Here is a 72089-nt window from a genome sequence, read left to right on the forward strand (position 1 = left end):
TTTATTATTTATTAAATAACAAGTAACAAACATAACATAGCATACAATATTACAAAACAACGTGTTGCATTAAATGGTAACGTTAACGGGATACAAAAATTAGCCTATATCAAAATATTTTAAACACGTCAATGACTTTTTATTTTATTTTTTTTACCAATTTCAGTGAAGACATAAAGCAATCAAATTCTACTCTAAACATCTTAAAGATTGGGGATGAATTTACATAATAATATTTACATATTATGTTTGTTTATGTATACAATTCTGCCAGCAGTAACGTTACGTATAACACAATCTATGAATGACGCAGCTGAGCTGGTGTTAGAGACCTAAAGCGTTTCGATTCATTTCTCCGTGGTTATAAGGAGTACAGACATGTTTAAAACGTCCCCTGAATCCTAATTTTCTCAGCTTTCATTTCGACCCATTCATGAAATGATCCTTTAAACAGAGTGAGCTATATGAACTGTAGTAGACAGAGCCTACACGCCCCTCTGACTGTAACCGCTAACTTTAGGTAACGTTAGATACTTTGTATACGGGTTTTCACTCACCTCTTTTGGTGGACTTTTTCCTTGTTTTTGCTCTCCTCTCCGGTTCACATAGGGTTTCCCAGCATTCCTCAAATACTTCCTTGCTCTGTCCTTCCATTCATTCACGTTCACTCTCCTTTTTTTGCCGAGGTTTTGCCTATTAATGTCCGCAGCGGACATGAAAGCAGCCGGCGTCTCCATTTTTCGTTAGTGGACATAAACGGTTTTTCCGCGTGAGACTATTTTAAATTTTAAAATACAGAGTTTTGGTCGCGCGAACACCCCCCAGAGTGATTCTGTATACAAAGTGGCACACATACATTCAAGTCACATGGTTATCTCAATTTTTGTTTTTTTGGACTAATACGGTTGTTCGTCGCATGAACACAAATATAACAATTTGTGTTATTACAGACCAGGATGCCTCCACGGTAGTCAGGAGCCATGCATGGTTAACAAAGTATGGATATTATTAATAATTTATCATGAGGGCAAAATACAAAGTAGAATCAAGAGCTGTAATTTTGTAGTTAGTAATAATATAGTCCCAGAACACCATCCAGAGCGTCTATTGATGCCATCAGATGTTGGGTGAACGTGATTTCACCAAGTACATGTTCCTGGATTAAAGGGTTAGTTCACCCAAAAATGAAAATTCTGTTCTTAATGTCGTCTGTGTACCCTCATGTCGTTCGACACCCGTAAGACATTATTTTGTGGGATATTTGTGGGATATTTTAGTTGAAATCCGATGGCTTAGAAAGGCTTCCATTGGCAGTAATGTATTTTGCATTCGCAAGACTCATAAAAGGTACTAAGACGTCGTTACAAAGTCCATCTCACTACAGTGGTTCTACAATAATTTTATGAAGCGACGAGAATAGTTTTTGTGCGCAAACAAAAAATCTAAATAGAGACTTTATTCAACTTTATTCTGGGCCTCAGATGTGAACTCACGAAGCACCACGACGCATGCGCGAGAGTAGAGCCAGCGTTTTGACACATGACTCGGAAGCGAGGAGCTTTGTTTACAAGCAGAGGAAGACGTGCCATATCTAAGCTGTTGAATTCTATTGTAGTGTAGGTTCGTGTAGGTGTGGGAAGGAAGAAGACGAGGTCGGCGTAACTGGGACTGCACTTTATTTGATCTCACAATCCTCAAAAATATCAGGCGCTCATGCGCGTTCAAAACTCAAAAACATTCTCTCAATAACTTGTAATGTTACTCTTCAAACTCAATATCTCTCTCTAGACAGCAGCTTGTGACCACAGGCGTTTGCAGTCCCAGTCGTGGTCTCTCTCTCTCCTCTCTCTCTCCCGACAGCGGCTTTTACGGTCTCTCCACGCCAATTACTGGAATGAGACACAGGTGTTAGCGATCTGCACTTGACCTACTTACTCACCGCTCGTCTCCGCTGCCCCTCTCTCCCGCTACAGACTTTGCAGAACCACGCCCCCTCCGCCACATCTACATTCATTGTGCTTTAGGTCTTGGCGTAGTGCTCAAAATGGTGCTAAAGTGTGCAGTTCATGGATGCCCGAACTGTGCTCGACGTCATATTTTCGCGCATGTGTCGTGGTGCTTCGTGAGTTCATGTCTGAGGCCCCGTATGCTACCCCTTTTCCACCAGAATGAACCGGGTGCTAGTTCAGAGCCAGTGCTAGTGCCATCATATGTTATGGTGCGTTCGAGTCCTCCTGGGAAGTTCGTATTTAAGAGTTGGGACGTTGTGTTTATGACGTCAGGTGCGTTCAAGTCACTTTCATCAGAGCACAAAAATAGAGCAAGGCCATATACAAGGTCAATGGAGCAGCATAGGAAAACTCATGAATTCCAAAGGGAAATGCATGAGTTTATTGTAGTTTTTTCATTGTAAATCAGTGCAACTGTATCTGTTACTTCTAAAAAAAGTTGCTGATTAACTGAAAAAAAAAAGAAAAAAGTTTTTTCCAACAAAAAAAGGTAGGCTACTGAAGAGTCACATCACTTGCGTGATCTTATCCATAGTAAAACAAGAAAGAGGATCCACAATATCAGGTTTCAGTGTATATCTTTCGTGTTAATCTTGTACTTACAAGTATTGGTTTTCTTTATATTGCCCAAGGGAAGAGAACAAACAACTTCATGCAAACAACTTTACAACTTGCACTCATCAAATCATTTTTGCTCAGAAAGTTCCTGTTCTTCTAGTGCAGTATACATGATGTCAGATGTTTATCATGTTTAAATGTTTGTTGGAGCACATGTTTTTTGGCAGATTAAGTTCAATTGATGACACGGAAAGATTAAACTCACAGTTTCAGTTTTTTTGTTGTTGTGTGGTTTAAGAGATCAGGGGCCATAAAACATTTTATCTTAACACTAAGAGTTCTCCTAAATGGCAGTAAAAAATCTTAGTTACTAGTTTTCTCTTAAAACCTATTCACAAAGCTGCTGAGGGCAACTTTTACTAAGGAATAGAGAGAAGTCTTAAAGCGATAGTTCGCCCAAAAATGAAAATTGTGTCATCATTTACTGACCCTCAAGTTGTTCCAAACCTGTTTGAATTTCTTTGTTCTGCTGAACAAAAAAGAAGATATTTAGAAGAATGTTTGTAACCAAGCAGATAGAGCAACCATTCACTACCATAGTATTTTTTTCCCTACTATCCCAGCTAACAAAAAGTTGTTGTCAGAACGTTTTGTTAACATTCCCTTTAAGTTATGAAAACGTTATTTGGGAATGTTTTGTACACGTTGAAAACGTCCAGTTTTTTTAATGTATTTAGAACGTTTTTTGTGGGGTCTCTGCGAACGTTACAGGAACATTCCATTCAATTATTTTGAAAACATTACGAAAACGTTATTACGGAATGTTCTTTAAATGTTTCAAATGTGCGTTTTCTTCATGTATTAAGAAAATTTTTTCTTGGTTTATGTGAACGTTGCAGAAACATTCCATTCTATCATCTTGAAAACGTTATGAAAACGTTATTACGGTATGTTCTTTAAATGTTTAAAATGTCCATTTTTTTAATGTATTAAGAACGTTTTTTCTTGGTTTATGTGAACGTTACAGAAACATTCCATTCTATCATCTTGAAAACATTATGAAAATGTTATTAGTTAATGTTCTTTAAATGTTTAAAATGTGCGTTTTTTTCCCATGTATTAATGTGTTTTTCTAGGTTAATGTGAACGTTAAAGGAACATTCAATTCTGTCATCTTGAGAATGCAAGGAAAAACGTATAAACTTTCCTCCAAACACTGCCCTGGGAATTCTTTTTTTAAAGAAATATCAATTCAAACAATAACATTTGATAAAACATTACTACTTATATTTGTCAACACCAAAAACTGTAAGACACTACACAAACATTTTTCATATTTTAATATATTTTCAAATGTTATTTGTCAACCTTTTGCCAAGGATAAGTGCATTGTAACATACAGTACATCTAAATGAAAACAATATCATAACTGATATCTTATTTTGCTTTCACATTTTATATCCTCAAACTGAAACATTCCAAATCGTATAACCAGATACTTTCTGTGTAAAACAACTAATTAAGTGTGTTGTGTGTCCTCTTTTCCAGAAGTCTCTGCTTCGGGCTGAAGTGACACCTTAAATTGAGGCATCTGTAGAAACAAAACATAATATTAGTATATCATTTGCATTGTTTTCTTTATTCATTTTTTACAAACTACAAAAATTACAAAAGCCTTACCTTATCTCTGTGTGGAGCAAACTTCAGTGTTTCTGATATGAAGTCCTCAATTACGTCGCACACCTTGGTGTGTGTTCGACGACAGGCATCTTAAAATCCAGTAAAGATACACAAAACCCACTACTGTTACTTACAATAAATTAAGACTAAGCATACAGTATGTACAATATACTGCTCATTTTCTCAATACCTCATATGCAGTCTTTGGACTAGCTTGCTCTGAAATATACTGTATCTGTTGACTCAGTGCTTTGTTGGAATCTTTTTGCTCTTTTCCAGCATTTGTTATAGGCCTGATTTTTTTCTTTGCATAATTGTATTTGTACATATATTTGAGTTGCTTTATTAAAAAATAAACTGGGGTCCACAAATATAAGCTATGGGGCAAAAAAGGATCATACCCTGTTCATGTCGAACTCCATTTGGATAGGTTTGAGAAACTGTTGAAAAATCACTGTGTGTGTGAGAAAGAGAGAGAGAGAGTGTGTAAGTACTGACATACAGATGATTCATTTTCTAATTAAACTTGCAACTAACAGTTACAGAAATGTATAGCAATTAAAAATTAAATTAACTTTAATAATAATTTAATAATAATACCTATTATAAAATATTAATTAATTAAATAACCTGATTTTATTAAAATGAGTGATGAAATTTACAGACAAATAAATGTTAGTTTTTTTTACAGACAAAGACATTAATGGCCTTTATATTTCAAAAGAACAAACAAGGGGAAAATATTGTTGACAATTTTTTACAAACTGAATGGAACTTTGATGGCATTAAATTCACAGGTTAAGACTAAACATACAATTATTTCTAATGGTAATAATGATAATAGTAATGTTGCCAGAGCAACAGAGATAGCACGCCCTGGCACACTTACTTTTGGTCCAACAGGGGGAAAACGGCTAATGTTAATTAATAAGTATTTTAAGTTAAAAATTGATGTTATGAGACATGTAAGAGTCACTAATTCATAAAATATAAAGCGGCAAAGCCCATCTGCACTCAAATAGTAGTTCAATTTAACACACGCCAACCATTTAAAAATAAATCCCACATCACAACAAATAACTGTTAGCCTATATTTGTCTCCCCCAGAAATGACTGCAGGAGTACTACCCAGTCATACAAATTTTGCATAAATAACAAAACAACAACGTGTAATCGACTCACCTTTTAGAAGTTCTGCGATCTGGCCTCAGAAGTCGACATATATAAAGGTGAACTGCAGACTTTGGATACCATTGATTTGAAAATGGCGCTGCACGGAGCGTATACACCGAGGTGACGTCAGAACGTGGAAGACGGCATGTTTGATTTGAAGTGCACAGCACCACAGACAGTAAAGCACAGCACAGACCAATCGGTGTATGACCGCGAGACAGTGTTAATTTCGTTGACGAATAATTTTTGTCATCAACCTTTTTTCACTGACGAAAACGAGACGATAACTAAATAAAAACTAGTGTTGGATGACAAAAACTATAACGAAAATCAACTGTCATTTTCGTCAACAAATAAAAACGAGACGAAAATGTTAGTGAGGGTCGATTAGGGAAGAGATCCAGTCAGAACTGATGTCCTGTGTCACAGATGCGCACATTTGATCTGAACTGATCTAACCGCTGGAAAACACACGGCCTACAGGCTCACACACCCCCAATCCAGCGCTCCAGAGCGGCTCAATCAATAACACATATTTATGCCAGACCAGTGTTTATGAACTAATGCTGATGAATAATGACAATGTTTACTTTACGATGTTTATATAGTAATGTGTTTTAGACGGTTGTAACAATGCATATTTTATCTCCTCATCTGAACTTGAAATAGCTCCTGCAACTGCAATACTAAGCCGAGATTTCAAAATAAGTGTCCCGGTGTATTTCCAGCTGGTTTATAATTAAAAGTCACGCATTATATATTCGTTTTTGCTTACACAATAAACTGTATTTAATTTCATTCCCATTTAATTCATAGTCAGGAGGAAAGACCAGTATTTGACACATATTAAATAAAGTGTCAGGGTTATAATAGTTCACTAAAACCATTAAAAAAAAATCTTTGTTACTTGAAATTAAATCAATGTTAACTGAAATTAAAAAAATAAATAAACAAACTTATTTGAAGCTTTAGCTTAACATGATATACTAACTAAAACAGAAATACAAAGTTATAAAAACTATATAGATGTTTTTAAAAACAAACAAAAAAGTGATTTGAGCTCTCTTTCGTGTATTTTTAATGTCAAAAACAAAATTATGTCAAAATGTCAGTTCAAGTGCAGTCGGTTATGTAATACTTAAATGCTTAATGTATTACAATTTAACTAAACTCATTAGATTTTAGGAGACTAAATCTACTGTAGATTTAGTCGACTAAAATCTTATGATATTTAGTCGACTAAAACTAGACTAAAACTAAAAACAATTCAGGTGACTAAAATATGACTAAAACTAAATGGCATTTTAGTCAAAAGACTATGACTAAAACTAAATCAAAATATGCTGTCAAAATTAACACGGCCGCGAGATCAATGCACTTGCGCTACCTTGGCTGTGGTAGTCTAGTGGTTAGCGAACAGACATGTGTATTCTGCCGACCCGTGTTCAAGAATAAAAAAGTCTGTGGGAAACAAAACCTGACGATCCATTCACAATGCAACTTTTTCTCCAACCAATAGGCCTATGCCTAAGTCGTTTGTCACTTCCCTGAAATAGGACCTTTCCTTTACTAAAGTTAAGCCCCTATCGACAACAGCACACATGCATTTTATCTGCGTCATATTTACAGTTTCTTGTAGCTCAGTTGGCAGTGCATTGCAATATTAATATACAATCATGCGATCGTGAGTTCGATCCCGGTGAACGGAATGTGCTCATAAAGATTATATGGACTATAGATCATTAAGGGTAGGTTTAGGGATGGGGAAAGTGTAGTCGTTAATAAAATAAATAAAAAATAAAATAATCGAAATGTTCACGTAAAGTCCACACATTGTGTTTAAATGAACACGCATTTTGATTGGTAACATTTTTAATGAGAACAGACTGTCATTAGTTTTACGCCAGCTAGAGCGCGCGTGTAAATATAGGTCTTAATAAGGTGCTTGAAAAACTACCTTTTTTACAGTAATGCAGTGGTTATTGACATAACCTTTAAAATACAGCAAATATCAAATAAGATAGCCTATATGTTCTGGCATATTGTGTGTGTGTAGTTTATAAACCAATCATAAATTTGTCATTAGGACAATATAGGGAAACAAATAGAATAAAAGTTATTAGTTCTTGTTCAGGAGTGTATTTTATTTCTTAAGTTAAACTTAAGAGGTAAGAAAAAATAAAAGTTGAAGCCATGTTAAAGGGGTGGTAAAACACATTCTTTTGAAGGCTTGACTGTGTTTGTGGGGTGCACTGTAACATGTGTTCATGCTTCGTTTAAAAAAAAATTGCCTTATTTTTCATATATTTGACCTTTATTCTACATTGCTCTGTCCCTCCTTGTAAAACGGTCTGATGCTTTCCGGGTTGTATGAAGCCAGTCCCTCAAAAATACGCGATGGGCTCAGATTGGTTAGCTGGCCCAGTGTGTTGTGATTCGCTAAACGCCTAGTGCACGTATGTCGGAAACGTCACGCCCCTTACCTTTATCGGAGGCTGTGCTTTGGTCAGTGTTAGAAACAACGGCGTCAATAAAACCATACCAATCTGAGCCCGAATCAGACCCAGAACATTTGAGTGAAGATGATCGAGCAGAACCTGTTCAGTCCTCGAGAGTAAAGACTGCGGATCTATAATGATCGCTACTGAATGGCACTTTAACTTTTGTATTTTTAGAACGATTATAGCCAAATATCTGTCACAAGAACTAACCCAAAACAAACACTAAGCACTGGCTTAAACTAGTAAGTTAGCCAAATCACACACAGAACCATGTTTAGCATGCCTGTAGATAAACAATACATAAAAGCTCTAATCAAAGAATCATTTACACTAATGCCAGGTTCGCTGTTGAGATTTTAACGTTAGTGTTTGTAACATTAGGTGTTCGTCGGATAACGTTAAGTATGAATGAGCATTTAACAGACTGGTTTGCAGAACAGCGTTGTCATCTGTTTACTTCCTTGCTACAACCTATTACAGGAAAACACATCGATGAAAAATAAATCAGACTTACAGGTTGTGGCCCGTGAACAGCTTCTGTTTGTAAATCCAGCTTTCAGGACAAGCCGTTGTGCATATCCTGTATTGAACTCGCGAAGTTTGTGGAAGTTTGTGTTGTCCTCCGTGAAATGTGCAGCGCGCACGTCATGCATCCACGCACCGGCAGTGTTTTTTTCACGCAGCTGACGTTGTGCAAATCTGGCATTGAAATCGCGAAGACGGTGGATGTTCTCCTCCGTGGATGTGCTGCAGGGAGCCCCGCGCGTGCCTGATTCCCCGCTGACTCAAACACACGTGCATATAACATGTTTTATTTTAAACGCTCTGCAACGCACCCCCGTCCCTGTGAAGGCTGAACAGAGCAAGTACCCCAGACCTGCAATCCGGATGAAAATAACAGCGTTTCCTTGGCATCGCGGCAACAACACTCCAGCCTACTATACCACAACAGCGCCGCGATACAAAATGGCCTCACCCCCCCTTATTTCATATTCCCCGGAGGAGGGGTTTATGTAAATATTGGGCCTGGTGATGTCAGCAAAACCTGGGTGAATGTGTAGTAGTCCCTAGCGGCCGTTTGCTGTAGTCCTTAGAAACTGATTTCTTTAAAAGCAAATATCTCCCTTTGCTTTAAACTTTGAACGTTGTAACTTTGCAGATGTTGTTTATGCTCAAGCAGCAACATTACACGTTAGCTAAAGTTAGAATAGTGAAATCGTGGTTTACCACCCCTTTAATTAAAGAAAGATCAGTAAAATTGTTAATTTTATAATATAATAATTTCTGTTCCCATTACTTCTAAAATTATGGCATTCCAAGAAGGTCATGAGAATGTTTTCGCTGAACATTATGAGAACATCAGTCAAGCACAAATACATGGGCGTCGGAAGCAAAAAAAAAATGTGGGTGGGTCCTCAGAATTTTTTTACTGGAGTAGATGCCAATTACATTAAGTACAATATACCGCTTTGCTTGCTAAACGTATAGTTCGGAAAGACAAAATTACGGAAATCGCCACATCATTGAGAGTGGTAGTAGTGTAGGACGCACGGCATAGTTTTGACACAAAACGACCCGCGTTTCGAGTCCGGCTTTCGCCAAACTCAATCTTCTCCGTTTTCCCATCACATATCAAATCGGAAAGGCATTTATTTTCAATAAAAATGAACAAAATATTAGAAAAGTGGAAATAAAGCATCTAACGTTTTTAATAATAAGTGTTTATCGATTAGGGGTAGGTAAACAGACATGTGCTGAATGTTAGAGGCGATAAACGTGAGTGGGTCCAATATCATTGATAGTAAAAAGTGGGTGGGTCTTGTCCCACATACAATGGTTCCGACGCCCATGCACAAATAACATGATAAAGATGTTGCAAGAACGTTGTAGGGAGAACGTTTTCGCTGAACATTATGATAACATCAGTCAAGCACAAATAATATGATAAAGACGTTGCAAGAACGTTGTAGGGAGAACGTTTTCGCTGAACATTATGAGAACATCAGTCAAGCACCAAAAACATGATAAAGACGTTGCAAGAATGTTGTAGGGAGAACGTTTTCGCTGAATATTATGAGAACATCAGTCAAGCACCAAAAACATGATAAAGACGTTGCAAGAACGTTGTAGGAAGAACGTTTTTGCTGAACATTATGAGAACATCAGTCAAGCACAAATAACATGATAAAGACGTTGCAAGAACGTTGTAGGGAGAACGTTTTCGCTGAACATTATGAGAACATCAGTCAAGCACAAAAAACATGATAAAAACGTTCCAACAATGTTATTCTAAGAATGTTTCCTCTCAACGTTACGAGAATGTTTTTGAACTATGAAAACATTATAAGAATGTTCCTGAAACATTATTTTAGGAATGTTTTTTTCTAACATTTACATAACTTTTTCATAACGTTAGTGAAAGTTATGGAAACGTTCCCTGTTAGCTGGGATGGTAGTCAATGGTTGCTCTATCTACTTGGTTACAAACATTCTTGTAAATATCTTCTTTTGTGCTCAGCAGAACAAAGAAACTCATACAGGTTTGGAACAACTTGAGGGTCAGTAAATGATGACGCAATTTTCATTTTTGGGTGAACTATCCCTTAAAGCTAAGAGTAAGGGCGGGGTTGACCTCATTGCCATGGATGATGTCAACACACTTACTAACAATGGCCACAGTGATTGGCTGATAGGCGAGGGGTCTCTGTCAGTGATTTAATTATAGAAATATTTTGTTGAACGAGGTTTCATGTTGCTATATTCAAATAAAATCTTTTAAATAAGAATGTTGCCATATTCATATAAAGATTTTAAAATAAAAATGTTTCCATATTCAAATAAAGATTTTAAAAAGTAGGCCAAGTGTCACTAATTAAACTAGTATATGTTCAGATAATTGTCAGCCTCTTACATGTCTGCATCTCAAGAGATTGCAGAATTCAAGCGACAAATTATGTTTTATAAACAAAGTTTGTGAGGAGCACGTTTAAATGGTCTATCTAATCAGCGTGAGAGGAGGTTACAGTATTCCTCCGCCACCCTGTTCCTCACTCTCGGTCGTAACTACACAACTATACACATCACAACATGTAAATAGGAAAATGTTGGTGTTAATTTGACACTTATTGAGCAGTAGGCTAGCTGGAGCTGTTCACCTCCAGTCTTTGTGCTAATGCTAGGCTAGCGGTCGGTGCGTCAGACAGAGTTATGGCACGCACGGAGATGAGAATGGTACGTATGGACTTATCTAACTCTGGGGGATACGGTGAATAAGCTTTAAACGGCATGTTCCTTCAGGCGTGCTGGAAGCCGTTTCATTCGAGGGGGGCTGAGAGTTGGTTCGGAAAATGTGTGACGTCATTATGTTGTCAGACAGGTGTTGTAGAAGAACCACCCCTTTCGCGTCAAAGAGCACAGAAGGCCCCCACCGCCGCAGATTATTGTTGTTTAAAATGAATTACTTGTTAAAACCTGATCATACACAGACACTCTTACTTGATCTGCACAAAGGGTTAATCATCACTCATAAAGCATTCTTTTTATTTGTGTTCATAGGCTACATACAATTTCCAGCATCTGCCAGGGCTCTTAGTCCATGCCCGCATATTTGGAGAAATAATGATTCATAATCACGTTTGTAAAATATTTTGTCATACAGAATAACATTTCTATTCATTTTGCTGAATTATGCGATCTGAAGAGCTCAAACAGCTAACAGAGCTAGCGATGACTCCCCTCTGAACCGGCAGCTGTGATATCATTAGCTTTTAAAGCTGTCAATCATCTCACATGATCCAATGTGACCATAAGGCTGTGATTCTGGATGGCGTTCCTGTGTACACTTCCTCATTATCTGATTCAAGAAGCTAATAAATGCAGGATTCAAGTAGGCTATATCTGGTGTGTGATTTCCTTTCGATTTTTGTTATTATCATTTCAGTCGTTTTTTATTTAATTTAATATTGAAAGCAGAAAAACGGTTCCTTTTTCTTTCTTTTTTTTTTTTAAATATGAAAAATAAACATAGCTGGAATCCAGCTATTTATAAAATAAATAGGCCTACACTAAATATTTTTCACTTAAATAATTAACAAATTAAGATGACAAAACAAAAACACTGAATCCGTTTGAAGCTTTGAAGAACCGGAATAGTTTTTTCCCGTCAAACTAAGTTTTTTTCATCATATAAAAATAGCAGGCCACACCTTGACTGGTTTTACATTTTTTTTAAAAGTAGCGTGTCTAAGTGGTGCAGGGGCGTGGGAAGTGGGGGTGCTGCAAAGGATTGCAAATGCAATGCAATTTTTTTTTCATTTTATTAATTTTTAAAATGTAATAATTTTTTTGTAATAAACATTTTAAGTGGCCCATTAAAAATTATTATACTTGAATTATGAATTATGTTTTTAAAACGATTCCGTTCATTTCTGAAGCTCATTCCACTCAGCACCGCATGCTCAACCCAGAACTCAATTTGTGAAATGTTGGATAAAATATAGGTCTATCTGAAATAAATAGTAAGGGCTGCCCCTGACTAAAGTTTTTTTTATTTTCTAGTTGTTCATTTAAGCCGTTGTTCATGCTGCGCCGCCGCCTCCATGTCATTGTCTGTAATAGGCTATACTATTTGCTTATTATTTATTAAATCCGGGCAATTTGGTTGATTAAACATAGATTAAAATTAAGATACAATTTATACAAAACGAAATTCACTTTAAAGAAAAGTTTTGTTTGGTTTTAAGCCTATTGAAGTGTTATTGAACTTATTGAAGACCCCCGTCTTCTGACATTATGCATCTTATGTGTCCTGTTCACTTTTCAACGTAAATTAAATTAAAAAATAACATTATAATATTTAAAGAGCACCTGTTATGGCATTTAAAATGTTCCAAATATTGTTTTAGAAGTCCCCAACAACAGTTTTGTATGCATGCAATGACAAAAAAGACTTTAGTTTTCTTATAATATGCATTTATTTTTACCTGTTTTGACAGCGATTCTCAAATGATTCCTTTAGTGATTCACTTTTCAAAACCCCGCCTTTACGTGACGCTAATCTGCGGTGATTGGTCCGATGACCCAGTCAGTTGTGATTGGTATAGTCTGTGCAGATATTTTCAGAAACGGAACGCCCATCAAAGTCTTATAGTGAAAGTAATTTGTTAATATGTGTCAGGAGTTATGAATATGAAAACCGCGTCGGTACCGTTTGATTGTAATATGAGCCTCAGCTGATCTCATTCATAAAAAAAACTCCTCTATTCTCCTCACGAAGACTCGCGACAAATCAACATCCTTCAGGGCTTTTAGTTCAAAAGTGTGCAGATGAGGAGACATATTGATAGATTCTCATATGTCTGTGTCAAATTTCTAAACAGAGGAGTATTTTTTATTCAATACTTCCTCAAAATGTGCATATGTAGCCTAATCATGAGCGATTGAGTCTCTTAAGTGTTGTTTTCAATTCATACAGGCAGCCGGAGGACGCTCTGTGCACATGTAGTCCATATATGGTACAGACAGACGAAGAAGATACCATGTGCCATAAGAGAAGTCCATAATACAAGCTTCCTGGATCGCGAAACATGCAGACATTTGAAGACTAATAAACACACAATCACGACGATGTATGGTTTGTCTTCAAGCCACTTAGTCTTCAAATGCTCAACCTTGGGCAGATGAAAAAAGTTTGCTTTTGAGTCGCACTTCAGAACACAGCGTCTCGTTGCCATGATGTTTTCTAGTTTTCACTGGCGTCTTGGAGCGCAATAAGTGGGCGTATCGTATTCAAATAACTTGACAAGTTGACGTCATCTAGTCAGAGAAAAAGCTTCGGTCTTCTAACGATTCTTAAAAATGACTCAGAGTCGACTCTTACTTTTGAAAGAAAATAGCTATATATACGATGCACTGTCATATTTCAAACTTTTCAGGATGTTTTTGTTCACTTAGATCTATGTTACACACTACATGAAAGGTAAATTTCAAAATTCCATGATAGGTGCTCTTTAAACTGAAACTAATTACGTGTTTTAATGGCTACAAGTATAGTATGTTACAGTACAGATAAATGTCATGTCGTGGGATTTGAGCGCATGTCATTTTACCGGTGAGCAGTTCATGAGTGAAGCTCCGCTTTGCTTTGCTCAAATGCTCTGGTAAGGTAGACAGGTTTTTTGCGTTAATTTTTATTTCCTGTCGCTGTGCAAGCTCGTTTATTGTATATGACTGTAAACATTTTATTTAAAGGTTTAATGTAGGCCACAATTGCATTACGATTGCAGGAAGAATCAACATTGGGAAAAATTGTGATATGCAGTCCCAGTGTATGTAGGCTTAAAACAAGTGTTCTCACCGATATAAAAAAAACAAAAAAACTTTTAAACCGTTTAACTGATAGTATTAATCGGTCAAAATTAATTTAGTTAATGGTTAAATGGTCAATATGAGCATCCCTAGTCCCGACCTCAGCAGACTGGTGAGAGTCCATGTTAATGTCCAGCTCACAAACCTCGCTGCTCGCGGATGTCTGAACAGAGTTTGTGTCGGTGTCAAGGTCAGCATTTGGCGCGGATTTAGCAGCCGTTGTTGTTTACATCCTTTATTTGACAAGAATTCCCAATTTTACTTTTCTTAACCGTGTTAGTAGTAACGTTACTCAAAAAAAGTCTGAAATACGTTTCTGCTGCTTATTGCTAGCCATGACCAAACGAGTGTGAGCGAGGTGACGTGATGAAAAGCACTTCCTGAGGAATTATTAAAATAATTAATCATTAGTTTATATCTTATCCACTGCCCATTATTTTAATCCCATATCAAACAGTATGTTATGTCAGTCTATTTTAATTTATTTTATTTCATTTCATGTTTTTAAATACAATATAATTTTAGTCCACAGCCCCCCACCAGGCCTTCCCACACTACTGTTCCTTTAAAGTGCCCTGTCAATCATCTTGTCACAGTTAAAACTCTTCACATTCAATTTAATTTAATTTTCCTACCGTATCGGCAGTGTTGGGGAGTAGTTAACTACAAGTAGCTAAGCTACTAACTTAACTACATTTTTCAGTAGCTTGTCAGTAGCTCAGTTACTTTTGAAACAATGTAGCTTTTCCAGTAACTAACTACTTTTTCCAGCAAGTAGCTGTGTAGCGCGACCAAAAACTACATTCGGTTTTGTGTTTCGACGAGCCTGCAATGCATTTAAGCAGCACAGTGTTTTCTTCTTATTTGATCACATACTAAAATCGCGCGTTACCGCCATCTTTTGTTTCATCGCGCATCTTGCGGCTTTACGGTTCACAGAGAAGAGATTGTCTGATGATTATGTAAAGGGCATACAGGAGTGGGTTGATAACTTCACACGAATCGACTAGTAAAGGTTACACTTGATTTATACAAACAAAAGATTAAAACGCTGTCTGCGTCGAAGACTTTAAGCACATACAGGTGAATAATAGCCTTTTTAGATTGATATATATGCATTTTTGTCTACTTCTGTTTATCAAAGTTGCTTATATTTTGTTCTTGCATTGATGTGACATGATTTTGCACTCTGACAGTCAGTTTGAGATATAGACTACATTTGAGTATTGTATATTTGGATAGTTTACAAAATAAAACTACTCTTATCATAATTGTATTGCATTGTGTTGTTTTAAACCCCACACATTTAACTTAAAACATTCTTCATTAACGATTATTCAGTTATTTGTAAATGCAATTTAAAAAAATCAAAGTAGTTTTGATGTAGCTAGCTACATTTTGGTAGTAACTTGTAGTGTATCTAACTACTTTTTCAGAAGGGTAGCTTGACTGTAGTTTAACTACTTTCATTTATAAGTAGCTTGTAGCTTGTCAAACTACTGTTTCAGAGTAGCTTCCCCAACACTGCATATCGGAGACAATTGTAGTAGCACATTGATCTGCCAGTCGTGGGTATTTCATGTGGAGACTCCGCTCTGTGTTTGCAATTTGAATATGATGAGGTGTTTAAAAGTTAATGGCCAAACATATCATTACAACAGTTATCAATGCTGATGCAGAGGAAATTAGCATTTTAGCACTTCCGGTTCCCTCGACCTGAAGTCAATAGGTTTTTTGAATGGGGTTTTTGGTTAAATGGCTGAAAAAAGGTCTGTGGTGAACACAAGCTCAAAACTTTCTCGTGTTTTTCTATGACATAAAATACATCAGTATTACCCCACTCGTGATTTTTTGAAGCTTATATTTGTCTTGTAAAGGGCGGTTGCTAACAAGTGGCTAAATGGGACTATAGAGGCAGTCGAGGAGATTAAACATCATCACGTCAAACAGGTAAGCTCAGTCCGCTTTTACAGCCTCATTATGCTCATAATTGTGCTCTTATAAACTATTCTAACTCAAACTTTCTGGTAAAATGTTTTGAGATAAAAACTGAAAGAGTTGTGGAAAGCCTAGTGATGGTGATGTTGAAGTCGACTGTGGTGTAGTACATTTATAGCCTACCTTTAGCTTTTTACTTCTGGCGGCTGCATTTAGGCTTCAAAATTAATAAAAGTTGTGTTCATCTGTGATAATTATCTTGATGGACAAAATGTTTAAGAATCATAAACTTTTGTTGATCACAGCTTATTTTTTGCGATAATCCAAAAGCCTATGGAGTGAACCAGCGTGATGCTAACTCCCAGTATACCTGCACCTATCTATACGCTTACTATTCGTCCTAAATAGTATTCGAAAATAGAATTAGTACGTCCCAAATCGTAGTATGTTGAAAAGAATTTTCCAAAGATACCCGGATGGTCTACTATTTCCGGTAAGAGATCGAAGTGCAGATCCGTGCACTGACGGCTAATATTGCTAATATTAAAAAAAACTACAAACATGACAGGTGTGCGAGTCCGACGGTTAAGCAGAGGGGTTTGAGTAAAAAATTATCAGTATCTATCTTGATGAAAATATATTTATTTAATATTATCCACATTATATTTAATTGTGAACTTTTGTAATGACACGTTTGGCCATTAACTTTTAAATGCATCATTATATTTCAATTGAAAACACTTTCATGTCTCCGCATGAAAGTCCCACGACTGGCAGATCAATGTTCTGCTACATTTCTCTCTATTACAGTAGAGTTCAATTAGATTGAATGTGGAAGATTTTAACTGTGACAAGATGATTGACAGGCCAGTTTAAACGGTGACAGAATGCACGTAACTAAGCGGCAGAGCTGTCCCTTAAAGATGATGAAGTAGTATGTCCCAATGCTTGGATACTCTTCTGCTACACACTCAAAAGTATGTACTTTTTCTTCACAAAAAGAGTACATACTTTTAGGTCGTAGTATAAGTAGGAAAATTGGGAGGAAGCAAGATTGTGCAGTGCACGGATCTGCACAAATTCTAACCGGAAATAGTAGACCATCCGGGTATCTTTGGAATACTCATACATACAGGTGCTGGTCATATAATTAGAATATCATCAAAAAGTTGATTTATTTCACTAATTCCATTCAAAAAGTGAAACTTGTATATTATATTCATTCATTACACAGACTGATATATTTTAAATGTTTATTTATTTTAATTTTGATGATTATAACAGACAACTAAGGAAAATCCCAAATGCAGTATCTCATAAAATTAGAATATAACTTAAGACCAATACAAAGAAAGGATTTTTAGAAATCTTGGCCAACTGAAAAGTATGAACATGAAAAGTATGAGCAATGTCCAGCACTCAATACTTAGTTGGAGCTCCTTTTGCCTGAATTACTGCAGCAATGTAAAATTTACTTTCATCAGAGAACATAACTTTGGACCACTCAGCAGCAGTCCAGTCCTTTTTGTCTTTAGCCCAGGCGAGACGCTTCTGACGCTGTCTGTTGTTCAAGAGTGGCAAGGAATGCGACAGCTGAAACCCATGTCTTGCATACTTCTGTGTGTAGTGGTTCTTGAAGCACTGACTCCAGCTGCAGTCCACTCTTTGTGAATCTCCACCACATTTTTGAATGGGTTTTGGTTCACAATCCTCTCCAGGGTGCGGTTATCCCTATTGCTTGTACACTTTTTTCTACCACATCTTTTGCTTCCCTTCGCCTCTCTATTAATGTGCTTGGACACAGAGCTCTGTAAACAGCCAGCCTCTTTTGCAATGACCTTTTGTGTCTTGCCCTCCTTGTGCAGGTGTCAATGGTCGTCTTTTGGACAACTGTCAAGTCAGCAGTCTTCCCCATGATTGTGTAGCCTACAGAACTAGACTGAGAGACAATTTAAAGGCCTTTGCAGGTGTTTTGAGTGAATTAGCTGATTAGAGTGTGGCACCAGGTGTCTTCAATATAGAACCTTTTCACAACATTCTAATTTTCTGAGATACTGAATTTGGGATTTTCCTGAGTTGTCAGTTATAATCATCAAAATTAAAAGAAACAAACATTTGAAATATATCAGTCCGTGTATAATGAATGAATATAATATACAAGTTTGACTTTTTGAATGGAATTAGTGAAATAAATCAACTTTTTGATGATATTCTAATTATATGACCAGCACCTGTACTACGTTTTGGGACGTAGTTCTATTTTCGAATACTAGAAATACAATACCCTATACAAGTTTTGTTATGATTAATTAATTAAATAAATATGTAAAAGCTGACAGGAGCATTGGCATGTAAGATTGCTCAAACCTAGAACATTAAGTCTCTTTTGTCTTGAGTTTTTTTTAAGAATCCTACCTGGAAATAAAATGAATAAATAAAAGCTGATAGGTGCATTGATTGCTCAAACCAGGAACATTAAGTCTCTTTGACTGTGTGTGTGTCACTCCAGTATGTTTCTATAATTGGAGGCTGACAGATAAACTCTGTAATGATGATGTCAATCTGATCTCAAGATTGCTCAAACATCGGAACATTGTACCAAATGATGCTGTGTAGAGACTGAGTCACAAAAAAGGACTCCCGTCCAGTCAAAGGTGTGTCTGTAAATGTGTGTCTCACATCCGCATAGAAAACACGTCCTTCAGTCATGGCACAACAGAAACTCATGTTGCTGTTATCAACTCTAGCCTTTTGAATGTGTCTTTTGGGGCCAATGATATTTAGTCTATAATAGGTGTTATGCCGAATGTCACATGAACAACTAAGAAAACCGGTCTCGTTGCTTGCTGGATAAATTGCTGATGGCGATATTTATGTAAAGCAGGGCTGTGAATTTGTGAGACTCACGCAATTAAAATCAGGCTTTCTGGTTTCTAAATAACAAGCAGATTTTTTTGATGGCAAGCAACCGAAAACCATGATCTCTCTCAAAATCTGGAGCTGAAATTTTGAAATTGGTTATTTGACATGGGGCCAGGGTGGGCCAAGCTTCTGATTGGGTGGGCCAGGCCCACCCTGCCCCCCAGCAGTGAGGACCTGCTGTCCTCATGCCAAACATTTCTCATGCAATGAAAAAGTGTGAAGCAAAGAGGACACTGACAGCGACAGACAAGACAGAGCAGGTTACTTTTGATATGAAACAAAATCTCAGCAAAGGTCTTTTTTCATGCATCTGTCAATTTTGAGGTTTTGGGTTTTTTGGCTTTTCATAAAGTGTTTTTTTTTTTGTTGTTCAGACTAGTGGAAAGAAAACATCCAAAATACACTGTTAAGTGTATATTTTATAGCACTTTTTCTATTTGCGTAGGCCTATGTAGATTTCAATTTCATTACATATCTTTAAAGGGGACCTACACTGTAATTTTTAAAAATAGGGCACAATAAACTGTATGAATATGAAGAGATTTTCCATATTGTTTTTTTGTTTTTTTTCCAATTTTTTTATAGGTGTTTTACCTGTATTTCCAAAAAACTACTGGATAATGTCCTGGTAGAAAATGTATCAGTACATTTTCCGTTTGAATTTGTTTACAGTGTATTATGCCCTTTTTACAAGATGTCATTTTTTTTACACGTGTTTTACCTGAATTTTGAATTATGCATTGCATTAGGTTTTGTTTTAAGGGTTAATGGAAATTTCCATAAAATTACTGGATAATGTCCAGGCAGAAAATGACCAGTACATTTCCCATTTATTTTTTTTACACAGTGTATTATGCCCCTTTTTAAAAGATGTAAAAGTTTTTTACATGTGTTTTACCTTTATTTTGAATTATGCATTGCATTAGGTTTTGTTTTAAGGGTTAATGGAAATTTCCATAAAATTACTGGATAATGTCCAGGCAGAAAATTACCAGTACATTATCCATTTTTATTTTTTACAGTGTATTATGCCCCTTTTTACAAGATGTAAAATATGTCTCTGATGTCCCCAGAGTAAGTATGTGAAGTTTTAGCTCAAAATACCCTACAGCTAATTTTTTATAGCCTGCTTTTTGGAGGTGAGCCAAAACGCGGCTTTTTTGTGTGTGTCCTTTTAAATGCAAATTAGTTGGTGCTCAAGGCCCCCTTTAGAGAAGAGGGCAGAGATTCAAGAGCTCATGGCAAACCGGCAACAACAAAACAGGACAATCTCACGCACTGAAAATGTCAGAAACTCTCCACTGCGTCTTCCGCGCTTCTGATGTCAGGAGTACATGTTCGCTCTTAAATCTAACCACAAAACACTGGAGTTGCTTACGGGAAATTCTTGTCACTACAGGCCTGGAGAAAATGGCGGACTGGAGAAAATGGTGGGCAGTGTACAACTCGCTCAGGGCGGAGGCAGGGCATGAGCAATGTGACCTCACATTGCTCAGAAAATGAAAATGGATTTGAGTGGGTGTATTTTTATTATAGGGTGGTTCTGTACATGGATATTTATGTTCAAACACCATGTAAAAGTGAATTTTGCACAATAGGTCCCCTTTAAAGGCCGTTTTCTCAAAATAATTTTTTTCTATACCGAGTCAAAAATGTCCATTTCAGCAGCACTTACACCAAACTTTTGTTTTATTCCTATGTATATTCTTAAGGTTTTTACTGAGGGATTTGTTCATTCTGTAGGCTATACAAATTGCCTGATTTTATACAACATTGATTTTGTTACTTAAAAAATTCTGGCTGTTGACAGTATTTTTATTTATTTATGGAGTGATAAAAAGAGATGGCCTATCCAAAAATCCCCAAAACCATTGACTCAAATATGTCAAAAACAAAACTGGAACAAGATTTTTGAACTTGACCTAGCCAATGTTCATGTTTTTGTTCTAGAAAAGTATTCCAATTAGTGAACGATCAATTAGTGTTTCAACTGCGGAAATAATTAAATAAAACGGCTATAATAGTTAATAGTTTCCCATAAAACGAATAGGAGCAGGCTTCCACTTTCCCTGTCACTTCAAAAAAAAAAAAAAAAAAATACTACATTCTCTCAATGTATCACTAAGCTCACACTGCCCTCTAGTGGTCACAGACACACACACTGTTCATTGTGAACTCAGTCTTATCTTCTCCAGTTGGTTTGTCTCTTTACTTTACTGACCTCAGCGCTAGAGGTAAAAAACACTGAAGATCATGCTCCTGGAATATTTTCAGAATGATCCAAAGAGCATCTTGAGCTTCAATGCAAGAAAGAATCACTGACTGCCTGAACAGTAGTCACTTGATAATTTTATTAGTTGCTTTTGTGACCTAGATTTAATGCACAATATGAAATGTTACTTAATTTTACATAAAAATGTTTCTTTGTTTATCAGTGTTTTTGTGTGTTTGGAAAAGCAATGGCTGCATCTAAAATCGCATAGGCCTACTTCCCTACTATGGGGGCGAAAAACAGTAGCCTATGTGACAAAAGAAGTATAGCCTACGTCAAAATTCACAGTAGGCTACTCATAAAAAAGTAGGCAAAAACTATCCGCTTCCAGTGTGCATACGACGAACACTTTACACTATCCCATGAGGCAATGGGAGAGGATTTATGAATGGCAGAGAACATGTCGGATGTACGTCCGGATTACATTCATACTACACACATTCATACTATATAGAACGTACTTTTTAGCGGTCGTAAAGTAATTAGCCTACTAAAAAAAGGTACTCAAGAGAGTAGGCCCTATGCGATTTTGGATGCCACTCAACTTCCACATCAACAGCTGCTAGCAATCATTACTAAATTAATGTGATTGGTATAAAGGGAGAAGTGAGTCATGACCAAACATCTAGAGGTTGATCAGATGTCTAGCCACGCAAACGCTCATACTGATCCAGAATCAGGTCAGCACATAATAATAGCACACATTCACAAACTGACAAATTCACAAACAAATAGGCTAAAGCACAGAAAAAGAGTAAATTAAGAGTAAATCAAAAAATTAAGAGTAAATCCTCTGCATGTCAGCTGCCAGACAATAGTCCTTATAGCTAGTATAAGCTACTACATGGTCAGTCTATGGTGGTTAATTTCTACCATGCTAAAGCTAATTCCATAAATGTCATATTGTGTGCTGACATTCACATTTATCTAAATAACGCTTGCTCGGCTGGTTCAGTTTCATGCCATTAATGGCTTTTAAGGACTCTTGAAAAACAAATTGGGCACTTATAAAACATCCAGTATTATAACGAAATATGTTGCTTATAAAAACATTTGGCCTGAATACCATCTGACTTTATTTAGGGTCCTGCTAACCACCCTGTTGAAAAACCCCAGCATGTGCTGGTTAGGTATGTTTTGAAGTATGGCAGCTGGTTCAAGCTGGTTTATGCTGGTCCTGAGCTGGAGCTAGTTGCTTGGGACCAGCACTTGACCAGCTCATGACCAGCTTGAACCAGCTGCCATGCTTCAAAACAAACCCAACCAGAATCCTGTTTTTTTCTTCTTCCAACAGGCAGCTAAACCTTGACCACTCGATTAGCCCAAAAAAAAAGGTTTAGGTGGTCAGGTACTCTTTTACTCTGTTAAGTGTAAGCAAATAACTTGTACTTTTTGTCATGATGTGACATTTAATGGAAAATGAACGGTTGTTTTTGTCTTGTTTTAACTCTTCTAACAAGATTAGTTTTACACTACAGTAGCCAATGAATCAAGTGTGAGAGTCAACTCATAATGAAGAATGATTGTTTTAAATCACAAGTTAAATGTAATTAGGTACAACAGAGGAAAACTATCAAAGATAAATTTCAGTCCAAATATTTCAACATTAGTTCATAACATCAGCCAAATAGCTTCAAAATGAAGGAACATGTGCTACTGTAAGACATTCTGTGTGTTCTGTAAAGTAATCCATGATGTTTAAGTGAATGCAAACTCCAATAGCTTTTTATTATTTTTGATGAAAACTTCAATAATATGACACTTGCAGGGACAAACTTCCTCAGTTTAAGGAAGAACTCTTTGGAGAAAAACGTCTAAGGTTACGTATGTAACCTCTGTTGCCTGAGAACAGGGAACGAGCTCTGCGTCTAGCTGACGCTATGGGGAACGCCCTCGGCGGGACTGGTGTCTGAAGCTACTATCGAATCACGGCAAAGTCTTTGACCGACGTCAACCCATGACGTCATCAACGTGCGACCCGGAAGTATAAAAGGGCGCCGTGCCAACACATACACATCTTCTCGTCTGAAGGGACTGTATGGCAGATAGGCCCTGAAGCATGGCAACGCGACGCAGCGCTCGTTCCCTGTTCTCAGGGAACAGAGGTTACATACGTAACCTTAGACGTTCCCTTTCGAAAGGGAACTCTCGCTGCGTCTAGCTGACGCTATGGGGAACGATATACCAACGCCGCCATGCTGAGGGGAGTGTCTGCCCATTGGCAGTGACAACTGTCAACACAAGTAATTCATAGAAAAACCTGAGCGATTCCCCCTCAGGTCCCTGGGCTGACAGTGACAGCACTCCCTACGGTCATAGCCCAAGCTATACAACTAAACGGAACCCTAACGCACTGCGTGGGGTTCCATCCAGACAGCTCGAAGGCCCGGGACCACTACTTCCACCGAAGGGGTCCCTTTAAGGGAATGTGGCTAGGGGACCCGAAGGAACCCCAGCCAGTCACTACTCGGGAAAAAAAAAGTTCTCCCGAGTGCCACCAGGGAGGCCTGACCTGGTGCCCTAAGTGTTATGGACACTTCGGTTTAGCCAACCCTGTCTGTTCAAAACAGAGCATCTGGATGGTGCCCAAGGGGCGTCTAAGCTAAGGGACTGAAACACTGGCAGTCCTACTTAGCCCGGAACTCAGAGACGGGTTATCCAAGAGAGCAATACTCAGCGTAGTGCTTTTCAACCCTTGCTATCGAGGGGAGTCTGCCTGCTCAAATCAAGGATCTACCAGGTGCTTATGTTTCAAAGCAGTAGGGAGGCCGAAAGGGCCTAATGACTGATCTAACAGGGAGGCCTCATGAGAGGCCTACGACCGTCTGACCAGGCTCAGGCGGCTGAGCACTCATAGACGACCCTCATTGAGGGGAGCAGCTGAGCCTGCCTGGCGAGTAACCTCCAGCTGTAGGCCCAACTACCACAAGTTCTCACAGAGAACTGGTAATCAAAGTGCCTAGCTCAGGAACTTCACCTTCAAGGAGGCCCTGTGGGCCTACTACTTGATAGCGGGTATTCCAGGGAGGCCTATAGAGGCCTACTACCTAACCGCAAGCCATGCTGGAAACCCAAGCATTCTGGCTCGGGACTCCGTCCTCAGGGAGGCCTAGTGAGGCCTACTACCTGACAGCAATACCGCCTGCTGAGGTTACCCTTGTTTTCTCAAGGAGGCCTAATGGAGGCCTACTACTTGACAGTCAAGCTACGCAGGCTAGTCGGGCATCCTGTTTAAGGAACCCGTCCTCAAGGGAGGCCTATTAAGGCCTACTACCTGATAACCAGCCTTTAGGGAGGCCTGGAGAGGCCTACTACCTGTTTGCAATACGTGCTAACTGTTTCAAATGACTGGGTCCCAGGAACACCTTAGGGAGGCCTGATGGGGCCTACTACCTCGTTCGATTGACCACAATCTGGGACTCGACAGTCAAGCTACGCAGGCTTTTCGAGCATCCTGATTAAGGAACTCGCCCTCAAGGGAGGCCTATTAAGGCCTACTACCTGATAACCAGCCTTTAGGGAGGCCTGGAGAGGCCTGCTACCTGTTTGCAATGCGTGCTAACTGTTTCAGATGACTGGGTCCCAGGAACATCTTAGGGAGGCCTGATGGGGCCTACTACCTTGTTCGAGTGACCACAATCTGGGACTCGACAGTCAAGCTACGCAGGCTTTTCGAGCATCCTGTTTAAGGAACTCGCCCTCAAGGGAGGCCTATTAACCCTTTAAGACCTAAGGGTATTTTTACAATTAATTTTCCGCCAGGTGTTATTTACTAAAAAAGCTTGTAAAACATCAACCCTGTTGTGCACAGACAATTGACACACCTCTTTTTTTTCAAGACAAGTTGCACTGTCAGTATATTTGTGTTGCATTGATGTCACCTGAATGTAAAATAAGTTATGGGACCATAAAGACAAATGAAAACATAAAACGGAAATTGAATCACTCAAATATTTATTGAAAACACACACAAATAAATAAAAGCTAAGCATATATCCTCTGGAAAACAGTTTGTTCAAGTCTTTGGAGTCCTGGAACTCAGGAATAAACATGATAACTTATACAGAACCAAAACTATTTACATTTTTCCAAAAAAAGTCCAGGCGTTTTTGGCCTCTTTGGATTTTGGATATTTACTGGTGCCAAGCCTCAAAACAGTTCCTATCAGGAACTTCTCCTCAAACTTTCTCCTCAAACTTTTTCCTCAAACTTTCTCCACAAAACTACTAAAAACTGCAGCGCGTCTCTCTCTCTCTCTCTCTCCTCAATACTAGCCGTGCGTCTCTATCTCTCCACAATAACAGAGCTGTGGTTCATGCGTAATGACGCACACCAACGTGGATGACGGATCAGCCTGTCATTGGTCAAACCCTCATCCAAAATGGCAGCTAGCATCGCGCTAGCGGTAAAAATGACGGAAAATGTATAAATTATGGACATCAAGTGGATAAATCTTGGATGTAAGCGTTTTGATTTATTGCTGAACAACTCCAAAAAGATGCACATGTTCCAGGCTGGATATAAAATCTTCTGTAAACTGCTACAAAGACACCAAAGACACCCCCGTGATGGCTAGCTCGTTAGCTTTCTGCTGGAAAAAACGGTAAGAAAATCGATAAAAGTTTCATGAAATAATATAGATATTTATCGGAGGTGCCGTGTGACGTCGTGGGGGATGCCGTCGGGCTCTGAGGGTTAAGGCCTACTACCTGATAACCAGCCTTTAGGGAGGCCTGGAGAGGCCTGCTACCTGTTTGCAATGCGTGCTAACTGTTTCAGATGACTGGATCCCAGGAACACCTTAGGGAGGCCTGATGGGCCTACTACCTTGTTCGAGTCAGGGAGGCCTATTAAGGCCTAGAATTAACAGCAGGCTTTCAGGGAGGCCTGATGAGGCCTACAACCTGCCTCTGAGAGTGACCACAATCTGGGAACTCACCCTCAGGAAAGCCTAGTAAGGTCTTAGGGATGACAGCAGGCCTTCAGGGAGGCCTGATGAGGCCTACAACCTGCCTCTGGTAGTGATCACAACCTGAGAGCTCACCCTCAGGGAGGCCTAGTAAGGCCTTACAACTACCAGCGGGCCTTCGGGGAGGCCTGATGAGGCCTACAACCTGATAGCCTCCAGGCTAGCTGTCCTGATGCGCACATCGGTACACACCTCCAGTGAGGCCTGGTTGAGGCCTTCCAACTGATAATGCGCCTTGTTCAAGAGGCCTACTGAGGCCTACAATTGACAGCCGATCTTCAGGAGAGCGTATTTACCCCTTTTTAACCTGATAGCCAGCTAGGCTAGTAGTACCTTGATGCTTAAGCATTGTCACCTGCCTTACTAGAGGCCTGATAAGACCTACCACTGTCACCGTTTACTCTTGAAAACGGTGCAATCCTTCCTGCTAACTGGGACAGACATATTTGCAAAATGTGGGTTGTAGTAATATTAGACCCTACGGCTCGTTTTCATGGAGGCCTGCTGAGGCCTAACACATGATAGCTACCCATTACTATGGGGACCCGTTCCAGGGAGTCTTGTAAAAGCCTACAAGCTGTACGAGTTTCGCAAAAACGAGAAATAACTGCCAGACAAACAAACTGACTGCTAGTAAAACCAACGACTCTCAATGAGAGGAGGCCTCCGATCTAAGTGGTGTACAACAAAAGGTGACGGTGCCTCAGCAACGCGCCTCCTTCATTCACATACCAACTGACGCCGTAGCGATCAGTCGTAACAGAGAGGGCACGAGAGGAGACGCTGCCCTCTGGTCCTGCCTACGGTCCTCAGACCGTGAAGGACCAGGTCCCGCCTGCCTGGGTGGGGGCGCGCATCTCAGCGGTATGCATGCTCTTAAATGCCGCTGAGCGCGCCTTCGCCTCCCTGAGCTTTCCAACCACGCCTCAACGGAGGTGCCGAAAAGTTCAGTAGGCGAAACCGGCGAATCGAGGAGAAAGTTTCCCTACTCTTCCTCCCCGATATCAGCCAGGCTCAGCCACAGATGCCTCTCCGTGACCACCATAGCCGCCCTAGAGCGGCCGATAGCAGCAGCAGTCTGCTTGGTGGCCCGGAGAAAAAGATCTGTGGTGCGGCGCAGCTCAGCAACCGCCTCAGGGGACACCCCGGCCCCCTGGTCGAGATCCTACAGCAGGTCCGCCTGGTACGCCTGAAACACCCCCATGGTGTGAAAAGCAGCACCAGCCTGACCTGCTGCCGTGTATGCCCCTGCCATTAAAGCACAACGTGATTTAGAGAGGCAGAGTTTGAGCTCTTCAGTGTTGATGCCCACGAAACGCGAGAAAAGTTTGCAAACTTTCCTCGCCAGTCGGTAGCCTCAACACATATCCATATTCCCCTATCCCCTCGACATCAGCGAAGTTGAAACGCTGATGCTGATGAACATTGGGTCGAATATGGATTCTTCCATGCCCCCTTGATCTCTGTAAGAAGATCAAGAAGGAATGGAAGGCTCATCTGAGCTGATGGTTTATGGCCAAGGAGAAATTGATCGTGCAATCTATCACGAGCGATCTCTCCTCTAACGCGCCAACATGGCAGCCGCAGCCTGCCTGCAGTACGTTCCATAACATTCATCAGCTCAGCACACACGGTCAAGGTGGCTGAGAGGATTCATACCACTCTCACCAGCCATCCCTAAGAGCACTTGCTGTTTAGTCTTGTTAGCCGCCAGATCGTCGCGACGATCGGCGAGCTGCATCTGAGAACCCATGATGTATGCCAACGCTCAGCCTCAGCTTGAGCGGGACAGCATCATCCAGTCCCAGATGCCAAACTCTCTTCCCTCAGGAAAAAAGCCAGACTAGAGTGGAGCGATCTCAGATTGAAAACCGCTCACACTCACACACAAACAACTTCAAATGAACTTGACTGTGCATGCTCTTGATCCCAGGCAGTAAATACACACTCGTGTGTATTTAATAATTGAATTTGTTTTACCTTAACTCGTATAGCAGTTCAAACAGACAGTCCCTGAAGACGAGAAAGATGTGTATGTGTTGGCACGGCGCCCTTTTATACTTCCGGGTCGCACGTTGATGACGTCATGGGCTGACGTCGGTCAAAGACTTTGCCGTGATTCGATAGTAGCTTCAGACACCAGTCACGCCGAGGGCGTTCCCCATAGCGCCAGCTAGACGCAGCGAGAGTTCCCTTTCGAAAGGGAACGTGATTATAATAAGATCCTTCCGGTTATGTAATTTAATTTGTGAGGTGACGGTGTGTCTGAATATGTCTGAATGATTCTAAAATGTCAACAGAAACAAAACAATACCACCACAAATACTTCCCCCTTTTGTATAAAGCCAAGGTCAGAGGTGTAGTAGACAATAGATAGTTTGTGAGGATTTTGAGAAGTATTATGTCGGTACCTGTGCATCCATCATATGACGTCAGTCTTGGATAGGACAATAAGAACGGATTGTCAAAGAGCTGAAGTGAAGTGCTCGGATGTCAGGAGAAGGAATTTATATTTCTAGGTTCCTGTGTGTCCTTGAAGCAGTTGTGGTTCATCACAGTCTCTCTGTAGTGAGCTTTGTAGGCAGGGCTCATCTGAGATTGTGACCGTAAGCAGTGGTTGTTGTTATCATTGTCCTTGTAAGTCCTGTGGTCATTCAGACACACTCCAGGTATGTGTGTGTGTGTGTCATTTTTGGATGAGTGCAGTGGATGATGGAGGTAGAAGAAATCGTTCTTTAGCACTCTTGCACCAAGTTTGTTTGGGTGGAGGGCGTCTGATGGCAGTTGTTTTTGATTGAAAATATTGAAGTTGTCAATAAAGTTCAGTCCTCTCATGTTGCATGTTTTCTGCAGCCATGTAAAGAAACCATAAATATGTGAAATAGATATGTGAAAACATATTAGTTTCTCTTTTTGGGAGTTGTCCACTGATAAACAACTGAATTTTGTGTTTCAATAAGTTTTGAAAGGAGTAGTCACCTTGAAATTTGTTTTAATCCAGGTGCACACTGTACGATTTGTAATAGTCCTTTACAATTGCTGTTTTTGAAACTGTATGAACATGATCCTTACTGTAAGCCAGCTATCTCACACTGTAAGATTTCAGTTGTCTTTAATGTCAGACTGTACGAGAGTCAAGACGCTTTAAAAGCAGACACACACATGAAAAGTCGTCCAGAGTTTTACATCATCAATCAATGACACATTCGTTGATAGTGAGCTGCATTACACACAGGATTGAAAGTAATGTCTAAAAAGAAATCGCTAATATTAATTTTGGTTATGGCTTGTCTTGAAAAACAGACAATTTGACAGTAGCCTTAGGTGAAGTCACACTCCGGGACTGTGAGTCAAATCTTCTGACGCTGCTAGAATTTCGTCAGAGGTAAAATTAATCAGCTGATGGTGAAAAATGTCACGATAACAACCAAAGACTGGGGGGCGCAAGATGGCGGCTTGGAAGTAGCAGCAGTTCTGAGTCGCTCCTGTCACGCCTATTCGTTTTTCTTTTATACTTCCTAAATAGGGCACGCAAGCTCTGATTTTAGGTTATAAATCTTGTGTAGTATGTCGCTAGAGACTTTCTGGCCGCAATCTCTGCCGAAAATGCCAAGACCTGCAAAGAAAACGGCGAAAAAAGATTAGACCGCAGATGGATCGGCCGACGAGCCCGAACAGAACCAGGCAGATGTGGGCGGTGAGGCTGAACTTAGCCCAGTGCTTGCAAAGGCACTCTAATTTATGACTGAGAAAATTTCTAACGCAATCGATGAGAGACTCGGCCCACTGGCAGAAACGGTGCATAATAATACTCAGCAGCTCGATAGTGTTAATGGTCGACTGGACGAGGCAGAACATAGAATCATGGCTGCAGAGGCATTCTCGGAAGACGCACAATCTCGTGCTTTCATTGTTGAAAAACAAGTCGCCATGCTTTCCGAACATATTGATGACTTGGAAAATAGAGGCCGGCGTAAGAACATCCGATTCCTGGGCCTACTCGAAGAAGTAGAGGGTGCTAATGCAGTCCCTTTTCTTGAATCATGGATCCAGAGTTTCTCGGTCTGCATACTAAGAGTGGTCTCATTAAGATTGAAAGGGTACATCGTATGCTGGCACCAAAACCGGATGCCAAGGATGGGCCACGGCCGCTGATTGTCCGGTTTCATACTTATGGTGACAAGCAGAGGATTCTCGATGCCAGCAGGAGACGATCGGCGGATGGAGATTTGGGGTATGAGGACAACGTGGTATCATTCTACCAGGATTTTTTGGCTTCAGTGGTACGGAAGCGTAAAGAATTCAACGAGGTCAAGCAGCGACTTCGCGATATGGGTGCTCGCTACGTGATGCAGCAAAGCTACGAGTCAATATTGGAAATACCGTCAAAGTCTTTGAGACGGCGGCTGCAGTCTCGCAGTACCTGGATAAGAGCAACTAAACTCCAGCAACTAATGTTTATCAAGCTCTCTGACAGGCGGGTAGTTCCGATTTGGCTTCATGTGCTGCAATTTACACAGCGATGTGAGTGCTAGTTTGCGTGCTTCATTTTCTATTCTCTCTTTTCTGAGTGACAGGGGCGGTCTTAATAACTTTCGTTTACATTCTGGTTGAGTGCTACTTTTCTGGATAGTTGCTACTGGAGTCATATCGAGAGACTGACCTGTTTTTGAGATGAAGATCTTTCCCCTTGACGTGGGGAAACAGCCCCTTTTTCCTATTTTTCAATTTTCTTGTTGTGTTCTTTTTATTTTTTTATTTTTCCTTTTCTTTCCTCGTTGCCAGTTTGGCTTGTTTTAAGGGAACACTCCACTTTTTTAAAAAATAGGCTCATTTTACAAGTCCCCTAGAGTTAAATAGTTGAGTTTTACCGTTTTTGAATCCATTCAGCCGATCTTTGTATCTGGCGGTAGCACTTTTAGCATAGCTTAGCATACATCATTGATTCTAAACAGTCCATTAGCATCTCATTCAAAAAATGACCAAAGACACTTTCAATATGTTTCCTATTTTAAAATTGACTCTTCTACAGTTACATCGTGTGCTAAGACAAACTGAAAATGAAAAGTTGCGATTTTCTACACCTATATGGCTAGGAACTACTTTCTCATTCCTGCATAATAGTCGCGGATCTTCGCGGCTGTACCATGGCTGCAGTGGCGCAATGATTCGTTGGTATTCTGTGAAACATGGTGGTAGTAAACACCTTCGACTTACTATCACAGCCCTTTACAACACACAGAACCATGGCTAATCACACAGGTAAATCCACAACACAATTTGTCGGCTGCAAGCCTGAAACTTTCTCTACAACTACACAAACTTAGTGCCGGTCACATTGAAAGTTACCTAGCTGGGGGCTACTTTCAGGCGCTGTAATATCATTGCGCTGCTGCAGCCATGGTACAGCCGCGAAGATCCGCAACTATTACGCAGGAATGAGAAAGTAGTTCCTAGCCATATAGGTGTAGAAAATCGCAACCTTTAATTTTCAGTTGGTCTTAGCACACGATGTAACTGTAGAAGAGTCAAGTTTTAAATAGGAAAAACATTGAAAGTGTCTTTGGTCATTTTTGAATGAGATGCTAATGGACTGGTCAGAATCAATTATGTATGCTAAGCTATGCCTAAAGTGCTACCGCCAGATACAAAGATCGGCTGAATGGATTCAAAAACGGTAAAACTCAACTGTTTAACTCTAGGGAACTTGTAAAATGAGCCTATTTTCAAAAAAAGTGGAGTGTTCCTTTAATATGTGTTATTGTCTATTGTAATGCCTCGACACATGCCTATTTGTTTACTGGACCTAACTACAGGGTAATGTTTGTGGACATTTTCGACAGGGGGAGAGCACCACCTGATCCTTTTTTTTATTTAAATTTTTTCCTTATTTTAAGTAATGGCTAGTAACTTAAGACTGCACGTGGAATGTAAAGGGTTTACACGGGCAAATAAAAATTTGTAAAGTGCTCACACGACTACATAAGGAGAATATAGATATAGCTCTCTTAGGGAACATTTGAGTCTTACACATATTACACAAATGGGTGGGTCAGATTAAATTTTCATCCTTTACGAAAAGCAGTAGAGGAGCAGCCATTTTGATCAGTAAAAGTACAGTATTAAGGACAAGCATGGTAGAGATATCATTATTAAGGGGACTTTGAATGCGGAGGAAATCTCACTTTTAAATATAAATTGCCCCCCTATAACTAATCCTCAGAATTTCTTATAAAAGCTTTCCTTGAGTTTAAGGAGCATGCATCTGGTCTTTGTATTATTGGAGGAGACTTTAATTGCTTATTGAATTCTATACTGGACCGTTTCCCCCCCCAGGGACTCTCTACACCAAACAATCTAAAGCTCTTGCTGCACTATGTGAGGACTTAGAATATTTGGATGTTTGGCGTACTCTTAACCTGTATCAGAAGAAATTCACCTTTTTCTCGCACCCCCATAAGTGTCACTCTAGGATCCTAAAACTATAATACATGCAATCTCACAGTGCAACATAGCAGACATTGTTGTCTCTGATCATGCTGCTGTGCTACTAGATATTTGTGTGAGGTTTTTTTTTTTTGACCTGTGAGAAGTTGGAGGTTCAATAACTTATTACTCAAAGATGATAAATTCCTCTCATACTTTAATTCAGAGTTTAAGATATTTTTATCTATTAACTCAGAGTCTACAAATAATCCCTCACTTCTCTGGGAGATGTCTAAATTAGAGGCCTTGCCATTTCATACTTTACAACTAAAAAAAGAAAACAGTCAGAGAAGCAGAAACACTTAGAGTCAGCGTTAAATTTTGTCACTAGCAGCTATTTGAACGATCCCTCTCCAGTTTCATTAGTAAAAAATAAGTGCTTCTTTAAATTAGTTATCAACTCATCAGTCTCATTCAAATATATTATACTCAAAGCAAAAGCTGTATGAATGGGGCAATAAACCTAGTAAATGTTTAGCTAATTTGACGAAGTGTAATTCTGACTCACAATTTATTACTTCTATAGTAGCCCGCAAGGGAATGTCATTTCGATTCTCTAATCATTAACCCTTTAAGACCTAAGGGTATTTTTACAATTAATTTTCCGCCTGGTGTTATTTACTAAAAAAGCTTGTAAAACATCAACCCTGTTGTGCACAGACAATTGACACACCTCTTTTTTTTCAAGACAAGCTGCACTGTCAGTATTTTTGTGTTGCATTGATGTCACCTGAATGTAAAATAAGTTATGGGACCATAAAGACAAATGAAAACATAAAACGGAAATTGAATCACTCAAATATTTATTGAAAACACACACAAATAAATAAAAGCTAAGCATATTTCCTCTGGAAAACAGTTTGTTCAAGTCTTTGGAGTCCTGGAACTCAGGAATAAACATGATAACTTATACAGAACCAAAACTATTTAAATTTTTCCAAAAAAAAGTCCAGGCGCTTTTGGCCTCTTTGGATTTTGGATATTTACTGGTGCCAAGCCTCAAAACAGTTCCTATCAGGAACTTCTCCACAAACTTTCTTCTCAAACTTTTTCCTCAAACTTTCTCCACAAAACTGCAGCGCGTCTCTCTCTCTCTCTCCTCAACACTAACCGTGCGCCTCTCTCTCTCCACAATAACAGAGCTGTGGTAATGCGTAATGACGCACACCAACGTGGATGACGGATCAGCCTGTCATTGGTCAAACCCTCATCCAAAATGGCAGCTAGCATCGCGCTAGCGGCAAAAATGACGGAAAATTTATAAATTATGGACATCAAGTGGATATATCTTGGATGTAAGCGTTTTGATTTATTGCTGAACAACTCCAAAAAGATGCACATGTTCCAGGCTGGATAGAAAACCTTCTGTAAAGGCTACAAAGACACCAAAGACACCCCCGTGATGGCTAGCTCGTTAGCTTTCTGCTGGAAAAAACGGTAAGAAAATCGATAAAAGTTTCATGAAATAATATAGATATTTATCGGAGGTGCCGTGTGACGTCGTGGGCGATGCCGTCGGGCTCTGAGGGTTAACAGTACTTTTAAACAATTCTACTCTGCTCTCTATCGGTCTCATTATTCTTCCCAAAAACATGAGTATATGGTGTCATTCTTTGATTGCATAACTCTCCCTGCTGTCTCAAAAGGGCAGAGAGAACTTCTTTATGCATCCATTTCTAGAGAGGAAGCTATAGTCGCACTCCATAGTTTGAAGTCCAGTAAGTCTCCTGGGCCGGATGGCCTTGCATGTGAATTCTATGAAGAATTAGAGCATGTGCTTCTAGACCCTCTCTTAGCTATGCTTAATCATTCATTTTTTTACTAACAAGTTGCCCCCCCTCACTTCGCGAGGCAAATATTTATCTTATTTTAAAAAAGGGCAAGGACCCAGAAATTGTGGCTCTCCTATAGACCTAATGCTTTGCTTAATTCAGATTTAAAACTGTTATCTAAAATTCCAGGAGGCTTTTAAACATTATTGAGCTTTCCCATAACTTCAGTACTAGCTCTTTCATTTTGTTCCTAAATGCGGAAAAAGCTTTTGATTCCATTGAGTGGCTGTATCTGTTCTACACACTGGAAAAAATATTTTATCAAGTGGGTGCAAATACTTTATACGGATCCCCTCTTCGCAGTCATTACCAATGGTCACAGATCTGATCATTTCTCTTTATACCAGGGTACTTGGCAAGGATGTCCCCTCTCTCCATTGCTTTTTGCAATAGCAATAGAGCCGTTTGCTCAGAGGATAAGGGAGAGTTCAGCTGTGTTGGGGGTGTCTCTGGGGGGTAGGCGGCACAAAATCTCCTTATACGCAGAAGATATGTTAGTTTTTCTCTCGGATCCTAAAAGCTCTGTGCCAGCGGTTGTTGACCTCATTCAGGAATTTGGGCAATTCTCCGAGTACAAAATTAATTTCTCTAATTCAGTTGCCCTATTTATAGGGAATAAAACGTCCATAAATAAACCTTTCTCCTCTCCATTTAAGTACTCTGAGGACGGTTTTATTTATTTAGGCATTAATATACCCCCTGCTTTTAGGAAATTGTACAAAGCCAATTTTACTCCGGTGCTTGGAAAAATCTGTGATTTGACCAGGTGGATTACTCTCCCTCTGTCTTGGCTGGGACGGGTTGCCTTGATAAAGGTGAATGTCCTACCTCGTTTACTGTATCCAATGCAGATGATTCCTATTTTACTGTCTAAAAAGGTTATCAAAGAGCTGAATGGCTGGTCAAGTTCATTTATTTGGAGCAAAAGAAAACCCAGGCTGAAATTATCAAAACTTCAGCTCCCTAGCGCGAAGGGCGGTTTGGATCTCCCAAATTTTAAACTGTATCAGCTGGCTTGCCAGCTTCGATTCATTGTTGAATGGTTTAATGAAGAACCTAAATCAGTTTGGCTCGATCTTGAATCTTCACAGTTCAAATGCCCTTTACAAAACAAATTTTTTATCTGTAATTCTAAGCTGAGGAGAGATATGTGTGATAGTCCTTTAGTACGTAATACTCTCAAGGCATGGTGTATTGTTCAAAGATTGGAGGATAGGACCGATACAACCTCTCCTCTCTTGCCAATCCTGAACAATCCAGAGTTCTTGCCAAGTTCTTTGGACATTGGTTTCAACCTGTGGCCTGCTTATGGTACATGCAGAATATCTGACCTATTTGATGAAGGGTCACTATTGTCCTTTGATATTATAGCCTCAAAATATAATCTACCGTGGCAACACTTTTTTTAGATTTTCGCAGATTAGAGATCATATATTCAGAAAAACTACAGTTACTTCTAAATATTCATTTTCGGTAATTGAGAAGATACTCTTAAGTCCTCCTACGCAAAAGTTGATTTCCTTTTTCGACAAAGCACTGTGCTCTTATGACACAGTTAATACCTCGCTCCTCAGATTAACTTGGGAAAGAGAGATTGGGGTAGATATCTCGGAGGATGAATGTGAGAGGGTTTGGTCTTAAGCCAATAGGCTCTCAGCTTGTAACAGAGCAAGAGCCATTCAGCTTAGGATCCTCCACAGAATACATATTATGCCTCACTTAAGACACAAATACAATCCATCTCACTCACCACTCTGCCCCAAATGTAAATCTAACATAGGTGATTATATTCACTGTGCATGGGATTGTCATTTTATCCAGACCTACTGGTTCAGAATCACAGCCTATTTGAAAAACATTTTAGGATTGGCCTTGGATTCTGACCCTTTTTTGCTCCCTTTGGGAACAAAAAGAAAGAAAATGTACTGGTAATTTTCTGTCAGGACATTATCTATTATACAGACATTTCCATTAACCCTAAAACACAATGTAATTCTATCCAAAATTCAAAATACAGGTAAAACATGCCTGTAAAAAATAAATAGGCCTTAATTCCTTAATATTAGGCCTACAGTATACATTGTGGGCTATTTTTATGTATTCTTTAATAGTGTAATAATACATTGAACATTAATGTATTTTTTTTTCTCTTTTCAGCTGAAGGATTTTAAACCCTCTTCAACCAGCTGAAAATATGGTTCCCTTCACTACACAGAGATTTCTGTACATCACAGCACTCTTCACTTTTGGCATCTTTGTTCTTTTTATGTATTTCCAAAACGCGGTGATCTATACTTTCCTCAAGACATCTGATGATTCCACCAAAGGAGTTCTGTGCGCTTGTGATAAATGTGTCACGGATCTGAACGATGCTGACTGGTTCTTCATGCGGTTCAACCCCACAGTCCCACCTCTGCTGAACAGGAGAAACAGTGAGTTACAGACAGACGTCTACAGATGGTGGACGGTACGTGACGTTCTTTCTGGAGGTCTGAAAATAAAGGGACTGGGGTTGGTTTGATCACAGTTAATAAAGGTCATAATTGGGTCACATTCTTTTGCCAAAAAAAAAAAATTCCCTTTTGAAGGTATTCTAAAATTTAATTTTTTCTAAATAAAATGAAATTTGTTCCAAAGTTTGTTTCTTCTGTTGAAAACAAAAGAAGATATTTTGAGGAATTTGTGTAACCAAATTCAAAACCCCCCAAAAGTCCCAATTGACTCCCATAGTATTTTTTTCTCCATATTATGGAATGCAATGGGGGCCATCAATGGGGATGCGTCATTGATTTTCCAGTTATAGAGCGGTTTATATAAAGGTGACTTGAAATGGCATTAAATCATCCTGCAAATTTTATAGCTTAAAACAAGCTCCGAAAATGGCACGTTTGGATGTGGGATTTGTGATGTCACACGGGCAAGTACATTTGCATCTGCCTGCCTCCAGATCAAGACATCGACGAATAGTTATACATCATTGCACCATGGACCCCGCCCACTGGCTTTAAGTCACTCAACAGCCGACATTTGCCTACATCAGATTAGATTAGATTAGATTCAACTTTATTGTCATTACACAAGTACAAGTACAAGGCAACGAAATGCAGTTTAGGTCTAACCAGAAGTGCAATAGCAGCAAGTGCAGGATATACAATGGTTGCATAAGTGCAGGACATGGAAATATACTGAATATATATAAATATGTATAAATAGAGAGATGGTTATTACTATAAACAGAACTGAATTTACAGGTGAGTATGTACAGTGAATTAATATACAGATGGCTATTACTATAAACAGAATTTACAGGTGAATATGTACTATGAATATAATATACAGATGGCTAGTACTTTAAACAGAATTTGGTAACACTTTATTTTGATAGTCCACTTTAGACATTCTACTAACTATAAGTAACTTTGCAACTACATGTCAACTAACTGTCATTAGAGTATTTGTAGACTGTCTGATTAATATTTACTAAAACTTTATTTTGTTGGTCCCCCAACAGACATTCTACTGACTATAAGTAACTTGGCAACTACAATTCAACTTATTCTACTTACCCGAACCCTAACACCTAACCATAACCTACCAGTCTACTGACAGTCAACTAATACTCTAATGACAGTTAGTTGACATGTAGTTGCAAAGTTACTTATAGTTAGTAGAATGATTAAAATGGACTATCGAAATAAAGTGTAACCCAGAATTTTTACAGTTAGAGGTATACAATAATATGTTAGGCAAGATGAGGAATATAGCAGTGGATTAAGGTAGTAAAATAAATTATGGACAGAGCTATCCGAAAAAAAGTGTAAAAGTGCAGTGGAAAGTGGTTGCATATTACAGTTAGAAGTACGGTGCAAAATGCAAATGTAAACATTGGTACTATAAATACAGTCGGCAGTGCAAATGAGCATAATCCAGTTAAGATATGGTAGTGCAGAATGCATAAGTAAACAGTTGTTACTGTAATAAAGAGTCGGTAGTGCAAATAACAAAGTGAAGGCAGATGTGAGGTAGGAGAGTTAGCAGTTTATGAGGGAAGTGGATCAACGAGGGTTTGAGTTCAGTAAAGAGACAGCTCTGGGGAAAAAACTGTTCTTTAGTCTGCTGGTTCTGGTCCGGAGAATCCTGAAACGCCTGCCGGAGGGCAGGAGAGAAAACAGTCTGTGGGCTGGGTGAGAGTAGTCCTTGAGGATGCTGCGAGCTCGATGCAGGCAGCGTTTCCTCTGGATGTGCTCAATGGCAGGCAGTGGAGTCCCTGTGATGCGCTGGGCAGTTTTCACCACCCGCTGCAGTGCCTTGCGCTCCGCAACAGAGCAGCTCCCATACCACACTGCCACACAGTTGGTCAGGATGCTTTCTATTGCGCAGCGGTAGAAGTTCACCAGGATAGCCGAGGAGAGCTGGTTCTTCCTCAGTGTCCTCAGGAAGAAGAGGCGCTGGAGCCTTCTTGACCAGGCTGGAGGTGTTGGTCGTCCACGACATGTCCGCCGAGATGTGGATCCCCAGGAACTTGAAACTGGAGACACGCTCAACAGCCATTCCATTGATGTGGATGGTGTCGTGTGTGCCTCTTGACTCCTTCCTGAAGTCCACGATGAGCTCCTTCGTTTTGGTGGTGTTGAGGAGCAGGTTATTATCAGCGCACCATGTGGCCAGGTGCTGGATCTCCTCCCTGTAGGCAGTCTCATCGTTGTTGCTGATGAGCCCAATCACCGTAGTGTCGTCCGCAAACTTGACGATGGAATTAGATCCATACACAGGCTTGCAGTCGGCGGTGAAGAGGGAGTAGAGAAATGGGCTTAGCACACAGCCCTGTGGTACGCCAGTGTTGAGTGTGATGGATGTGGAGCAGGTGGATCCTGATCGAACATTCTGGGGTCTGTCAGTTAGGAAGTCCAAAATCCAGTTACACATTGAAGTGTTGATGCCCAGGTCTCCAAGTTTGGCTATTAACTTGGTTGGGATGACAGTGTTGAATGCTGAGCTGAAGTCAACAAACAGCATGCGTGCATAAGTGTTTTTATTGTCCAGGTGAGTGAGCACAGAGTGCAGTGCCATGGAAACTGCATCCTCTGTGCTCCTATTGCTGCGGTAGGCAAACTGGTGTGAGTCCAATGTGGATGGTAGAGAGTCTTTTAGGTGTTCTAGGACCAGCCGCTCAAAGCACTTCATGACGATGGGTGTGAGTGCTACAGGGCGGTAGTCATTAGGGCACCTCGGGCTAGAGTGTTTCGGCACTGGCACAATGGAAGTGCGTTTGAAGCATGAAGGTACAGCTGCTTGGGCAAGAGACAGGTTGAAAATGTCCGTAAAAACCCCAGCGAGCTGCTCCGCACATGCCCTGAGAACACGACCAGGGATGTTGTCTGGTCCAGCAGCCTTGTGTGCGCTGATCCGGCTCAGTGCCTTGCAGACATCTGTGGAGGAGAGTGTGATTGGTGGGTGGTCAGCTGAGGGTTTGAGCTTGGTGGCAGTTTCTCTGTTGTCTCTTTCAAAACGAGCATAAAAGTAATTTAGCTCGTTCAGGAAGTTGACATCAGTGGCTGCGGGGGTGGAGTGGGTGGGTTTGTAATCACTGATGGCCTGAATGCCCTGCCACATGCGTCGAGGGTCAGAGTTGGAAAAATGTCCCTCTATCTTTAGCTTGTAGCAGTGCTTGGCTTTTTGATGCCCCTCTTCAGGTTTGCTCTGGATGTACTGTAGGCTTGTGCATCTCCTGATCTGAAGGCAGTATTGCGTGACTTCAGCAGGAGTCGAACTTCCCTGTTCATCCAAGGCTTCTGATTTGGGTATGTGGTGATCTGTTTCTGGGTTGTAACACTGTCAATGGTGGTATTGATATGATCCAATACAGAAGAAGTGTATGAGTCAATGTCCGTGTGAGCGCCACTGGTGGCTTGAGAAGCAAACATACTCCAGTCTGTGTTTAGAAACCTTTCCTGGAGTGTGGAATCTGCCCCCGCAGGCCACACCTTGATGGTCTTTACTGATGGCTTCACACGGTTGATGAGGGGTGAATATTTGGGGCTGAGGAACAAAGAGAGGGGGGCTGACTGTCCCAGGTGGGGGAGGGGTGTTGCAACGTAAGCTCCAGCAATGTTTGTGTAAACATGATCTAAGGTTTTGTTTCCTCTGGTGTGGCAGGAAACATGCTGGTGAAACTTGGGTAGCACTGACTTTAAGTTTGTGTGATTAAAGTCACCTGCAACAATAAACGCAGCTTCCGGGTGATCAGTCTGTTGTTTACTGATGGCTGCGTGAAGTTCTTTCATAGCAAGCTTGGCATCAGCATCCGGAGGAATATAGGCTGCAGTGATAATGGTGGAAGTGAACTCCCGCGGTAGATAAAACGGTCTACATTTAACCATGAGAAACTCAAGGTTAGCTGAACAATGACTCCCAACAATAGCAGAGTTTGTGCACCAAGCTTTGTTAATGTAAATGCACAATCCACCGCCTCTGGTTTTACCGGAGCCATCTAGTGTTCTATCCGCCCGGAGTGTGTGGCGTCCCGCTAGCTCAATAGCGGTGTCCGGTATTCCGCTGTTTAACCAGGTTTCCGTGAAGATTAGGACGTTACAGTTCAAAAGTTTCTTACTGTGTATGATGCTGAGTCGAATCTCCTCCATTTTGTTCACTAGCGATCGTACATTGGCAAGGAAAATGCTGGGTAAAGAGAGCCGGTAAGGAGTTAGCCTTAGCTTAGCTCTTAGTCCTCCACGCTTACCCCGCCTTTGTTTACGATCACAGCGCCGCCTTCTAGCACTTCCGCCCGCCGGGCAGAGCGCATCGCCTCGGGCGTCCTAGCGATCTCAGGAAGGAGTCGAAGATTGTCCATAAAACTGTCGGAAATTCGCAAACCAATATCCAAAATCTCACGGCGGGTGTACGTTGTAAAGGCACAACTGTTCTGTACGAACAGACCCGAGATGAACAAGAAAAATACCGCAAAATTGCAGAATCTGGAGAGAACCTGAGCCTCGCGATCTACTCGCGCCGCCATCTTGGTTTATCAGATATGAATGGCTTCAATTATAAATTAAATGGAGCCCATTAAAATCACTTAACTTGTGCATAAAATTTAAATATTGCATACAACATTTGTGAATGAAGCAGCGTTTCCATCCAGTGAGCTGAAAAAAACAAAATCGTCACTTCCTGATAAACTGTTGCTAAATATCAAAGATATAAAAAATGGAAGTTACTGTAGTAGGAGAAGCCACTTTATATAAAACATTTTGTATATAATAAATTACTTGCACCAGAGCGTGCAGAAGAAATGCAATAAACACTCATGATATTGCTTTCGGATGCTTATCTTGCTTACGACTCAATTGCATAAGTGCTTTATGCAATTTTTTTACATTTATGTACATCTTGGCATTTCCATCCAGCGTTCTTTTTATGTGATGTGACAAAATGCGCATTAAAATATGGATGGAAATGGCTAATGACGCAGTCTACGCTGGATACAGGATACAGATGCACAATCAGTTTCTGACGCACTCTACGCACTTGAGTCTGCAGACAACAGGACAAATGGAAAAGTGAAAGAACGTTTGCTTTGACACATCCAGTTTAAACAGGTTTGCCTCTCTGTACAGACTTCAGAAAGAACCCAGCATCAGAAACAAGTGGATGGTTGCCTTTAACGGAGTGTCTATACACTAAGTGCAAATAGCCCCCTTGTTGGTAGAAGCTATTTACACTAACTCCGCACACCAATGTCTGGTTGGGCCAGACAAAAGTTCAAAAAACAGCTGAAACTTGTCATCCGCAGTGGTGTAGGGATCAAGGCATGTAGCGATACTTTTGAAACGATCAACCTAAGTTCGAATCTGCCTTTTGCCAAACTCGTTCCTTCACCCTTAACCTATCGCATATCAGATTGGAAAGGCATTTATTTTCAATAAATATAAAGAATATATGTGAAAAGTGGAAATATTTTATAATATCTTAAACTTCATGTTTTTTAACATTTGTATAGGGTCTACAGTATGAATCCTCTAAAGCTAACTACACAGATGTGGTGGACACATTGTTTTCTCTCTTCCCCGATGAAGAACATTACTCAGACGCTGGTCCAGATCGCTGCAGAACCTGTGCGGTGGTGGGGAACTCTGGGAACCTCCTGAGATCCCACTATGGTCAACTAATAGACAGCCATGACTTTGTCATAAGGTATGTTGTTTTTCTATTTTGAAGTCTCGACGGTGCATACAACCGAATTTGACTGTTAAAAATGCATCTTCATCCTCTTACCTCAGGATAAATAAGGCTCCGACAAAAGGTTTTGAGAAAGATGTGGGATCTAAGACCACTCACCGGATTCTGTATCCCGAGAGCGCTGTAGATTTGGACAACTCCACCCATCTGGTGCTTCTGCCCTTTAAGATTAAAGACATGCGCTGGCTCATCAGTGTCTTTACCACTAGACACATCTCACGGTACGTTATTTCCTCAATACACACTCACAGAATTATTAAAAAGCCTTCAGATATGCATCTTTCACATTTTATGGCAGTTATCTTAATGTAATGAATCTTTGTTTTCCTCAGCACTTATACTAGAGTGAGACCTACAGTAAATGCAGACAGAGACAAGGTGAGAGTCATATCTATCAATCGGTGTAGAACTTTTGACTTTCACATATTGATCTGTATAGTTTTTCTGAACAAATGTTATCTAAAAATTTAAAAAATAAATGTAACTGTAATCTGTTACAGTTACTGCAAAAAGGCTTTTCAGGCGATCAACGCTCATTAATCCCACCGAGAGCAGCCTTACCTCGGCTAGTCCTTCTGATGTTTGCTGCTGGCTCTGATGTCTCTGTAGTGGTTTAACATGAGATGTAATTCAACTTGTGTAGATCTAACTGGCGATCTTCGGTCTCATGAATCTACAATTTGTTCCCTGGCAAATCATTTTGGCTGAGGATTTCATAACTGAAAAATTTGGCTGAGAAAGTTTCATAACTTTATATTGTTAGGCTTTTTAATTTGACCATTGTAGCCTACTAGCACTGACTTTGTTTGACTGAATTGTTTGCTTTATTTCTTATTGAATAGCTTTGTATACCTTATACATTTGATCACTAAAACGCTTCGGTTACTTGCGTAATCTCGGTTCCCTTTCGAGAGTACTCTCGTATTGCGTTTTACTAAACGCTATGGGGGAATTTCCTTTCCTCGAGATTTTGAAGCTAATTTTTATCCTAAAAATACCATGTAAAACGCAGTGCAGCTGCACAGCTATCAGCAGGAAGCAGCTGCGTGCTGATTGGCTGTGCCGCTGCAACTGCAGGAACCTATGGTGAGACCGCTGGGCGGGACGGACCAATCAGGTCCCTCTAATATTCCCACCACAAGGGGCATCAGAATTTGCATAGCCAAGGGTATAAAATACCCTGTCTTGCCAGGTTTGTCAGGTTAATCGACTGAAGCGACTCCCTGAGAAAGCGAAGCACGACAAGCAAACACAATACTCGTTCCCTCTTCTCAGGGAAGCGTTCCCTTTCGAGAGTACTCTCGTATTGCGTTTTGCTAAACGCTGCGTTTTGCTAAACGCTATGGTGGACCAATGCAAAACGTCGTGCTCGCTTAACGGCTCTGATAGCCTGGAGAAACCATACCCAGGCCGACCTAAGTGGGCCCGTAAATATGATATTCATAGAAGTCCCCAATATGAGCCAGACCTGAGTTGGGCTATTTCAATGAGAATATCACACAAGATATATGTATATATTCGGGCCAATAGGAATATTGAACGACCAGACAAGTCGAGTCATATAAGGAATGTGCTTATGACTTATACAAATACTTAACCCAGACCGGACTATCGGGCCATAAGGGGTTAATATGTATTATACGGCGAGAAGCCCAGCCTGTAAGGCAGGGACATCCAAATTATAAAATCTGATAAAAGTGGACGGGGAGGCCCAGCCTGCCGCCGCACAGATATCATCCAGTGAAATGCCAGTAGACCAAACCCATGACGAGGCCATGCCTCAAGTAGAATGGGCTGTGATGCCTATAGGGCAGCTGAGATCTTTAGACTCATAAGCCAGCGAGATAGCATCCACCATCCATCGTGACAAGGTCTGCTTTGTAACCGCACACCCACGGGTGCGGCCGCCAAAGCACACAAAGAGCTGTTCAGTTTGCCTGAAAGCAGCGGAACGCTCTATGTATATTATCAGTGCTCTGACAGGAAAGAGTAAATTAGCATCTTCCTCATCTACTGATGATGAGAGTGCTGAAAGTGAAAAGACCTGTGCTCTGAACGGAGTTGAGAGCACCCTAGGTACATATCCATGTCTTGGTTTGAGGACGACTTAGAGTCGTTTGGCCCAAATTCCAGACAAGAGGCACTCACTGAGAGCGTGTGCAGATCACCCACTCGCTTAACTGATGCGATTGCTTGCAGAAAAGCGGTCTTGAGTGATAGGAGCTTTAAGCTCACCAAATGCAGAGCCTCGAATGTTGAGCCTTTCATAGCATCCAGGACCGTGGACAGGTCCCATATAGGGACTGAAGGGGGGCGAGGTGGGTGAAGCCTTCTAGCCCCTTGGAGGAAGCGCACTATAAGATCGTTCTTCTCCAGTGACAGTCCACACACTTGAGTGTGGTACGCCGCTATAGCAACCACATAAACTTTGAGCGTGGAGGGGGAACGACCCGCGTCCAGTAGCTCTTGTAAAAAAGTGGGCACTTCTGACAGTTCACAATTATGTGGGATCAGACTTCGTGCTTTACACCAGTCCGAAAAGACTGACCATTGTCTGAATAGAGCCGCCTGGTCGCGGGGACTCTAGCTTCAGAAATAGTGTTTAATACACTTTCAGAGAGGTACTCGTGTACCCGTTGATGTGCCAGAAATGAAGCGCCCATATATCGGGACGGGATGCCAGATCTGCCGTTTCGCCTGCATGAGGAGGTCTCTCCTCAGCGGAATTGGCCACGGGGCTGTATCTGACATCCAACTTTGCTGTGAGAACCATGGTTGATTTCTCCATAGCGGGGCTATTAAAAGCACAGCGCATTTGCTGTCCCTGATCCTCTCTATGACCTGAGGTAACATTGAGATTGGGGGAGAAGCATTAAGAGGAAGGCTGGGCCATTCGTGGGCCAGCGCGTCCTTGTGTTTGGAGAAATATATTAGGCATTGAGCATTGTCTTGTGAGGTGAAAAGATCCACTTTTGCCTCGCCAAACATGCCCCAAATTGTCTGAATCGTTTGTGGGTGAAGAGACCACTCTGCTGGGGACACTTTGCCCCTGGACAGCATGTCCGGACCCAGATTCAGAATGCCTGGCACATGAGTCGCTCTCAGCGAACTCAGGTTGTGCTCCGCCCATTTTAGGACTCTTTTTCGCCATCGTGTGTAGACCAATCGATCTTAGGCCGCCCTGGCGATTTATATAGGCTACCACTGACCTGCTGTCCGTTCGGATCAGGATATGGTGGTGCTTATGTACGGAAGGAAAGCTCTTAGCGATAGCGTGACCGCTTTCATCTCAGACAGTTTATGTGAAGGCTCTTTTCTGAGTCTGACCAGAGACCGGAGACTGGCCTGCCCTCGTGAAGGGCTCCCCAACCTAGGTTGGATGCATCTGTCGAGATAACTTTCCACTTCGTAACAGTGCCCAAACTCACGCCCGTCTGATACCAGATGGGATTTTTCCAAGGAACCAGAGCCAATACGCAGCTGTGGTCTACCTTGATTTGTAATCGGCCCGAGAGCCATGCGTGAGCTGGAACGCGGCAATTCAGCCAGCGCTGGATAGGGCGCATGTGTAACAGACCTAGTCTGAGGACTGGCGCCGCTGAGGCCATGAGACCCATCATCCTCTGACGGTGTTTGAGAGGAGTGTATACACCGGACCTGAGGGAAACCGCTCAGTTCCGAACAGAGAGACGTCAGTGACGTCAGTGGCGCGTTCATCCGTAGTGAGTCTAACACTGTTCCCAGAAACGAAACTTTCTGTGTGGGAGACAATGAGCTCTTTGCCACATTGATTCTGAGGTCCAAGCATTTCAAATGGTTGAGAAGCCAAGATCTGTGGTTTAATAACTGTATCTATGACTGAGCTATTATGAGCCAGTTGTCGAGATAGTCGAGAATTCTCATTCCCCGAAGACTCAGCGGGGTTAACGCCGCTTCCATGCACTTCGTAAACGTGCGGGGAGCCAGAGATAGACCAAAGGGTAGCACCCTGTATTGGTAAACTTTCCCCTTGAAGGCGAATCTCAAGAATGGCCTGTGATGAGGGGCTATTTGGATGTGGAAATAGGCATCCTCTAGATCTACAGTGAAGAACCAATCTCCCGGGCGAATGTGCTCGAGGATTTGTTTCATTTTCAACATTTTGAACGGGCGCTTCATAAGGGCCTTGTTCAGATGTCTGAGATCTAGAATGGCCTGAGACCACCGTCCTTTTTTGGTACAAGGAAGTAGCGACTGTAAAAGCCTGACTGTTTCCAACGCTCCCTTTATTAACAGTTTTGATATTTCGGTTCGAAGCACGTGACTCATGCCGCTTCTCACCGTTGTCTCTACCACGGTGTGAAAGCACGGTGGTCTGCGAGCGAACTGTAGCGAGTAACCTTGTTTTATTATGTTCAACACCCATGTCGAAATGCCGGAAATAGCCTGGCGTGCACTGAATGGCAGCACGCGCTTCATTTGGGTCGCCGTGGAAGTGACGCTTACCAAGGCGATTGTGTTTGTGTACAGAAGAGCACTTTACAGTTTGTTTACAGGCTCGTCGACTGTGGGAATAATGTTTCCAGCCGCCTGGGTGCAGGGAGGTGGGGAACATAGGGAAGTGCTTGAGTGTAGGGGTACAACTTTGATGTTGGCACACTGCCTACAGATGAACTCGTAACACTGTGTAGGATAGTGTTACTGTAAAGTGGATGCATTCTTGCAAGATTAGTCCACGTGCACACTCAGCGGCAGGGCTCTGGCAGTCATGGATAGCGCGTGCTCTGCAGGCGCGGGTCTGCCTGGCCACTAGAAAAAGCTCTGATTCATTGTAAATAACACTGCATGAAAAAAGGTGTATCCGGACCAGGATACTCCTGTATACACTGCTGAAATTCGGAAGAATCCAGGAGTATACTGGCCGGATAGGTCAAATTCCATGGATCCGTATATGTCCGTATTCATCCGAAATGGTACCAAATCGGATGTATGTTGTGGCCGTATACTCCCATGCTACAGCCATTTGTTGCCATGGCAAATAATCCCATCAAGTTTTTCCCAGGAGACATTTTCACACCTCTAAACAGCTTTGCCTTCCACCCCCTATTGGTCCTTCATCTCAAACTGGATTGGGTTTTTTTTTTAAAACCACTCCCAAAACCCAGACTGCTATTGGAGGACAGGACGCATTGAAAACCCAGTCAAGTGACTTTATTGGTTACTTCTAAGGCTAAGGGTGGGCTAGGTTTTGTAGCATAGGGACTTGATTGGTTATAGGCCAGCTATGCAGATTTTGCTAATTAATATATAATATATATATATATAAAAAATAATCCCCTCTCCCTCCCAAAAGAAAAATACACACAAAACAATTTGAGAAAGTCTGAAATATTTATTAAAAAGGTATATATAAAAAAAAAAAACATTCTTAACAGCATTATAAACGAACATTAAAACAATGGTGAAACAAAAACAAGTGAACTAAATGTATTTAAAAGGGATGAAAATGTAAAGGAACAAATGTAAAAATATAAACAGTCCAAAGAACATAAATATACGTGAAATTGAATTGGTAAAGAAACAAAAAGGGAAAAAAAATTAACAAAATGCATTTAAAAGACAGATGTAAAGGAATAAAATACACAGTGAACATAAAAAGGAAAAGAATAAATATACAAATTAAACAATATAAAATGAGAACAATAAATTTATAAGACAAAAAAAAGTGTATATAAAATACACATAAATATTCCAAGTAAACAATATAACCAAATAAAAAGAACAAAGAGCATTATAAACATACATTCAAATGAATGGGGGAAAAGATAAGTGAACAAAATGTTTCTAAAGGAAGGCGACGTAAGAGGAACAACAATACAAAACGTGGAGATCAAAAGCAACATGGACATCTAAAAAGGAACAAACATACAAAGTATACATTATAAAACGAGACAAAGAAATCTATAAATTAAAAAGTGTATATAAAATATATGTAAATGTTCTATATATGGGAACCAATAAAAGTATAAGTATATAAACATAGGAATAAAGAAAATATAAAATGGAACAATTGAATATTAAAATTATAATTATAAAATAATTGTGACCAACTCTAACACAATGTTGTTTGAGCTAGCCAAACCATCCACACTGGCCTTCCATCAACAACAGCATCATCTTCATCTTCATCAGGTCTATAGTTGCGGTCTTCCACAGGTTCTGTGTTGGTTTGTGCAACCCTGGACCTGGTCTCCAGCAACTGCAAAACATGACAGTAAATTAACCACTAAAACTCAGAGAGGAGTATAGTAACATTCTGGAGGGAAAAAGCTTAACCGGTTTCTTAACTTACCCGTCTCTTTCTCTGACGGTTCTGTGTGATGTTCTTCATAGTGTTTCTTTTCTGGGCCTTTTCAGACTGAGCCAAAGAATACTTCCTCAGCAAAGTCTCACAAAATAAAATACATCTTGCGACCTGCCAAATAATACATTAATAATATATAGTTAATGCCAATAAAAGTAAGTAAAACAATTCAATTAAAATGTATTTGTATAGCGCTTTTCACAATACATATTCAGGGTTTTTCCTGGGTCAAAAATGGTCTTCGGTGGTGGCTGACAGACATGGTCATACACACACACACACACACACACACACACACACACACACACACACACACACACACACACACACACACACACACACACACACACACACACACACACACACACACACACACACACACACACACACACACACACACACACACACACACACACACACACACACACACACACACACACACAAAAAAATACCCTACCCACTTGATCTGCAAGCACAAAACTGACAATAAATTTGAAATAAATTCAAAGAAAGTTTGTAACTTTTGCTTATCTTATTTTGATACCTTGATGTTTGTTTTTTTTCCTCATTTTTACACTATTTACTGATAATTGTTTGTTTTGGTAATCATATCAATATTAAAAAAATGAACAAATAGCCTAATTTTCTGCCATATACAATCAGCTAGCTAACAACAACTTTGTTCTGGGTTCACCTCACTCCAGTCTAAACTAAATGATTTTAGGCGATTTATTTTACTACACATTATGAACATAAATAAGCTGAAAGACTGTTGATAATTAAAACTAATTCTTACTATCCACTCTTGCTAAAGTGGGTAAGCACACTTGTGTTCTCATTTCAAGTGTTGTTCTGAGTAAATGATTAAACTGCTTTGTGAGTTCAGTGTTGGACAGATCAGTTGTTCTAACCAGTTGTTAAAATGATTCAGTTCAAAGGAGTCATTAGGTGGCAAATCGGACATTAGCAGACGCGTTGTGTGTGAATCCCGTCTTTAGAACATCGCGAAAGATTTGTCAACACACAGAAAACACTTCATAACCGGATAGGATTTGTTTCCTGTTTATTTAAAGTATGCTTTATTGCAGCTGGTCAGAGAATCAGTCAATGTTTTGAGCGCATTTCACACCCAGCGGTAATTAAAGGAAGACGTCTGATAGCGCCACGTGCAACATGGATTCGGTCTTCCGACCTTTTGATTTTGATTAACGTAAAATGTGAAACATTAGAAAGCTAAGAATGCTTATTTTGAAGACAGAGAGCGTGCGAGCGGGAGGAGCTCACTGGTCGTTCTCTCTGTCACTCAGTTAACTCAAGTGCAGCAGTCATCTGTTCTACATCACTCATAAATCACAATAACTCATCAAATAAGGCTTTGGCGGGACAAAAAAAATTTTGGCGGCCGGCAAAATTTTCAATGTAGGAAAAACCCTGATATTGTTTCAAAGCAACTTCACAGAAAATGCATGCGTCTACATTACAGAAAAAAAACAGAGAACATTAAAATAATGACAACATTTTTAAGATTACCTTTTACACATTCAGGGTCAACATCTGTAAAAGTTCTTCAGGATCATGGATCCAAAACTTCTGGATCATGAGGGGGGAAGAAACATGCACACAAACAAATGAATATTAATTTGTTTGATAAAACATTAATATTAATTATCAACTTACGGACAAGGACTTGCAAAACATACTCACCAGGCCCATACAAAAACTTTACAGTAGATCCAAAATCCTGGTTTGCCTATAATTCTTCAGAGTCCAAGTATGGTGGATTCCTGTCCTCTCTGTTGAACAAGTGTACATGACAGTGTTCTCAGATTACTCATTCCAAAACTCTGTTACATTTTATGACAAGCTTGATCTTAAAACTAGCTGACAGTAGGGATGGGCATTATGACCATATAATTATACATACATGAGAAATTTTATTTTACAATAACGATATCACAATATATTTATTTTGATGGATATTTTATTAAAATGCTACAGAATAATACTGCTTTAAAAGTCTTCACTGTATGATATTCAATTAATTAATATCACTTGATTCTTAAAGAAGCAGAAGGTCTTCTCTATTCTTTTGTTTTATTAAAATGATGACAAAGCTGCAGCCCCTTTAAGAACTGATGCACAGAATGACACGCATCCGGGTTTCCCCACATTAACTTGAACTGTTTGACTTTACTTTAGACATAACTGACTGTTTAAATCAAGTGAATACCTCACATGAGAGGCTTACTGAGATAACTGTGTGCATTTTACAGAAAGATAATTGATTTCGGGATCGCATGCTGTCTGAGAGAGGCTTATTTAAACACATGCATGTCCCGTTCATTATTCTACATTCATGCATGTTTCCTTGTCAAAATGTCAAAAAGTTTTAGTACAGTCAGTGCTGCGTTATATACGCTATATTCCCATTCCGCAATATAAAAAGGTAATGTTAACGTTTACAGCAAAATCGCTAACAATAGTCAGTATCATCAGATCGCCATAACACCCAGCCCTATCTTAACAATATTACAACACAACAAAACACAGAAACAGAATATGTAAGTTAATCACGATTAGCATATGACTTTAATGCACTAACGTTATATCTTGATGAGCAGTAGAAACAATATAAAGGGATTTACGTTACCTTCTGCCGTCTGCTGTCCGCCATTGAAACCTTAGTCTGTTCGTATTCATGTTTTTTCGTTCTCAGTCGACATCCCACCATCAAAATTCGTCCAAAATAAGATTTTAACAGGTTTAAATGGTCCATGCAATGCCATTAATAGACCGACGTGAAGATTAGAAGCCGCGATCGCGTCGCGTCCCCGCGAGCCACGATCAACTCCAACGGCAACGGGTGTATAATTCAAACTGAAGGCGCGCACTGTCATTGGCCAGATTTCTGGATGACGTTCAGATTGACCAATCACGCTCAAAAGAACACGGAAAGACAGCAAATAGCCTTGCAAATATAGAAAAAACTTGTTTTAAACAACAGTTAGAAAATGTGTATATTTATTTTTATTTGCTGTTATATTTAATTAATTGGTCAAATGGTGTTTTGTGGTATGGGCAGAAGTTTCAACCTGGAGAGCAGTGCAGATTTGTACTCTTTAAAAACAATTATTGTTTGATATTTAGTTTGCTATATATTTTGTTATATTTGTATCCAGAATTGAATGTAAAAATACACCTTCACTGTAAAACAGAAAATTAAATTAAAATATCTTAATTTAAATAAGGAAAAATCTGTAAACTAATAGTGTTTTCTCTAAAACGTTTAATGTAAATTTCTGTGAAGTTTTTTAACTTTATTTGACTTAAGATATTTGACTTTAATTTTACGGTTTTTGTTTTGCAGCTGTAGCTGCTGTTTTTTTAGGTTTTTATTTTTACAGTGTAAATATAAAACTAATAAGATTTACTTCAAAATGACAAAGAATAATGTTAAATTGTTAGTATGGACATAAACATAAATCTTTAATATAATGAGCTAAATATTGTATTACAGTTGTTAATTTACAGATATTGTTTGTAATTTTGCATGAATTTGTTATTTATGAAAACAGAAAAATAATACAGTTATGTTCCTGTATAAAAAAAATGAGAATTACTGTAGTTTGTCATTAATTATATAATCCTTAAAATAACAGTCAAGTTGTTTATTTAGATATTGTTTGTAATTTTACATCGTTTTAAACATAATTCAAAATTACAAGAAAATACTGTAAATAAACTGAAGTTTTTTTCTGTAAAATTAGGATTATTTTTATTGGTTGCCTTATTTTTATTGGTAACCTTATTGGTTGCACCTACATCTATTGTGAGTGGTGGATTTCAAACCTCAAAACCCAACTTTTTTGCAGCGTGTTAAAGTTAAGAATCTTGGAGTGACACTTTTTGTTAACAGTTGCAGAGCTGAAAGATCTGCTTGTGTTTCTGTGTTTCTTGAGCAAGTGAATCCCTGCTCTTTTTTATTCCATATTTTTATTTTGAGCATATCAGTTTTTGGTGTTTTTAAAACAAACTTTTTCATTTTCCACATTTCATCTCCTCTTTATTTAATTCTATTATTGCCTACAATTTGTAAAACTTTGCAAAAATTGTTTGGGGATAGTCTAAAATGTTTGGTTAATTATCCTTTGTTAATTCCATTACATTTCTTTGTTTATTTCATTACATATTCAGATTTTTTTGTGAACGTATATGTTCAGACAGGGTTTTTATTTTGTACTGTTTTTATAAAAAATATTTGATTAAGAGACTCTTTTCATGCAGTGGTTTTAAGGCCCTGACACACCATTCTGATGGTTTGGCCCAGACCCAGGCAACGTGAACCAACCCCACAGTCGGCTTTAGTCATTGCTAGTTCAGTTTAGTGTTTCAGGGCCTTAAGAATTCTTTTTTCTGTGCAAAAAGCTTGTTTGCTGTAGCCTACAGTAGCCCAGAGATAATTCTCAATCCTGAAGTCCTCCCCTGCCCCCCTCCTTCTGAGAACAGCCAGCACTAGTGTCAGTCATTAACATATGAAAGGTCTTCTTCACACCTAACAGTCTTCAGTCCTAGCACACCCAGCAGTGTTTCAGCTGTATATGTCCGTGAAATTTCACGGATTCCTGTATACGTCCGCATACGTGAGGTTTCTGGGTTTTTCTGGAAATATACTGTTCCGTGTTACTCTGATCCGCTTTTTCCCACATACATCCGGTAAACATCAAATTACACAGGAGTATACCATGCCCGGATAGTGCCGGATTTCAGTGTTTTCATGCAGTGTAATGTGTGGTGGCGCGCACTGTGTAGTGGGCGCCACTTACATTAGAGTACTCACGGCGTACGCCGGCGAGCGAGTTCACAGAGGTAAACGCATAACAGCGTTAGTGTGCAACCGAGCATGTTTGACCACAGGCTAGTTAATTGCAATATTTACATCTCCAGTCACCTGAACCAAGGGAACTGGGAGAATATCAGATTTATTGAGTGATTTTGTGGTGCTGAATTAACAGTGCTTATGCAGGAGGGCACACTATGTAGTGGACACATTACCTACAGTGTTGAACCACTCCAGCCTCCTGAATAGAGGGGACTGGGAGAAGTGATATAGTGAAAAAAGGGCGCAGGCTTGGCCGCCATTTTACAACACCGTTAAGCCCGGGGTATACTACACTTTCCACGCCCGGACGCGTCACGCGCGCAGCCCTGTCCGCGCGTCCTTCAGTGTATACTACACCACGGATACGCACGGATGATCGCGTTCGACACATGCGCAGTAAAAAAAAATTCTATGCTCTACCAGACATCGGAGGGCAGCACTGAGTCCTGTCGTCAACGGGACATTCGCTGGGCATGATCGGAGAAGAACTGTAGTGCATCCACCATTGCAACATAGTTTGGAAGAAACACTGAAGAATAAAAAATTCTCTCTCTTTTTTTCCAAGCGTGTTGTTTTGAAACCGGTCTTTGCACACTCTTCTTCGACAGCTGAACACTGTGCTCAATACTGTGCATATTGCCACTTAGTGGACTCTTCTGTACTGCTGGCGCATGCGCTGTTGCACACGGACTGTCCGCGTGGTCTCGAAATTTGGGCTGCGCGCGGACGGGGCGTGTGGCCGGCCGCGAGCCCTCCGCAATTACGTCATGCGGACGGTGCACGAACGCGGATGGCCGAAGTATACCCGGGCCTTTATGCTCTAGACGGAGAGCGCGCGTTATGACGTAGGATGTAGCTATTGACTCTGCAAAAAGGTGCCGACTTCTGCGCACTCTGCGCCTCAGCATTCGCTGACCCCACTCTGTGATTTTGTGTGGCTGATTTGCTATTGTATTTAGTAGTGAGGAATTTTCAGAGCGAGCTGAGTGACACTATCAAGAACGTTGCTCTTCCCATTTGCAGAATTACCGGACTTGCAGGAGTTTACCTCTGGAGTTTATTCTCCTGAGTCGAACTTGGGAAGTCCGAACTACAAAGGATGCAAGTCCAAAGTTTGCATACTTGGTATTGAGAAACGGCCCTAGTTACATGTAACAGAGTTTCCCAATTTAAAAATAAATGAAGCTGTAATCCATTACAGTTACTGAGAAAAAAGTAATTAAATTAGTTACTTATGAAAATGTTAACGATTACAAAGGTTTCTATGTCAAACCTGAGGAAGCATCTCCTATGATGAATGTTAACCTAAGCACCACCTAGTGGACAAATGTCTCTAGTTTGTCCCGTTTTGACTTGAAAAATAGAGCTATTTAACTACTAACACTAACCATTCGTCATTGAGTCTATAACAATATTTTAGGTGGAATACAACTTTATTAAAAACAAAAAAACAAAAAACAATTCCATGCAGGTTGAGACGGCTACACTGTTTGTTTGAGCTGCCATTGAGTATGAAACTAGAATCTATTCTTGCTTCTGTTAGTGAGAAATCCATATTAGGCCTTATGGTATATTGTTTTCCCTTCACACACATATAGTGTTAACAAGAATAGTATGCAGATTGTAAGTCTTTTTTTATATCTGTAAGAAGAAAAACATGATCTAGAATTGTGTTTTCTCTTAAATATAACTAAATATAACCATCTCAGTTTTTTAGAGGATAACCCTTCCTGGTTTAAATGTTTGAAATTAATAACAGTTGAAAACATTTGTTAGAAATTTAGAAAAGTAATAAAAAAGTAATCCAATGTAATCAGTTACATTACTTGAATAAAGTAATTGAAATAGTTACATTACTTATTACATAGGGTAACTTGTAATCTGTAACTGCATTACCAAAGTAACCTTCCCAACACTGATGATTATTTTTATTGTTCTTTAAGGTGATGATCATCCATCCTGCATTCATAAAATACATCCATGAGAGCTGGCTGCAGAAACATGGCAGATATCCTTCTACTGGCTTCATTACATTGATATTCGCCCTGCACATCTGTGATCAGGTAAGAGTTTTGAAGATTTAAATTCCTCCAACGTTTGTCTCTGATTTGATTGACACATAAAAGGACAAACCACAGTTCACTTTGGTTTTACAGATGCGGGCAAATCTAAAATCCATCATGCCATGTCACATGCGCATATAAATAAAAATAAGAAGATTTATTTGAAACATTATGAATGTCTTTCACTTGATCAATTTAATGCATCCTTACTGAATAAAAGTATTCATATCTTACTGACTCCAAACCTTTGAATGGTAGTGTAAATATTCAGATGCAGACTTAAGTGTGCCCTGATTGTTATCAGTGAGAACTGTATTTCCACGGAACCGGATAAGTTGTGGTTACTGTTTGGTTGCTTATCAGCCCTATATTACTGCACAAGAAAGCACTTGCACAAACTCTTTACATTTTTTAACCTTTGGTTTGATAAAGTGCTTTGCAAACACTGTCCCATTTTTTTTCAATCTCTCACACAGGTCAATGTTTTCGGGTTTGGAGCTAAAAGTGACGGGCACTGGCATCACTATTTTGACAGAAGCTTGACTCACTTCAGCAGAGGCAGTCACGGTGGAGACTTTGAAAATAAAACCATAAATGAGCTGCTGCTGATGAACAAGATTTCTATGCATAAAGGGTGGTAATGATGACCTTTTTCTCAGTATTACATCTTTGGTAAATTAAACCTTTTCAAAAAGCCTGCATTCCAAAACAGGATTATTTATGTGAATATTTATTTATTATTAAATTACCTGTATGCATTTAACCAGGCAAGGCAAGTTTATTTATATAGCACATTTCATGCAGCACAGTAGTAATTCAAAGTGCTTTACACAGAAAAAGAAATAAAATGTTAATAAGAAATAAAAATATAACCTGAATCACCTCTATCTGGAGTGGAAGAAAATGGAGAGTCAGGTTCGCGATTTTACTAATATTAAAATATTTAAAATATTGGTAACTGTGCGTTTAAACAGTACCCTTGCAGACAAATCGTCCTGGAATCTATATGGATCTATCCGTCTGGCATATCAATTAAAAACAAGTTTCTTATTTCAAATGGCCTGGCAAGAGCATATTGTCCTCGATTAGAGACAAATAAAAATAAGTACACACAAAACCATTGTGTTTGGTAAAAACATTCATTACTGGATATTTATACATGTATTTACCTTCTGATGTAATATATTGTATGTCCTTTTTTCCATTGTTGATGCTGATTTTTATTTCACATGAAACATCCAAATATAATCTTAGCTACTGTTTTTACATTCGCAATCTTCCTTTTTTTACTTCTGACGGTACACGCATTTCATTGGGCTGTTTTGCCTCCGTTTATAAGATAATGGAGGGACTGGATAGTTTTTTTTTCTAAAGTTCAAAAACTCTTTTTAGGCTTAACACATTCTTTAATGAACTAAGTAAATAAATGCATGTAAGGTCTGCAGTCGTTACTAAAGCAAATATAAAATACTTTGCATACAGGCTAAAAATAAATAAAGGTGCCTCTATGGGTTTTATTTTCAGCATAACCTGCTTCTTAAAGGGATAGTTCACCCAAAAATACACAAAAGAAGATATTTTGAAGATCCAGTTGAACAGTTTTCCCCTCCCACACATTGAAAGTCAATGGGGTCCAATCACAATTTTAAAACTCCATTATAAATGCAGGTTTTAAGGTTTTACATGACACTGAAAACCCTGTATGAATCAAAAAGCTTTTGGTGGCACATAAATGTCAAATACTCTGTAGTCTTTAATATTAATCTCCAATGATGGCCAAACTGGATCCACACAAATTCTTCGGGGGGAACAGTGACTGCATTTGTCTCTGGATGTGAAATGTCAGAGAGAAGTGAATGCAAACAGTGTTGTAATGATCAGGAGGTGTGTAGAAGAGAAAACCCTCCTCCTTAGATTCCTCTCTAATATTTAACCTGATCATCTACCACTAGATTCACACATCTGACGCCCGTTCTTCAGGTTTACTGCTATTGTTCCAGATTATAATTTTTTCCCTTCAGATATCAGGTAGGTTAACTTTTTAATTAATATTAGTTGCTGTCTTTTTTACACACTGCAAAATGACTAAGTTATAATACAGTTTTCCCATGTAATACAATGAGTCCTCAGTTCTCTCTCTCTTTTTGTCATTTATGAGGACACATTTGTATAATGACACAAGTTTTACACTGGTATTTCGACGTAAACATGACATATGAGGACATTTCATATGTCCTCATTTAAAATAGCTTTAAAAACATACTAAACATTGTTTAATTAAAAATGTAAAAAGGCAGAATTTTTTTCCTGAGATGGGTAGGTTTAGGTGTAGGGGGATATAATGTACAGTTTGTACAGTATAAAAACCATTACACCTATGGAATGTCCTCACTTGGATAGCAAAACAAACCTGTGTGTGTTCATGACTTCAATCTGAATGCACACAGACTCATGGGGACTTGTGTCACAGTGGGGAACTAAATTGAGGTCCCCATGAGGGAACAAGCTTATAAATCACACAGAATTTTTTTTACGTAAAAATGCAGAATATTTTGTGTGTTTAGTGTAAGGGGATATAATATAGTTTAAAAGTACATTAGTACAGTATAGTTTACAGTATAAAAATCATTACTGGAGAGTCCCCACAAAGATAGTAAACCAGATGTGTGTGTGTACTTGTATAGTTATCTTTGTGAGGACCAGTCTGAGTGGAGTAATGTCAAAGTGAGTAAAATGAGGATGTTTTGGCCTCACTTTCTGACACCGCTTTAAAGGGCTGTTTGAGGATTAAGACTGTTTTAGGGATAGTCATAGAAATGTATGTGTATATAGCCTATAACGCTTATTAATTGGGTGATTGGCACAAATATCGCTTTTGATCTTGATCCGTATCAATTCATACATTCATACATATAAGGAAAAATAAGTTTGCCTTAGCACTATTTTAAACGTTTCTTGGGTTAAATGATATGTGCTCGCATTCATTAATATTCACTTGTGTGTGTGCTTAATATAAGTATCATTAAAAATATTAGGATGTAAGTTAACAACGTTTTAAAATTTCACATTTAAAGAAATTTTGTGTTTGATCATAACTAAATATTTATTAAAATGCAAAACCTAAAAATAAGTAAGCAGTTATGATCTGCAATACTTTTTTGAGCAACTAGACTAGATACATGTATATTTATAAGTCATACAGGCACCTGGTGGGTAATAGCATTACAAATGAAAATTATAATTTTTCTAGCCACAAAATGACTCTAATTTGCCTCTTTGAATCGGAATTTTCTAATTTTAACCTTAAAGGAACTGTATGTAAGAAATGTATTTCAATTAATCATAAAATGGCCCTGATATGTCACTAGATATTAAGAAATCATGTTAATTTCAAATATTTATATCACTGACAACGGTTGTCCGGCCAAGATATTGTCATTTTAAAAGTGAAGTTGCAGCCCTCAACTGATGTTGATGTTGTCATGTTGTGTTTTGGCCTGAAGCGCCACCCTCCGCCTATCTATCAATCACGAAGTCAGTAGTGTTTCTGCATTCGGGTTGCCAGCTCTGCTCTAGTTACCACAGCTGCAGCTACAAACTTTTTGGATAAACAATGTCTAACTTTACGAAACCTAAACGACCTCGTTATGAATCAGAAAAACGTTGTGACCGTGTCCGAAATAAAACAAGGATTTGTATAAGAGATGCCTTTGAAAGATAGAGACGGCTGAAAACGGAGAATAATTTGAAGACTGATGCCAACGTTGCTAATTTTCTCCTGGACAGGTAAGGTTCATCTATGTTTGGCTAACTTGTACTTAATGTAAATGGACATTTCAAATATTCATGACAAAGTTATGCATGTTCGTGCATAGTAACGTTAGGTTAGCACAGATGGAGGAGGTGGGTCATTGAATTGAAAAGGTAACGTTAAGGAATTGTTTGGTAAGTAAAAACGGCGAGTCGTCATTGCTAACATTAGTAATGCATTATCAGAGCCCGTTTCTCTGTCATTATGCTGAGACGCTGAGGAAAACAACATTAGCACGCCTATTATGGCACTGTGAAAATGTGTTTGAGACAGTAGCCTAACGTTACCTTGGTAAAAATTATTCCTCATTCGTTCTTCGCATATATATAGTGGACAAAACATGCTGCAAGTTGACCTGTATGACCATTGCTAAAGTTATTTAACTTTGCTGTAATTTTACTATAGTATTTTTTCATGTGGGAATGTACTGTCACATACGAGCGTTCATATTTACGATTATATTTGGCTAATCGTCATTAGTACATTTTTGCGATTCATAATTACTTCACAAAACATCGCTCTTGAAGCATAAACATAATTAACAGAAAGAAAAAAAACTTACTGTGTACGACTCGTCACTTGCCATTGAAAGCTCCGTGTAGCAGCCTGCGTTCCTGCTGGATCCTGCAGCCTATCTGCAACCTCGAGTCAGGGGGAGGGGGAGAGGGGATACACCGCTCTACAGTAATTTGAAAGTGATTGCAATACCAGTTTTGGCCTTACGGTCGAATGGAACGCACCTTTTTTGTTCCACCGCTGGCGTTGTTCTCCGGTTCTTTAACCTTGAAATTTGTTTTAGACCAAACGAAGATGGAAACAATCCTATGAGATGATGATAATAAATGTAACATTTATTAAAGGTGCCCTAGAATGAAAAATGTAATTAAGCGTGGCATAGTTGAATAACAAGAGTTCAGTACATGGACATCACATACAGTGAGTCTCAAACACCATTGCTTCCTCCTTCATGTAAATCTCGTTTGTGAAAAACACCACGGAAAAATAGGCGAATCTCAACATAACACCGACTCTTACGCAACAGTCGGGATCATTAATATGTACGCCCCCAACATTTGCATATGCCAGCACTAGGCATGTACCGGTATCAAATTTTCATGTTGCGATTAATTGCTGAAGCTTTTATCACGGTATTATCACGATATTGAAATAAGTTGCAAAAAAAGTGTTGTATAGGTTTAAAAACGTATTACCGTTTACCGGCACATGTCTAGTCAGCACATGTTCAAGGCCAAGCGGAACTGCACAGCTGAATCATTGGGAGTTGCGTATCTGCAGGTATTGTGAAGAAACAAGCGTCATGCGAGGATAGCGAAAATGGCAGATCATGGAAATAAATGTTATGTTCCAGGCTGTGCAGGGGACGTGAGGACTTTTCATACCCTTCCCACAGAACAAAACTGTCAACAGACATGGTTGATGTTTATCTATAACCGGATACCGCAACAATTTAATTCAAAGTTGTTTGTTTGCTCGGTCCATTTCACCACGGACAGTTTTTCTAACCTGGCTGGGACAATATCAAGCAGGCTTCGCTCAGCGTCTGATACTGGTGAAGCGGCAATTCAAACTATATCCCCTTAAGCAGCAAGTAGTGATTTTATCCACTTATTGACTGTCTAAACAATTTCTGATTAAATTGAAAGTTTCTTAGTGAGACCACATTAATGATAATATCCCCTGTGTTGTCTAGATCCAAAGCTTTACTTCCGCATTCCTCAGTTCCTATGGGATTGTCACTGAGGACTGCCACTGAGAGGACGCTGGCGTGTATGTCGCCGCTTCTCATGCTCTCGAATAAACAAACCAACAACAAAACAACAAACATTGGACAGGCTGCTACATTGGACAGGCTACTTTATAAATTCCTAAACTGCTACTTGCAGTCAAACCAACTGCTGCTACATTGGACAGGCTACTTTATAAATTCCTAAACTGTTAACTGCAGTCATTTCTCCTCTGACATTAGCATTATTTTACCTCTGGGTATGGCTCAATCCCCCTCAATTCTCTGTTGAAGCTCGGACGTGTTTCTCTCTGGTGGTTGTTCTGCGGCTTGTAAACTAACGCTAGCGGCTTGCTAGTGGTCTCCTCGGGCATCATGGCTTTCCTCAGATACTGCATTATGGAACTCAAAAATCTCAACTCTCACATCGTACCGAGTGCCGTTGACTTTGAGGTGATTAAATCTCTCCATCTCTTACGTCGCCCCCGCTATGTGCACTGGGCTGCGCGGCATAAGTTTGTTTACATGGACACATTCCAGGCTATTCCTGTTCTTCGGTCTCTCACTGCTCAGCGACGACGTCATCAGAACGAGCCGCGCCCACACTTTTTCAACCTGCGGCCCATAGAACGGGCTGTTGATGATGTCATCTCTCATTCCAATACTTCTGTTCTGAAGTCTGTCTCATTTATGCTTCTGAACACTCGCTCACTAAATAATAAAGCACCACTCATTCATGACATTATAACTGACAGGAAACTGGATTTTCTGTGTCTAACTGAGACCTGGCAGAACCAAATGGACTTTCTTGCACTTAACCAAACTACCCCCCAAGGCTATAGATACATTCAAAGACCTCGTAGTTCTGGACGTGGTGGGGGACTGGCTGTCATACATAATGCAGATTTCAAAATAAAAGAACTTCCAGTACATGCCACTTCTTTTGAGTGCATTCACCTTGCTCTGTCTGGGCCTCAGCAGCTACAAGTGGTCCTTATCTATCGCCCGCCTAAGGCATCTGCTAGCTTCCTGGCTGAGCTCTCTGACCTTCTTGCTCTGATCTGCCCAACCTCTCCAGCTACTATCCTACTTGGTGACTTCAACATTCATGTTGACACCAGTACTGTTTATGCTACTGACTTCTTGTCATTATTGGACTGCTTTAATTTTACACAAAATGTCAATGGCCCCACATATGCTAAAGGTCATACACTGGACCTGGTATGCTCCTCAGGTATTACCCCAACCAATCTACAAACTATTGACCTGGCTGTTTCTGATCACCTTGCAGTTACGTTCTCTGTTACTGTGCAGAACACACATAGGAAGTGTGAGAAAAGGATCATTGCATATCGTAACATTAAACAAGTATCCATACAAAACTTGTCAAACACTCTAGAAGGCCATCTGATCAGCTATCCTCCAAATCGTACAGTCGATGACTTGGTTAATGACTATAACCGGGCCTTGTTGCGTAGTCTGGACTCTGTTGCTCCCCTCATAACTCGATCTGTCTCCTTCTCCTGTCCTGCTCCTTGGTATACTGCTGAACTCCGCCTCATGAAGGCCACAGGACGGAGGCTGGAGAGGTATTATAAAAAAACTGGCCTTACTGTCCACCGGGAAGCCTACAACGTCCATGTTAAGAGCTACAAAGATGCTCTGTCCAAGTCCAAAAATAACTATTATTCAACACTTATTGGTAACCAACAACATCAACCGAAACAGCTTTTTTCCACTATCAACCGCCTACTCCGCCCACCTGACAACCCTTTGCCACTTGACGTTCTTGGCCTATGCTCCAGATTCCAGGATTACTTCCAGGAAAAGGTTGAATCTATCCACCAGCAACTACAGCAGCCAAGCACCTCTCATCCAACGACCCTACTGCTGCTTGACACAAATTTCACAACAGTCTTCACGCCGGAAGACTACCTTTCCTCTTTCTACATGCTCAACTCAGCTCAAGTTTGGGAGCTAGTGTCAAAGGCAAAGGCTACGACCTGCAAACAGGATCCAATGCCGACTGCACTGGTTAAGGCATGTCTTCCAACTCTGGGTCCCACCCTTGTCAACATCATCAATACCTCATTGTCTTCCGGGGTGGTCCCCACCAGCTTTAAAATTGCTGCGGTGATCCCTACACTTAAAAAGCCTGGCTTAAACCACGATGATCCAAGTCACTACCGCCCGATCTCCAACTTACCTTTCATCTGCAAGTTATTGGAAAGGGCTGTGGCTGCCCAACTTAACCATCATATGCTACAGCACAACCTCTATGAGCCATTTCAATCAGGGTTCAGGACACAGCACAGTACTGAAACGGCCCTAATCAAAATCACAAATGATCTTCTCATGGCAGCAGATTCTGGGCATGTCAGCATCTTAATACTTCTTGACCTCTCAGCTGCCTTCGATACGGTATCCCACACGATTCTGCTCACTCGCCTCTCAAATCTCATTGGCGTCACTGGTACTGTATATTCCTGGTTTAAATCCTATCTCACCAACAGGCAACAATTCATCACCCTTAAGGATATTTGCTCTGAATTGGCGCCAGTTTTACATGGTGTGCCACAAGGATCTGTACTTGGCCCTCTACTGTTCAATATCTATTTGTTGCCTCTTGGGATGATTATCCGGAAACATGGATTACATTTCCACTGCTACGCTGATGATACCCAGCTCTACATCAGTACTAAGCCTTCCACACCTCTTCCACCACTGACACTCATCAACTGCCTGAAGGACATAAAGCTATGGCTGGTCAGTAACCTTCTTAAACTCAACAAAGATAAAACAGAACTCATAGTGTTTGCTCCTCAGTCACTTCTTAAAAAAGTTGATGACTTCGTACTGGATGTGGATGGCTGCTCAATATCAGCATCTCCTCAAGTGCGCAATCTGGGCGTCATTATGGACCCTACTCTCTCCTTCCAGCAACACATTAAACACACTACTAAAACGGCGTTTTACCATCTCAAGAACATCTCTAGACTCCGACCATGCCTCTCCGACTCTGTAGCTGAGACCCTTATCCACTCCTTCATCACCTCCAGACTCGATTACTGTAATGGTATCCTGTTTGGTCTGCCCAGCAAAGCTACTGACAGACTCCAGTATGTACAGAACTCTGCGGCTAGGATGCTAACCTACACAAAACTCGGTTCTCACATTAGTCCAATCCTAAAGAAGCTTCATTGGCTGCCAGTTAAATCACGGATCAATTATAAATTCCTACTTCTGACGTACAAATCTCTACATGGACTTGCACCTCAGTATCTGACGGATCTACTCCATCCGTACTGTCAAGCTCGGTCCCTGCGGTCCTCAGACAAGGACCTGCTCGCTGTCCCTAAGTCCAGGCTACGGACATTTGGCGATAGAGCTTTCTGTGTGGGTGGACCATCACTCTGGAACAAGCTTCCTCATGCCATCCGCTCTGCAACATCTTTAGCAACCTTTAAAAACCAGCTTAAAACACACCTCTTCACTGAGGCCTATGGGCCATAGATGCTCTGGTTTCTCTCCTTCTTATCCTTACTCCCCCCCCCCCCCCCCTTGTCCATCCCTTCCCTTGCTATTTGTTAAGCGTCCTTGGGTCTTGTGAAAGGCGCTATATAAATTAAAGTTATTATTATTATTATTTTTATTATTAAAGCAAGATGCTAGTACAGTAACAATAGGAAACTCCAAGTAGCATACATAACAGTTTGACAAATGTCAAATGACAAAAGTTAATATTATTTCCTGCCAGTGTTGTCATATAAATCTACAAAATACAACCGTAGATACATATGGCAATCCCTTTTGTCGGATAGAATTATAATTTAGCCTATATTTTATCGACAACACATAACTCAGGAGCTAACGTTAGTTTAGATGCTTATAGCTCACTCGATTCTTCTAGCTAACGTCACCTTCTCGACCACTTAAATTGAGATGATAGTCATTTGACAAGGCATCTAGTCAATTAAAAAAAAAAACAACTTTACTGAACTGTACAAACAACATATTTACGCGCTAACATTACCCAGTTTGCTGTTTAGAGTTTGTGATTCAAAGTGAAGAAGCTATCATTGTAAAATCATACGGTGACGCATTACAATGATTAAAATATTTTCACAATGCTAAAAACAAAGTTGTGCTGACGTTATGAGTTAACGTTTAAAGTTAATGTTATATGCTAGTTCACATGTAGGCTGAAGTTATAGTACTGACGTTACGTTTACAGGTTCTTACTGAACATAAAGTCTAAACTTACCAGAAACAGTATCAAACATATAAGGTTGGATGCATAATCTCTCCATTTTCATGACGGACAGTATAGATGCGTTTCTGTCACTAAAGCTACTGAGATTAGCCGCGGAAACCGCCAATCAGAGCAGAACTCCACATTCATGACCCTTCCAAATAAGGCAAAAACAGACCATTTCATTCTAGGGATAATTTCCAGGGTTGTAAATGGACCTGTAAAACCGTATCTGGACAATTTTTGGCCTTAAATAAGTCACATACCCTCTATGTAGATATCAGAGAACAATTTAAAATATTGTTTCAACTCATTCTAGGGCAACTTTTAAAGTACACTGTAAAAAAACAAAAAAACACCGGAAAATGTACTGATCATTTTCTGTCAGGACATTATCCATTGTAACCTACGGACATTTCCATTAGCCGTTAGTTAAAACACAAAACAATGCAAGCTGTAAAAAAGCCTCGTTCAGACTGTCAATCCAAATTAGATTTTTGTGCATATCCGATTGAAATCCGATCACATATAGCAAGTCTGAACGCCCAAAAATCACAAGAAATCCGACTTTCAACAAATCCGTTTCGAGCTACATTCGTATGTAGTTTGAAATCCTATTCTAATCGCATTTCTGGAAATCCGTTTCAGGCCTTGTCCGCACGTACACGGTATTTTTATAAACTGAGTTTTTCCTCAGTTAAAAAAAAAAACGTGTCCACTAGTGTCAAAAATATTGATATTTCGATATGTATCGATACTGAAATATCTGAAATGATACAATACTACTTTTTTAGAGTATCGATACCAGCCGCGCTCTCCTCTCCGATCCGACCGACAGCGAGTTGACACGCACCCGCCTCTCATTCAGTACGGTTAACCCTCTGAACACGGCGAACGCGTGTTCTGCTGAATTTTTCTTCATGGCTGCGTGTTAGTGTTGGTGTGACCGGTCTGAATTTCACGCGGGATTGCACACAACTTCTACTAATTCCTGCAGATTCCACGCTCTCATCTAAAGCGCACACATATACCATGAAATAAAGCCGCCTCTGACATACAAGTGCAAAAATGAGCTCCTTTTTCCTGCTTATTAATGGTCAAATACACTCAAATAATGTCTCAATGTCCATCTTGGTGAGTATTAACGTAAACACAGTTGTAACCAGTTCAGAAGAATGTGTAACAGGAACAGTGTTTGGGATCTATGCATGTGTCGGGTCTTAAAGGGACAGCAGTTATTTATTATTCAAACTACAAAAAGACAAACGATCACCTACTGCTCTTGACTCATTAACTTGTATAACTTTAATGGATTAATCTGTTTTACATTTTTTACTATGAAGATTATCCAATGTTATTTTAAATTTGATTACTTTGTTGTTGTTTTTTTTATTCAGTTTCTTGAATAATGTTATACCTACCTGAAAAAATAAAGCAGTCTATTTCATTTGTATCTTTATTCTATTGTATTTGTTTGTGCTATTGTTTGTAATTTGTTTATTTGTTCTTATTTTATTACTGTTTACTCGTCTTTTTTAAATTCAATTTGAAATCAAGCTTCCTTGTGCTGTATGTAAGATATTGCAAAACAATTAGGTAGCAAATATTTGTGAGATAATTGTAATGGTAATTGATCAACATTTATATAAGAAAAAGCTTTATCATATAAACTGATATCTTCAAAAGAAATGTTTAATTGCCTAGACTTTCAATAGACGGACAAAAAAATAAATTGAATTAAAAATATCTATTTGACAGTATATGCAGCGTTTTTTTCCCTGTGGTATCGAAAATGGTATTGAATATCGATACTTTTTTAGGTATCGTATCAAAGTTAGAAATTCCAGTATCGTGACAACACTAGTGTCCACATGAAAACACAAAAACACACTATGAAGCGCTATCAAGAGCATGCCCAACCAACAGGTGGCAATATAACCCAAACCGTAAAGCTATGTTGGCCAATCAGAAACCTGGAAAAAAGGTTATTGCCAGTTCCGGTTTTGATGTGACCAGCCAAAATCTCCGGTTTCACTGTCCACACGACAGCGCTGCAACCGGAGTTTCTAAAAATGTTCACCCTGGCAGGAGTTTTCAAAAAAGTTCGGTTTCAGTTCTGCTGCGATTTTTAAAATACCCATGTTCGTGTGGACAGGGCCTCAGTCTGACCACTCTGATCGGATTTCGCGTGGTTTATGTGACTTTCTCATGCCACGTGAAACGTAAACGCCGGACGTTATTGTAGAAAACATGCTGAAAGTCGCTTCAGAATCAAGGTTGTGTTGTTGCAAAGTGCCGCTCGAGCAGAAAATGACAATATAACGGAGACATGTTTTGAAACCAGAGGAACGACAGCACGGAATAAAGCCGCTCATACCAGTATCCTACGGTTCTGCCGCTGCCTCAGAAGACGCAGTAGTCCTGCGTTCGGCGGCTACACAATGTCTACATGTCATGTTTTAAATAAGACATCTGTATTGCAAACCCCTCTATGTTGTGGTTGTGGTTGTTGTTGTTGTTGCTGTTTTTGGCTTATGCCTACCAACGCAATGCTGTTGCCATAGAAACCAATGCAGATATTCCAGAAAACGAAAGAGCGGCATGGACACACATATCGGGTGTGGACAGTCAAACATTAGAGCAGATTCCATTCAGATTTGCCTAAAAAACGGATTTGGACTGACAGTCTGAACGAGGCTTTAGAAACGGAAAATGACTTTAGGCTATATTAATACAGTATCATATAGTGTGTCCTATTTTATGTATCTTTAAGAGTGTATGCCTAATAATAAATTGCACACTGATGTATTTTTTTTATCTTCTCAGCTGATTTTAAACCCTCTTCAACCAGCTGAAAATATGGTTCCCTTCACTACACAGAGATCTCTGTACATCACAGCGACAGCGCTCTTCATTTTTAGCATCTTCGTTCTTTTTATGTATTTCCAAAACGTGGTGATCTGTACTTTCCTCAAGACATCTGATGATTCCACCAAAGGAGGTCTGTGCGCTTGTGATAAATGTGTCATGGATCTGAATGATGCTGACTGGTTCTTCATGCGGTTCAACCCCACAGTCCCACCTCTGCTGAACAGGAGAAACAGTGAGTTACAGACAGACGTCTACAGATGGTGGATGGTACGTGATGTGGCTTCTTTCTGGAGGTCTGAAAATAAAGGGACTTAATATGAAATATGAAATGTTTAAAATGTTTGATGTTTTATTAACAAATTTTGGTCATTTCAAGTTTCACTCTGGGTTTGGGCTAAAATTCTGAGCCTGGAGTCCATTCGTGAAATTTCCTCACTACTAAATATTCCACTGTCAACTGTTAGTCGTATTATAACAAAGTGGAAGCAATTGGGAACAACGGTAACTCAGCTACGAAGTGGTAGGCCATGTAAAATCACAGAGAGGGGTCAGCGCATGCTGAGGCGCACAGTGCTCAGAATTTGGCAACAATAGCTACAGACCTCCAAACTTTGTGTGGCCTTCAGATTAGCTCAAGAACAGTGTGTAGAGAGCTTCATGGAATGGGTTTCTGGAGTGACGCATCGCGCTTCTCTGTCTGGCAATCCGATGGACCAGTCTGGGTTTGTCAGGAGAACGGTACTTGCCTGACTGCCTTGTACCAAGTGTAAAGTTTGGTGGAGGAGGGATTAGGGTGCGGGGTTGTTTTTCAGGGGTTGGGCTTGGCCCCTTAGCTCCAGTGAAAGGAATTAATGCTTCAGCATACCAAGACATTTTGGACAATTTCATGCTCCCAACTTTGTGGCAACAGTTTGGGGATGGCCCCTTCCTGTTCCAACATGACAAGGTCCATAAAGACATGGGTGAGCGAGTTTGGTGTGGAGGAACTTGACTAGCCTGCACAGTCCTGACCTCAACCCGATAGAACACCTTTGGGATGAATTAGAGTGGAGACTGCGAGCCAGGCCTTCTCGTACAACATCAGTACCTGACCTCACAAATGCGCTTCTAGAAGAATGGTAAAAAATTCCCATAAACACACTCCTAAACCTTGTGGAAAGCCTTCCCAGCAGAGTTGAAGCTGTTATAGCTGCAATGGGTGGGCCAACTCCATATTAAACCCTACAGATTTAGAATGGGATGTCATTCAAGTTCATGGCCATGTAAAGGAAGTCATCCAAAAACTTTTGTCAATGTGTATAATGAGTCATGACACCAGGCAACAGTAAAGTCTTGCGACTGGCCATTTGAATAATTTTAAAAGCTTGTGAAAATGGTCCAGATTCATCTCTGTATCATATTAGCATTAAAGCAAATAGCTGTAGATGCTATTTACTAAGTGAAAATAGTGATGTAGCAGTTCTTTGCAATATGTGTAAATAGTAAATGCATGCAATTTATGCTTTATTTTGACAGATACATACTATTTGCACCTCAGTATTGTTGCACATTAACAGGATGCAATAATAACAGTGTAAATGATTATATTTATTAAAATTATTAAATGGATGCTGCCTTAATGGAACAATAAAAGACTACACCGACCCCTAACCCTACACTGTTAAAAAAATCCGTAAATTTAGGGGTCCCTTTACCGTGAATTTGCTACGGATTCGCTCCGTTTTACGAAATACGGAAAGTTTGCTCTTGCGCAAGGCAGTATGGGTAGAATTTTCTCCCCCAGCCAGAATTTTCCGGCGCCATTACACTCAGTGCGGTCAGTGCCAGCCTGAAGCAGTGACAACCTGCGACTCACATGGAAAGTTGGAAACAGGTTGGTTGTGTGTAATGAGAATAGGAATGGAGTGCCACCTCACAAACAAAATATATTGAGTTAAACATGTTAAACACATGATAAGCACGTTTTCTGTTCATTTACGTCTGCATGGCGGGCGTTCTGTTCTGGCACCCCTCGCCAGACAGTCGCCTTTCCCTCATGAAAAGTAGGACACATTATTAGTTGGTTAATTTAGTCTCGAAGGTCTCTAGGTTTTTAGCAGCATTTCAACCGGAGCTATACAGGGTAGTGTGGCTCGCAGCTGAGCACGCGAGACCTTTGCTGCTAGCTGCGTTTGCATTAGCATGTCGGCTGCGCTTCCTAAGTACCGGGTACGTCAAAAGCCCATTTTTTGTTCCCCCTCGTACATTAAATTGGTCTCGATAGGCAGTTGGTAGTCGTGTGTGTTTCATGTCGACATCTGAATGTGTGCGTTTCGCGTAATTTTGAAGCGTGAGTGGACGTTTGCTGCTAGGTGCGCTTGCATTAGCCCGCCGCCTGCTCTTCGTAAGTACGTCAAAAGCAATTTTTTTGTTCCTCCTCGTACATGAAATTTGGTATCGATAGTCAGTTGGTAACCGTGTGTGTTTCATGGTGACATTTGAATGTGTGCGTTTTGCGTTATTTTGAAGCGTGGGTGGACGACGGCCCGTTTGCCCAGCCCATAAGTTGGGCGTGTGTGTGTAAATTAGTCACGTGTGTGTGTATTGTTATAGCTCGCTGTGTTACGTTACCATACAACTGAAAATGGCAATAATTCAAAGGGGTGATGATTAAGTAGAATCAGATTTCCCCTGTGCATTATAAGACTATCCATTCCCTAAAGTGGAAAAAGCAGTGAGGAAAACATTGCAGCCCAAAGAGAGTGGCCCATGCAGCCCAAAACAGATTGCTTATTTGAAGGTATCTGAAATGTGACTGTGCTGATCTGAATTTTTGTTCTGTTCTGATTCTGTCTATCCCTCACTTGGCAAATTCAATCTCTTAAACATGTTGACTTGTAACATTTGTGGCTTTAACGCCCGGTCTTCGACTGATTACTTGAAACACTGCCGAACACACAGAAATAATAATAATGTATTTTTTTTATGTGGCCATAGGGATTGCAGAAGGAAGCTTAACACATACAGTAGCCTTGCTGTGCATATGTCACGAGCACATGTAGACAGTAGGAGCACACAAACATGGAACCGCAATGTGTCTGTACAGTTAAAGTGCTCGTTTAATTTTTGCAGCAGTGAATATGCTGATCTTAAAAATTTAAAGAGTCATTTGAGTGGTCACATAGATGAGGGTTTGACTGTAA

The 72089-nt window shown here is 40.0% G+C and overlaps 1 protein-coding gene across 1 annotated transcript; it reads left to right on the forward strand.

The window, feature by feature from the left end:
* Positions 1-30431: 30431 nt before the first annotated feature.
* On the forward strand, positions 30432-56870 carry LOC307133492 (CMP-N-acetylneuraminate-beta-galactosamide-alpha-2,3-sialyltransferase 1-like; the record flags this gene model as incomplete). Its single annotated transcript, XM_079828574.1, has 7 exons — positions 30432-30807; positions 36893-37173; positions 42706-42899; positions 42986-43165; positions 43277-43322; positions 56110-56229; positions 56706-56870. The coding sequence occupies 7 exons, from the start codon at positions 30432-30434 to the stop codon at positions 56868-56870; spliced, it is 1362 nt and encodes a 453-aa protein (XP_079684700.1).
* Between the last annotated feature and the right edge of the window lie 15219 nt (positions 56871-72089).

The sequence above is a fragment of the Gobio gobio genome (assembly GCF_949357685.1).
Source record: "Gobio gobio genome assembly, chromosome: 11".
NCBI lineage: Eukaryota > Metazoa > Chordata > Actinopteri > Cypriniformes > Gobionidae > Gobio > Gobio gobio.